Source organism: Camelus bactrianus, chromosome 29 (genome assembly GCF_048773025.1).
Source record: "Camelus bactrianus isolate YW-2024 breed Bactrian camel chromosome 29, ASM4877302v1, whole genome shotgun sequence".
Classification (NCBI taxonomy): domain Eukaryota; kingdom Metazoa; phylum Chordata; class Mammalia; order Artiodactyla; family Camelidae; genus Camelus; species Camelus bactrianus.
Genome location: NC_133567.1, coordinates 3,280,367 through 3,341,398, shown reverse-complemented (window position 1 = coordinate 3,341,398; position 61,032 = coordinate 3,280,367). Strand labels below are relative to the sequence as shown.

At 44.4% G+C, this 61,032-nt stretch overlaps 1 protein-coding gene across 2 annotated transcripts; it reads left to right on the top strand.

Moving 5' to 3' along the window:
* The first annotated feature begins 1,149 nt into the window (after positions 1 to 1,149).
* ATP6V1H (ATPase H+ transporting V1 subunit H) lies at positions 1,150 to 52,915 on the top strand. Of its 2 annotated transcripts, XM_074355079.1 has the most exons (14): positions 1,150 to 1,365; positions 2,631 to 2,785; positions 6,933 to 7,035; positions 8,088 to 8,177; positions 10,088 to 10,201; positions 12,287 to 12,391; positions 15,247 to 15,300; positions 23,510 to 23,607; positions 25,135 to 25,327; positions 29,165 to 29,343; positions 31,632 to 31,757; positions 36,981 to 37,082; positions 42,060 to 42,173; positions 52,559 to 52,915. In XM_074355079.1, exons 2-14 carry the CDS (start codon positions 2,673 to 2,675, stop codon positions 52,617 to 52,619), a joined length of 1,452 nt encoding a protein of 483 aa, XP_074211180.1. In that variant the 5' UTR covers positions 1,150 to 1,365; positions 2,631 to 2,672; the 3' UTR covers positions 52,620 to 52,915. The 2 variants fall into 2 exon arrangements, with proteins under 2 accessions (XP_074211180.1, XP_074211181.1); XM_074355080.1 differs by lacking the exon at positions 15,247 to 15,300 and having other exon boundaries at positions 1,151 to 1,365.
* The last annotated feature ends 8,117 nt before the right edge of the window (positions 52,916 to 61,032 follow it).

Sequence of the window (61,032 nt, the reverse complement as noted above, 5' to 3'; positions counted from 1 at the left end):
CTGTCTTGACGTCTTAAAATTTACAGTGAGTTTTGGTTTACAGTGAGCTTTGAGGCTAGAAACATATGCTAAACTCATACCCAAACAAGGATTACTACACTTTTTATTTATGTCATGTAGAATTAATTGAAGTGATTTTCTTATGAGGTAACTAGTCATCAAATGATTAAGCCAAGACTTGGCTTCTACACCATCCTTCATATTTGTAAAGTGCTTTATAAATATAAAATCATTAAACAAAGTGCAAAAAGAACACAATGCCTTTCTCTCAGAGGGTCTCTAATGTCCCAGTAGCCTCTGCTGGGTCTGGGGATGCACGGAGGTGAGGGCCCCAGGTATGTATTACTGGGGACAATGAACTGGAGAAGTTTCCTTTTATAAAACACCCTAGACCCCAAAATTGATAAACAAAATGAACACAGTCCCCATCAACATCCCAACTCCTCCTTTCCCCACAGAAATTGACAAGTTGATTCTGAAGTTCATACGAGATTGTAAAGGACTCAGAATATCCAAAACTTCTATTCTGGTGTCAAACCTTGGAGGAAATGTTTCATTTGAACATTTGTTAACTTCTCTTAGCACTTTCTCCACATTTGTAAAAATTTGCCTTTTTAGAAACTTCTTGCTACTTAAAAATTATTTCTATGAAAGTTCTTTCATCTTCTTAAGTTTAATTTGTCAATGACTTTATCTCAGTAAGTCTCCCAATAAAACATGGCACACACAATGCTTGTGAGATCCTGGTAAACGTTATTTTTTGTATTTGTGTGTGTGTGTGTGGGGGTATGTGTTAGTATAACTGCAGATACAGCATGGAACATCCATGCTTTGCTACATCCGCAACCCTAGGGCAGGATAACTTGGTTGTCGCGTCTGAGCATCAGTCTCATACCGAGAATGGGAGTAAGGACGCCTGCTTTACTGACTTGTTAAACCCAAGTGAAGGTCAGTCTGGTTCAAAGCCCCGAATTAAACTTCTCAGAATGATAGTCACAGGGAGTTTCGGGCCCGCTGTCCGGCCCGGGCGTGCTCGCGGGCCCCGGGTTTCGGGGCGGTGGGGGGTGGGGGGTCTCCGCGTGTGCGCAGGGAGCTCCGCGGGCTGTTTTGGGCCCTCCCGGCTTCCGTCTTCCGCCTTCCGGGTGGTCACGTGCTCGGGTCACGTGCCGGCGCGCCTGTCACTCCGCTGCGGCCGCTGCGGCTTTCGTCTCCCCGCCGCCCTACGCGTCTCCCGGGTGCGGGATCCGCTCGCGTCCAGCCGCCGCGTCCCGCCGCCGCTCAGGCCCCGGACCCGGCAGGAGACTCGCCTCAGCTCTGACTCGGCGCCAGCGCGGCGGCGGCACCGAGCCCGGACCTCGCCTGCGGGTGCGTTGCGGGAGGGAGGCCGCCCTGCGGTTGCGGCTCTTTCCGGCGCGTGCTGGGCGAGCAGCCCTGCCTCCCTCCGGCCCCGGGTCCCGGCTCTTCCTTTTCGGGGCCTGACCAGGCTGACTCAGCGGCAGAGCCTTCCCCGCAGGGCCTGGGGCGCGCGGGGAGGGCGGGGAGAGGGCGGGCTCGCGGGGAGCGTGCCTCCCCGGGACCCGCTGCAGGGCCGGGTTGTGCGGGGACTGGTGGGCCGCGCCGAGGCACCGTCACCTGCCGCAGCAGCGGCCGCTGGCCCAGCCCGCTCGCCCCCAGGCTTCCCGCTTGGCCCGGACTGAGTCTGTTTCTGCCTGGGCCCAGCCGGTCCGCGTCGCTCATGTTTGTTTAGGCAGCAAACCCTCAGATGTAGAGATGAAGTTCCAAACTGAGATGTTGAGATCTTGGAATAGAACTTGGGGTGTGGTTTTAGCTTCTTTGTGGCCATAACTAAGAACTTACGTTTTGTAACCCGGAACCTGTGTTTTGTGTAGTGATAAAACAAGGCTGAAGCTTTTGTCTTTAAGTTTAGGAGTGAGAATTACTTAAAAGCTCATTAAGTAATTCTTAATTAAGATGATATGTAGGTTCGTATAATCAGGCCCGACTCTCGTTGGCTGAGCCTGAATTGTAATTTCTATTTGTTCCCCCCAATTCTCTCAATATTGATTTCAAAACACTGTGAAGGTTGATTTCAAAAAGAAAGCTCTGTCTTCTAAGATACTACATTCCCACTTTGGGTATTTTAGTTTGAAGGAATAATGTTAGAAGGGACATAGGCTTTTCAGATGTCACTTTAAAATGACGCTTAGTAAATGTAAATAATTGGTCCTATCTGTATTGTTCAGGTTCTTGTTTTTCCTCTGTCAGAAGAGGAAAGTTGATCTCAATTGCATACATTTAAAACACTTTCCTATTTTGTATGCCTATTCTAGTTAAGCACGGTTTCTGATGTCAGTATCATAGACGGTTACTTTAAAAAAATCTTCCTGCAATGTTCGTGCCAGTGATTTAAAAAAACCCTTTCCTGGAAAAGTGAAACCTTCAGCGAACACTTTCATGGAGCAGTGCATAATTGGACAAGCTTTGAAATACGATATTAATGTTTAATATTTAATATTTGAGTTGAATGCTTATTGAGATTAAGGTGATAGTGATGACATTAGTAATGAAATAGCAGTAGTAGTTGTTAAAAAAACAGTAACACCTGGTATTCTGGTTTCACCTTGCATCAGAATTGAAGATTTGTTGAAAAACTTTCAAGATCATAAAATTCGATGACCAAAATGGATATTCGGGGGGCCGTGGATGCTGCTGTTCCAACCAACATAATTGCTGCCAAGGCTGCAGAGGTCCGAGCGAACAAAGTGAACTGGCAGTCCTATCTTCAGTAAGTGCCTGCCTGCTATGCGTGATGGGGAGTCATGTGCCTTTGCATCAGACCTTTTCATGGTCATGCTCTTGTGAGAGAAGTACTGGAAAAATACTAATACGTGTGGAAGAAAGCACTTCCTCCTTAGACTGATGAGCTGTCATGGGGAGACAGCACAGGGTGGTGGGAACAGCTTGCAGCGCCGGGGGTGGGGGTGGGGCACTTTTGACCTTCTCCATCTGGAAGGTAAGTGGGAAACACAGGAAGAGTGTTCATGAGCCGTGGAGGGAGAAGGAGGACAGGGGGCAGAGCCTGCCGGGTGCACTCAGGATGCCTTGGGGAACCGTGTGGGCACGGGTGGTGTTGCCGAGGGGCTCAGACAACGAGGAAAAAGTGCTGAGTTTCAAGATCTGGGTTTGAACCCTGGTTCTTTTGTCTGCTAGTTTGGTGATCTTAGGCAGATCCCTCAACATCTCAGGTTCATTAAAGTAAATGTGAAATGGGGATACGTATCCCACGGGATTGTTGCCGAAATAGTGTATTTTAAGCATTGGCACAGTTGTATACAAGCAGCAGTATGTTGAATACACTGAAAAAGTTTTAGTTCTTTCCCCCTCCTTGTGTGTATTAAGAGTTAGCATGGGTTGGGGGAGTGGGGAGGGCATAGCTCAGTGGTAGAGTGCATGCTTAGCATGCATAGGGTCCTGGGTTCAATCCCTAGTACCTCTGTTAGTTAATATTAAGAGTTAACATGCTGTTTTGTATTTGTCTGTTTTGTATTTGTTCATTTATTCTTGACCATATTTTATCTTACTGACTTTACTTTTCATATTGGTTTATTTTGGTATCTTTATAACAGTGAGTTATTAAAGAAATTCAGCTAAGATTTGCCTACGTATTTTGAAAAACAAATTGAGGGATCTTTAGTTTTATATTTAGCAATTTGCTTTGTCCTAAGAGGGATATGCAGTGTGCAAAAGTGATCGCATTTATTTCTGTTGACTTAGTTACTCATCAAACATTTATTGACCACCTGCCAAGTTTGAGGCATTTTTCCAGTCTTGGGAGCTTCAGCAGGAGAAACTCGTCTTCTAGTAGGAAAGTCAGGTATATAAACATTTACATTAGGATGTTAACCGGGGTAACAGAAAGGTGCAAGCATGGTTGGTGCACAGAGAGAGGACCTGGATCCCACCTTCAGAACATGTTCCTGCATGTGGTGTTCACAGGTAGGGAATTCATAGCCTGCCCGGGCGGGGTGCCATAACACGTGTTTTGGAGGCAGGCAGTGGGGACACTGAGGCCGGAGAGGCAGCCGGTGCCAGTGGTGGAGGCCTCCAGTGCCACCGGGGGAGTTAGCGCTTGTTCCTGTGAGTCGGAGCTTTTCAGCCTGACATGCAAGCTGTGTCCACGGCTGACCTGAAGGAAGCACAGCACATAAAACAGATGAAAATGGTGGATGAATGGAGGTGGGAACGGAAGTCGCAGAACCTTCTTTTGAGACCGTTTACCACCCTCATTAGGGCTCCAAGGAGCACAGGGTTGTGTTTTTGTTCATGGTTGACGTAACAATGCAGCACGTACTTATTGTACGCGACTCGCTGGGTCTAGGGGTAAGTACACACCCGGGAGGCCAGCACCGCAGTCTGTGCCGTAGACACGTCCCCCCCGCAAAAGTGTCCTCCTACTTTTTAAAAGTTTTGTGATAAGAACACTTAATATAAGATCTACCCTAGCGGCAGATTTTTCAGTGCACATACAGGCCTGTTAGCTAGCGGCGCGGGGCCGCGCAGCAGCCGTGCAGGGGTGCTCATCCCGCGTGACCGAGGCCCGCGCCCCTTGGCCACGTCCCCCCCCCCCCCCCCCCGCCCAGGCGGCCGCCCCTCCGCCCCCCGCGGCTGCGGCTGCGGCTGCGGCTTTGGCTGGTGTAGGTTCCTCACGTGAGTGAGGTAGCGTAGCGTTTTTGTTCCTCTGTGTCTGGCTTGTCTGGCTTAGTAGAACGTCCTCCAGGTTCATACATGTTGTTGTAAATGGCAGGATTTCCCTCTTTTTTAAAGACTGAGTAATATTCCATTCTTTGTAAATGCTTCGTTTTCTTTATCCGTTTATCCGTCCACAGACACTTAGGTTGTTTCCATTCGTGGCTGTGAACGTGGGAGTGCAGCTGTCTTTGAGATCTTGATTTTAATTCCTTTGGGTATACGCCCAGACGTGGCGTTGCTGGATTGGGTGGTGACTCTGTTTTTCAATGTTTTTAGGGCCCTCCATACTGTTTTCCATAGTGGCTGTTCCAATTTACATTCCTACCCACAGTGCAGAGGGGTTCCCGCTTCTCCGTAACCTCACTTATACTCTTTTGTTTTCTGATAACAGCCTGTGTGGTGATGTCTCACTGTGTCTCTGACTTGCATTTCCCTGAGGATCAGTGGTCTTGAGCCCGTTTTCATGTGCCTGTTGGCCATTTGTTTGTCGTCTCTGGAAACTGTATGTTCAGATCCTCTGTCCATTTTTAAATAAGCTTTTTTTTTTTTTGTTGCTGAGTTATGTGAGTTTTTTATTTATTTTTGAAAATAACTCATTAGAGAGAGATTTTGCAAGTACTTTATCCTATTCCGGAGGGTGCCTTTGCATTTTGTCTGTTGCTGCTTTTGTCCTGCAGAGGCTTTCTAGTTCGATGTAGTCCCTCCCGCCTGTTGATTTTTGCTTTTGTTGCCTGTGCTTTCGGTTAATATCCAAGAAATCATTGCCAAGGCCATTGTCAAGAAGCTTTCTCCCTATGTTTTCTAGGAGTTGGACAGTTTTAAGTCTTAGTGTTTAAGTATTTAACCCATTTTGAGTTGATTTTTATGTGTGGTCTAAGATAAGGGTTCAGTTCAATTCTTTTGTGTGTGGCTGTTCAGTTTTCCCAACACCATTTATTGAAGAGACTGTCCTGCTCCCATTGTGTGTTCTTGGCACCCTTGTTGAAGGTCAGGGGACTGCCAGGGGTCTATTTCTGGGCCCAAGGAGCACAGTTGCAGGAATGGGAAATGTCTGATGCTTCTATGCTGGTGTCAGATGATCAGATTTGCCTTTTGGTTGGACTGTTCTCCCCTCAGCGTACGTGGTGGATTTGTGGATAACAGGCCTGGAGTTCAGAAGAGGATGTAGCAATTTTTAGGTTGTTGGAACGGACAGAATTGGGGAGATTCGAGAAAGTCTTGGTGATCGATTTGATGTATGAGGCTGGAGAAGAATCTAGGATGACGCCTGGATTCTCACTCTAAGGGCCTGGATTGTGCTGAGGCCGCGGATTCCAGGGCAGGAGGAAGATGGATTTTCTGGTGTTTTCTCTGTTCGTCTGTATCTGTGTGTTTGCTTAAACCCTGGGAAATTAGGGTTTTGAGTTCTGTTCCCTAGTTTTAGTCCACAGTGTGTTTAGCCTGGAAGACAAGGAGTTTCACGTTTCTAAAGCCCGAGTATGTAGAACCTAACTAGAGTACTGTTGAAATTCGTTTTGAGGCTCGGGCGGGCCGGTAGGTGTTCTGTAGCATTGGCGTTTGGAACGTGTGTGGTCACGTGGAGATTTCTAATTGCTTTCTTTCCTGTTCCTCCCATTCCAAGGCCTCCATGCTCCCTAAGTCCCAGTCTCCCTTTTTTCCTATTTCTGTCTTTTATTCTGTGGTCTGGCTCGTGGATTTCTTTGATAAAACCCATCTACTCTGTACGTCTACACACAGATGCTCGCCACATGTTAACTGTGTATCTGCTGTTGAGCCAGTTGTTGTGGGGACACTGGTGGGTGTGAGATGTGCGCCCTCCCTTCCCCCAAAAGGGCTCACAGAGAGTTGGGGGCTGGACAGGACGCTGAGTTCTCAGGGGCCCTGACGTTGCACAGTGTTCTGACGGTAAACCCTGGGGAAGGATCGCCCAGTGCCGCCGGCCGGCACGCTTCCTCCCTGCCACGTCAGCGTGTGGTCAGTGCGCCCGTCCTGCGGGTCAGTTAGCTCAGGTCCAGGGAGGGTCGTGATCAGTGGGTGATGCTGCTGAGCTTGGGACGCAGGTCCAGGGCCGGCCTGTTAGCCTCGCACAGCTGGGCAGAGAGGGGAGGGCCTGGGCGTCTGTTGCTGGCGCACTGCGGCTCTTCCGCTCCTACTGAAAAAATCAACCAATTCTTACTTTCTAGGGGGCAGATGATTTCCTCCGAAGACTGTGAATTCATTCAAAGATTTGAAATGAAGAGAAGTCCCGAGGAGAAGCAAGAGATGCTTCAGACTGAAGGCAGTCAGGTGATCGGCAAAAATACTGTATCTAAACACTCCCCTGTGCCATTAAAAGTTCCAGGAGTTTTCTCCAGGGCTCTGTGGTATTCCATTGTAGGCAGATGTAATTTAACTAAAAATTCTTTTTAATTGGAAGGCATTTGAGTCATTTCTAGTTTTCTTTATTAATTTTGGAAAACATGTTACAATGAGTATGTTAAGTTCCTCCATCCTTTCCTGCATTTTTGAAAAAAAGAATTTCAAATTAAAATAGATTCCGAGCATGGAAATTACTGTCTCAAAGTATCTGATACTGTCAAAGGTGCTTAACTTTTTTTTTTTTTTTTTAGAAAATTTTTTCTCCTTTGTATTCTCAGTGGAATAACGTGCAGTTCCCTGGTCCGTCAGGTCTTCTGTGAGTTCTGGAGGGATCATGACGTAACCTGCCAGCTGGAGGGCAGAAGCTGCTCAGGGCCTCCTGCTTCCAGTGCCTGCACCCCGCTCCTGTGGCGTTGCGTAGTGTCCTGCTTCCTAGTAAACGCCAGGCGGAGGGCAGAGCCTGGTAGTGGTGTGCACGTTGAGCGTGCACAAGGGCCTGGGCTCAACCTCCAGTACCTCCACTTAAAAAAAAAAAAAAAAAAAAAAAAAAAAAAAATATATATATATATATATATATATATATATATATATATATATATATATATATAAACCTAATTACCTCCACCCACTAAAAAAAATAAATAAAACCTAGTAAACACCAAAAAAACCCACCCCAACCCCCCCAACCCCTCCAACTAAACCAATGATAGTATTAGATAGTCTGCGTAATTTAATCTTTTTGTTATCGTCAGTAATCAAGAGTTGACAGTGGCTAGGTCTATTTTAAAAATGGTAAACATTTTGACATTTATCACTAGAAATGATAAAAAAAAATCTGATGCAAGTCATGGTCCATCCTTACATCATCACGATATTTGTAAAAGGTGTGCATTTTCTGTAATTGCATGTTTTTCCTGAAATTCCATTAAAATGTGTCTGTTTTTGACAACAGTGATTAATGTTCGTTTCATCTTTCCTAGTGTGCGAAAACGTTTATCAATCTGATGACGCACATCTCCAAAGAGCAGACAGTCCAGTACATCCTAACCATGGTTGATGATATGCTGCAGGTGGGTGTATCGTCCTCTTGATGCGTCTGTGACCTCGTCTTTCTGTGTTCTCCCAGTCAGAACATCCCTGCAGGGGTTCGCTTGGAGCCCTGGTTCTCTTCCAGAGTGTGATACTGTATTTTCCTTCACTGTGTGAGCTGTAATTTGCTAAGTGTGGTAAAGATGGAAGTGCCCCTCCGCAGGCTGGCTTTGCCGTTTTCAGATGTCAGGGAGTCAGTCTGTTGTTTTTCCGCATCACCGCCGCCTTCTGTGCTGAACACCAGCGATGCTCGGTGAATCCCTCGACGTGTCCCTGATGCTCTGAGCACTTACCGGTGGTGTGACTCCCTCTCTTCAGTATTTTGTAATTAGAAAGAAGGGAGATAATAACCTCATGCAAGTGTGTTCTCCTGTGGTTGGGAGGAGACTTCATGGTAAACTCTGAGAAGTGGGAATTCCGGGTGAAAGGGGATCTGCACGTGCAGTAAAGGTGTTACCACGTGTTCCGTCTTGTGTTGCCACCAGCGTGTGAGAGGGCCTCTTTCCCTGCCACTTCACCGGCGGAAAGCGTTGTCAGGCTTTTACATTTTCCCCAGCGAAGACGGTATCTGAAACTGGACATCTTCAAATGCATAGTTTTGGTTGTTCTTGGTGACCTGTGTTTATGAAAGATCTGTGGAGAGATTTAGATTTAGGTAACCAACATTGTCCTCAGCTACTGATTAAATGTATTTTAACAGTTGATTTTTTTGGTATGACTTCAGTTACATTGAAAAATTTGCACACATCTTTACCATTTGAGTTCTTGTGCTACTTAAAGAATATTATAATTACATGTTTCTAATGCAGTCATTTTATTCCTAAGGTTTCTGAATAGAATACTTTGGGGCAGAATTGCTTGTTTTTCCACATGTGTTTAGTTTTTAGTACATACCTTTGAAGATTAAAATGTTTTCTCTGCTCACATTTTAGTATCAGTTGCTTAGTGCTTCTGAGAAGGGCTTTATCCTGATTCTCTTAAAGATTTGTAATGTGGGTGCCCGAGCAGTGGTGGCTGGAGGTATGTTTTAAGCAGGAATCAAAGCCACAAAGGACTAGTTGAGGAAGATGAGCTTTAAACTTACTTAAACATGTGGTGTAGTTCCTCCTCTTTCTCCGTGTAGGGTAGGTACTTTGTTCATGTTTGTGTGCAATGGTCCTTTCAATTTTAACTTTGGAAATAATCCACCAGTGGAGTTAGTGATGACCTATCTGAACTTTGAGTTCCTTGATAAAGGCATTATCATAACCATTTTAATTGTTACCCTGAACTATAGTGCTTTACTCCGTAAGGAGACAGTAGTCTACTCTTCAAATCAGAAGCTGCTAGCGCAGACCACGATTAAAGCCATTGTGTTTAGAAAGAGTTACATGTTGATCTGAGGATTAAAATGACTGTTTGAGTGGTTATTTGTACTTTTACCGAATATTGCTACTTAGCCACCGTGTTCACTTAGTGAACCAGATGGAGGATTCAGCCAGCCGTGTGCAGAGAAGATTGAGGTGAGAGGTGGAGTTTGCATGATTTGAACTAAGAATTAATTGCTCCTCAAATCTACCTGCTGATATCATATGCTCTTTTTTTGCTGTCTTACCTGCCCTGATTTTTCTATCATGATGTGCTGGGAGTAATCACGAACATGTGAGATTTCTCTGATTCCCTGTTTCCCTAGCTTGTAAGTAGCTTGAGGTGCTTCCTACTGACCCTTCCCTCTAGAGCCAAACGAGGATCTTTCTGCCCCTCCCGATTTTGTTTGGCTGGGAGCAGGGGAGAGGTGTCACACTGATTGAGGGCACATAAGATGACAGGCTGAGAAGCAGTGTGTAATTGTTACATTCTTCAGGAAAATACATTCTGATTACTGAAATTTCTTCCTTTTCTTTTTTTTTAGGAAAACCACCAGCGTGTTAGCATTTTCTTTGACTATGCTAAACGGAGCAAGAACACCGCCTGGTCCTACTTTCTGCCAATGCTGAACCGCCAGGACCTCTTTACTGTTCACATGGTAACTACTGAATGGGTCAGATTTCTGATTTAGGGGAGAAACACACTCAGGACATTTTTGGCTTGGTAACCTGCCACTTCCCAGAGGAGTGACTGCTCTGATGTTGACTTTTCAAAGCAGAATTTCCTTATTGGCATTTAGCAGTGTGGGGTGTTGGGATATCTGGGGAGCCAGGATTGCTCCGATACAGGTAAAGTTTTGTAGAGCATTTGATGAGATCGTCGGCATAAAAGCTTTTGGTAAATTTGTAAGTGCAAACAGCTTTAGATTGTCTGTGACAGAGTTACCTGTATTTTACTATGGAAATTAAGTTTTGCTTTGAAGCAGCTGTTGTGTTTGGTTTTTATTTTAATTACTTAACTGCTTTTTAATCTCTTAAATACATTTCTGTCTTACACTGAGCCTGAAAGGCTGTCTTTGGAAGCCTTAGTACTGACCAGTCTTTTGTGAAGTGTGCAGAAGGTGAGGGGGGGGCGGTCAGAGGAGGAGTCTTTGTCCAGGCCTTTTCTGTCCCCAGCGTGCTGTGGGCGGCAGGGGGCTCCTGCCGCTGCGTTCAGGAACCACCGTCAGTGACCCAGTCTTGAGCACGTGCTTTCTCTCTCTCCCATGTACATCTGTGTCGTATGACTGTGTACTGCTTGTGTTATAGAACAGTTACGAAAGGAAATTAAGAAGGAAGACTCATGAAATTAAACTATATTTTAAAGAGTGTTTTTTAGAAACAGTGATGTATTTTCTTTCAAATTGTAGAGGCTTGTTTTCACTGTCTAGAAACACGGTTTAAACGTCTTCTGAATTTTGATGGTTTTGTACTGAAATTGACAAATAAGTTAAAGACCAAACATACGTTTAGGTACTATTCATCACCAGTTATTGTGCAGCCAAATCCATGTTTTAATTTCTTTATGACTTCAGTTACTTTTGGCTAATCTTCCAAATTTTGAGGGTCAGGCTGTTGGGAGTTGAAGCTCGGAGACGGAACGCCAGGCCGGGTTTCCCTGCCTCTTCCCTTCTGCTTGTGCTCACGCTGTGGGTCAGGGTTTCCATCCCTGGTTTCCTTACGGGAATCCTCTCGTGCTACGTACCTATTTCGTGAAAGCGAGGTCTGCGTAAGCTAGATACACATCTGTGCGCTCACTCAGCGAGGCACATGGAGGCGTCCAGACGTCACTGCTCGGTGCGTGAGCCGGGCTGTGCCCCCAGCCTGCTGCCGAATCTGAGTTGCCTACGAGGCGTGCTGACCTCTGTCACCTGGCTCGGCTCTGTGCAAGTCTGAGGACAGACATCAGTGTGCTCTGTGGTTAGCTGACCTCAGCCCTCTGCTCTCTACTACTGACTGGAGCTTTGAAACACTTGCTTACAGAAAGGACTGAAAGAGTATTTATTAAAGTGGGTTTGTATTTTTGGGGAGATGTATATCTCTCTATATTTTTCCAGATTTATCAAAGTATAATTGACGAATACAATTGTAAGATGTCTCACGTGTACAACATGGTGATTTGATGAATGTAGACTTATGTTGCCTATTTAATAAGAAAAAGTTTGTTTTACAGCTTAAAGAAAACTGAGAAATTTTTGAGTGAGGAGAAAGGGGTATTTGGTTGTATTGAGAGAGGTGGCTCTTTAATACCCGGGACATATTTTATACCAAGATACAGGTTTTTAAATGTGAGAACTCACGAGAGGCTTGAATGAACAACGTAGTGGCTGGCGGTTTGCTGTAGAGTTTGCTCAGAACTCTAGCAAGTGATGGTGAAAGTCTCTAAAGACAGTTTCTGTGTTCTTTGGATTTTTGCTGGTGTTATAATGAGTCCCAGTCTTACTTCTGAAACTCAGAGTAACGACGGGAATGTGATGAAATTCTTAGAACACAACTGCTTTTGGTTCACTTCGGTGGAAATATTTAAAACTATATTTTGACCATATTAAAATATTTTAAAAAATGAAATGTAATCTATTATCTTTTGAGGAGTTGACTGTTAAAAAGATGATGCAGCTGGGTTCTTACGAGTCTTGTTTTTTAAAGTCTGTGATGTGATTTGTTTTGAATCAGTATAGTGTCCAAATGTATTTCTTCTTTTTCAGGCAGCAAGAATCATTGCCAAGTTAGCAGCTTGGGGAAAAGAACTGATGGAAGGCAGTGACTTAAATTACTATTTCAACTGGATAAAAACTCAGCTGAGTTCGCAGGTAAAAAGACATTCCTTTTAGTATGTTTGAAAGGAATGTGACATCCATGTTCTCTTAAGCGATTTACGGTAATGTGAAATTACAAAGAAGGTGTGTCAAAGCGGTGCCGCTTTGAGCTCGGTGAGTCAGCGCGCTGCTTGTTGGTCTGGTAGCTGCTTCACTTTCTCCTCCTTTGGCTTCGGCTCCGACCTTCCTGTCTCTTCTGTTTCGGCGGGCGGGCGGGCGGGGAGTTCTGCCTGGTTGGAGAGCTGGAAGGACACACGGGGCTCCAAAGAGCACGCTCACATGAGGCTCCTGGGAGGGCAGCCGGCGAGCGTGCAGGCGCCGGGGGCCGCCCGAATTTGTGCCAGATAGCTTGGTTTGGGGACAGTTCTCTGAAAGTTCCTAGTGGGGCCTGTGTGACCTCAGGTGTCCTAACCGGGTCAAGCTGTCTGACCAGTTACACCAGTAAACGGGCCCTGGCTGCCGCTGGGGAGTTTCAGACGGCAGCCAGCACGTTCCAGACCCTTCGTCAGCCCAGGGCCCTGGGCTCGGCCAGGGGTCCACACCCCACACCAGGCTTCCGGCGCCGCGAGAGGCCTGGGGCCGCTGGGCCGCGGGCAGCACCCATCTAGCTTGGTGGCTCATCTCCTGAGTCCGCTGTCCCCTTGTGTCTCTGGATTTGGGCCCAGAGGGATGTGCTAAGCCTGCCCGTGGTTGCCTTGCTGCTCTCAGGCCTCTGCTTGTCCGGCTGGCTTCACAGTTGGCAGGTGACATGTCTTCTGTGGTGTCTTCTCGGTCCCCAGAGCAGGGCAGGCACCGGGACACTTCTCATGGCCTGGAGGAGGGTGCCTTGCAGGCTTCCCTGACCACGTGCGACGTGGGGAGGGAGGGGTCTTCAGGGAAGGAGTGGAGCGAAGCTGGTGGGGAGGAGGGCTCTGCGGGCGGGCTGGCGGGGCCAGCGAGGGGCCGACTGCGGCCGGGCTGGGGCCCGGGGGCTGCGGGGTGTGGGCCGGGGGCAGCAGGGGTAGTTACAATGTCAGCGTTAGGTTGCAGATACGGGTCTCCTTGAGATAAGGTTGGGGGGGTTGTAATTTAGGTCTCAGGTGGCTTCATTATTTCAGTGGATTTTAATGTGAACTGCAAAGAGGCACCGTGACGTTTTGCTTGGATTTATTTTTGTCTTGTCGCGCCCTGCCTTTCCGGGGGAAGCCCAGGAGCCTTTTATATTTGGTGAGAGATCCTGAAGTGAACAAAATTAGTGACTTTTTTCTGTCAAGAGCACACATTTTAACACTATTTCTGGCTTAGTTTTTAAAAGTATTTTTTACAAGATCCTGAAGTTTGCAGATTTTGCTGAGTTGGTGAGGTGTTTCAGAAATAAGTTACTTAGAACATGAAAAATCGGTATGTTAAGATGAGATTTTAATTTCTAAATGTGTATCATTCGGACTTAGAATATTGAGTCACATAGGCAGTCCGCCCCTTTGTTTTTCCTGTCTTGAGATTGGTCCTCCCTGGACAAACGTTGCTGTGCTGCAGTGCAAGCTCCGTGCTGCGGTGGGGACCAGGCGCCGGTGGGCCTCGGAGGGCGGCGGGAGGAGCGCGCGCTGCGGGGTGCCGCTGGCGTTCTGGGTTGCTTCGTCTTAGACTCGGCCTCGTAGGAGTAACATCTACGCTGTGCCTCAGACGGTTCGACACTTGTAGGGTGATTGGCTGCGGCTGTAACATGTCCAGCAGTTGGGGGATACTTCTCTGGTCACTAGTGGAAGCAGAGACTTCAAAATCAGGACTGGCCGTTAGAATGGGGCTCCTGGGTCTGAGACACGGGCTCTCAGAGCCCGGTTTTGTCTCCTTCCTGTGCGCTCTGCCTCGCTCCGTTGTGGTCTGGCACTCCTGCTTTGCAAGTCCTGCTCCAGGGAGACTCTGCAGGGCGCCCCGGCCCCTGCTGGCCTGGCTTCCGCTGGACTCTGGCTTGCTGTCTCTCTCGCAGTGGGCAGGCCCTTCTTCCACAGCCTTTGATCAGGGTTAAATTACAGACCTCTTGTTTAAGGAACGAAACAGCGTTGTTCGGGATTTCATTTTCTGCTTTGCTTAAATGTCTTGTGACAGCACTATGTCTGGAAGTCTCCTTTTCTCTATCATAAGCGTTTTCTCCTTCATAAAAAGGGCCACATTTTCATAATTCTAATAGAAAATAAACTTTCAAAAGCCCAAATTAGTTGTAAATGAAGTATATTAAGCATACAGTTTGTTCTTTGACTTCACAGTGACGTCTAGGAGCCTTTTTTGGTAGTCTGAGCATTATACTTGGGTTACAGGGACTCATGCCTGGCACCTAGTAAGTGATAGTTACTGAATAAAACAAAGTAAAAAGTGCCTTTCAGAAATTCATTATCACTTTTCTCTCTCCTATCCAGCTTCTGATTTTCTACATTAAATTTTCTTTGGTCATTTCTCTCTAACATGTAAGGTTTTGATTTGTCATTGTAACTTGCTAGCACTGCTGTGGATAACCTCAATTTTAAGTTCCATGTAATATCTTCCCATCAACAGTCACCTGCTTTGAAAGCTTTGCCATGGAATACAGTGTAGATGATTCAGCTTAACACAGTTGTCTTACTGGAAAAATCAGCTCGGGAAGTAAATCCTGAGACTTGGAGATTTGCACTAGCTTCACTTATGAACCATCTGGATGACTGTAATGGTGTTTAGAATATTTCCTATCATCCCCGTGCCTTTTATTTGTTGATGATTCTCCACTAAGTAGGATTCGGAAAAAAATTATAAAATTTGCCTAGCTCCCTTTTGTAAGCTGATTAATTAAGATAAAGTTAAAAACAAAACTAAGTAATAAGTCATTTATTTCGTAATAGAAACTGCGTGGTAGCGGTGTCGCTGTTGAAACAGGAACAGCCTCTTCAAGTGATGTAAGTACCTTCCTTCTTAATTCACTGGCCTCCTGACGTCCTGAATAGAAGTTATTTTGAGTTGTAGGCATTTACCATTTTGAGGATGTTTATTGGTTTCCCAATGTAAACCCATGGATTTGGTGTCCCCGCCATTGGTTACTGGCTCTGTGGAAGCTGTATGTGAACATGTCTGGTCTGGGTGGTCACTCTGCTGCTGGTGGACGTGGGGCTTGTTCTCCCTGCTGCTCCCCTCGGGCGGGTGTATCTCAGACCTGAGGATCAGAGCAAGGGTCTGGCCTCAGAGGCACAACTGAAGGGAAGAATCAGACTTCAGCTGGGACTAGCATCAGAGGTGACGCCGAGCGAAGAGAAGGGGGCCTTTGATGGTCCATCTCTTCCCTTAGCGCCCTTCAGACCTGAGCACACCCCCTCTCTCTTCTGGAAGGCTCCTGCTTTTTCAGAAGGCTGTTGCCTTGGAAAGCAGACTGTGCTAAGTTGAGATTAGCCCTTTCTCTGACACTTGTGTCTCAGTGGGGGAGTCTGAATTGGCAGCTGAGATTTACTGAGCTCTTCTGTGTGCCTGGTGCTGTTTCACTCCTTTTTCATTTACATGGCCTTGAGCCTACACACTCCCTCCCTGTCATAGGACTTACCACAGGCCATATTTTAGGGATGAACAGTGAGGCCACTGGGAAGGCCCACTGGCTTGCCCGAGGTCATCCAGCTCGAGTGGCAAGACCCCAAAGAAACAAATTGCTTGCTGAGAGAGTTCAGAGGCACTGGACTAGACTCGGAGCTACAGGCATCCCCACGGTGCATAGCCTGCATAGACTTTAAAGGAATACTGATATTTTATCTTAAAATTCCTTTAGGTTCTCAGAGAGCATGGGAAAGCAGTTTGGTAAGCTGCAGTGCATGCTGTTGCCACTTGATGGCAGTGTAAAGCAAACAGAAAAGGCTTGACGCTGCTCTATGTGAAAAAAGCGTGCTGCAGCGGTCTTGGCTTTCAGAACAGCCAGAGGCATAATCGCAGGTTCCCAGTCGGTCATTACAAATGTTTTTATTTAAATGACATTGTGTAAATGAAATTTTCCTAAAATGCACTGTGTCATTTTTACTGAAATGTAAAAATACTAAACGATGTCCAAGTCCAGGTGCTTACCTTAAGGCCTCTGCTCAGGTCTCTGTTGGCCCTTGAGTGTGAATTATCAGTCTTCCTTTCTCCGGAGGAAGTCTCGCAGCCTTGGAAGCTGACTGTTGTGCTGATGCCCTGATGGAGAGGAGTCCTGTGGCCTCTCCGAGACTTTGGATTCTTTCTCCTCTGTCGTCTCCACTCTTGCCCGTGTTGCCGGGCAGGGTGATCCTTGTCGCTGGCTCTTGTAGGCCTGGCCTGGCGCTGGTTGCTGCTGGGTGAGGGTGGCCTCCCTGGCAGTGAGTAACGTGGCTGGGCTGCCAGGTTCTCCGTGTTGTTTATTTTCTTTTGCCGTTTAATGTTCTGGAGCGGTTCTTTCCAGTGGGATGTTCCGTGATGACGGCCCTATCCCTTACATTTGTCTCATCCACTGTGGCAGCCGCGAGCCCCATGGGGCTGTGGGCACTTGGGAAGGTGGCAAGTGCAGGTGAGCAGGTAACCTGTCAGTTTGATGGAGGCTTTTTGGTTGGTTTGTTTACAGCTTTATCAAAATACATTTCTTACACCATACAGTCCTTCCATTTGCAACTCAGTAGGTTTTTAGCATATTTACACAGGCTAATTTTATAGCATTTTCAGCACCTCGGAAAGAAACCCTGTCCACGTTAACAGTCACTCCTGTTCCTCATCCCCTCGCTAACCTCGGGCAACCACTGATCCACGTTCTGTCTCTGGATTTGCCTCTTCCAGTCCTTTCCAGTAATCAAGTCTCATAATACGAGGTCATTTCACTTAGCGTAAAGTTTTCAGGATTTATCCACGTTTTAGCACGTATGGCAGCATTTTTGAACAAGAGGGGAAAAAAAGTAGCTATTTTGGCTTTTGACCTATTCCTTAAATTGTTTTCTGTGGCAATTCTAATCTTCTTGTTAATGTGAGGTTAAGTATTACTGCTTTGACTGTTTTTAATTTAAGACTATATTTTTTAATTGAGGTACAGTCAGTTACAATGTGTCAATCTCTGGTGCACAGCACAATGTCCCAGTCATACATATACATGTATATATTCGTTTTCGTATTCTTTTTCATCAAAGATTATTGCAAGATACTGAGTATCTTGTAATTGAATACCCTGTGAACTAGAGAAGAAACTTCTTTTGAAGTCTGTTTTTAAATGCAGCGGCTACACTTGCAAAACTTAAGACTTCAGTTTTTCCAAAGAGATGGAGTACTTCAATGATTTAGTTCTTTACTGTTGTTTTTTTGAAACGGAGGTGCTGAGGATGGCGCCCAGGACCTCGCACATGCTGCGCGTGAGCGCTCCCTGTGTGCCCAGGGTCTCACACATGCTGCGCTGCCGCGTGCCCCGCACTGTGTGTTGATAAGTGCATGGAAAGTACTGCCCAGGTAGCAGGGGTGAGGGGGCCGCGTCAGGGATGCATACAGTACAGGCCTGTTATTTGCCTGTAGTCTAGTTGGTGAGCTGTAAAGGGTGAGGACCCAAAGAAATTCGCAGTCAATTCCATGTCTTCGCAGGTTTCTAGAGCATGGTTATGTACCTAAAGCAATTCTTGGGTGATTTTCATCGTTCAATTATCCTTTATCTTCTTACCACAAAATTAATGTCTTAAGCTTTGGGGATCATTAAAATATATGCAAAGAATGAATATTAAGAAAAAGAGGAGATAAGAACCTACGAGTTCTGTTTTTCTGATCGGATATTTGGAAGGACTGCCTGGATGAATATTCTGGCAATGAGAAGGAAAATTAAATGGTAGAGAATTTCAGTACGGAGCATTTTCAAAGTATAGCTTCAAAGCAATAATAAGGTAGCCTGCTACTGTGCATTAGGTGTGTTCTTGGAACTTGTATACAGAGCAGTAATTTATACAGTAAATCACAGTTTCTTAAGTCTGCAATAATTTTTCCCTATAATGAAGAATCCTAGTAGTGATGTAGTTAAATTACATGACTAAACAAATTAGATTGAAAGCGATACTTGAAGGAGATTTATAAACTTGTAAATTAATAGTGAAATTGCTTTTTTGGTTAAGACTGAAGTCTAACACTAAATTATCTTAAGTTAATTTAGGTCTTAATTTAATATAGGTATTTTATGAGTATTAACTAGAGGGTCTCTTTTAGTAAGCCAAGTTCAAGGGAATTCTTGCACTGTATGTGTTTTAGTTCTGATTTTATGAGGTAATAGTAATAATAATAGTAGTAGTAATAATAATAATAACATACCTTACAATTGTTGTGTTTATGGAAACTGATTTGAGTGGCAGAGGTTTGTTCTTTTTTTTTAATTTGGTAAGGCTGGTATTGTTTTCCTTTACTGAAACAACGATTTTGAAGAGTTTAAGTGATTTGCCAGAGATAATTTGTCAAACCTCTCTCCTCTTTGCCTCCTTTCCCTTTCTTTGGTCATTAAAAAAAAAAATGTCATAGCTTTGCCGGGGAGGAAAAAATTACCCTGCCTTTTCTAGGTTCTTCTGGCTGGTCTAAGAATTAAATTGATGGGAGTCAGATTAACAGGAGAAAATCAAATTTAAATGTGTGCGTTCGGGTCTCTGTAAGAGTATGAGGCCCCAGGGCAAATTAGATAATTGAGGCTTACATGGCCTCTGAGCGAAAGAGAAGGGGTGGGGTCGGCGACTTAGGCGGGGGGACAGCTGTTCACACGGAGATGGAAAAGCAAATGTCTGGTAAACAAGATGTTTGCTGGGCGGTGCAGGGACGTGGGGCACAGAGAGGACTTGGTCTCCAGGTCCTGTCTCCCACCTTCCACTTCCTCCTCTAGATCGTGAGCCCTTGCCGGCAGGACCGGGGTCTGTTGTGTTCACGCCCGTGTGCCCAGTGCAAGCACAGTGTCTGGCACGTAGTCATCACTCGGTAAATGTTTGCTGAATGAATCCTGAGTTCAGAGCCTTTCTGGGGAACAGCGGAGAACGGGGGGTGACGCAGGCCTCGTGCCCTGCGTTCCGTTCTGACGGCGCAGGTGAGCAGGGTGGCGCTGTCCAGCAGCGTCCTGGCGCCGCAGCGGCAGGCGGCCTCCTTACCTGGGCGGTAACAGGCGCGGTGTGTTTGCCAGCGGAACGGAGCTCCTCCTGCGCCCCTGGGTACGGTCCAGCCCAGTAAGTGCTGATGAATTCAGGAACGCTTCTTCAGAGTTGAGAGCACCATGGTTTTGAAATCTTTGTATAGATGAAGTTGTTAAAAATGAAGTAGCTTTCTAAGTATAAGATTTATTAAATGAAAAAAGAAAGTTACAAGTCAATGTTTAAAAAAGAAAAGACATGCATATAGTGTGTAGAACATTTCAGCATTGTTAAGAGTGGCTGATCTGAGGAGTGGTACTGAGGGCTGGAGTGAGTTGATTTTATGCTGTCCTGTGCCAATAGGGTATTTATGGTAAGTAATGTCCAGAGCGTCTCATGTAAAATTCAGGTCAGTAAAAACATGCACAGGTGTTAACACGGCCACGTGCTACTTGCAGGTCAGCCTTGTAGTTTATAACTGGTCCGAACACCCAGAAGCTGTGGCATCTGCACCCTCGGGGCGTTCTGCGCAGAGGGGTCGGGGAGACCGGGGAGAGGCCGCCGGGGGGGCCAGGCCTGGGGCGGCTCGGGAGGCGCTGGGCCACTCTTCCGGGCGTGACTCTCTCTCGTGGCACTTGGTTTGGAAGGAGCAACATTTGAACACCTCGAATGCCACCTCCTCAGTTTGCTGGTTCTTGGCCTTGTCTTGTAAGGTAGACTGTTTGTCTGCCTTTCAGTTCTCGTTCACTTTGCCTTTGTTGGAAATCTTGTGAGATTTCAGTATTTTCTATTAGCAGTTACAGCTACTTCAAGAATACATTTCAGAAGTCATACGGCCTGCTAGTAGGGCAGGAAGTTGTAGCGAGAGAAGAACGTGTGCAGCTTCGGAGAAGCTCAAGCCCAGTGTCTGCCCTGTGCGCTGTGGAGGGCCGGGCGCTCCTGTGTCACTGTCACGGCAGCCGGCTTCGGGGGAAGGGGGCGTGCACTCTGGGGGCCTCTCTACTTTGTCCTTTTCTGCCAGCAAGATGCAGTTTGAACAACAGGCAAACAAGAACGACTTCATCTGGACAAAATGCATCTTAAAACTTCAGGTTCTACTTTCTTTCTTTGAAAGCCAAATGGCAAAATAGAAAAAAATCCCATCAAGTGAAGCAAATATTCATTATTCGTTTAACAAACAAACAGTGAAAACTGCTGTGATTTATCAGGGACTGTACCTGCTGCTGAGACTAAAAAAGGCTCCTCTTCTGCTCTCTGGTGTAATGGGGGTGACTGATCTCTCACACGCACACGCACACACACACACACATGCACACACACTCAGGGCGGTACTGGAGACTGCCGGGTGGCGCCGCAGGGCTGGGAGTCCCGTCTGAGAAGCCAGACCACAGAGGCAGGCGCAGCCGCGGACGTTGTCGGGTGTGCTGTGCCAGGTCCCGCCGAGAGCCCTTCCCTGTGTTAGCGGTGAGATTAGCCCCACACTGTGGGACCTGCCCCTGTTTTCCCTGTTTTATAGGCAGGAAGCTCATTCAGGGTCACCTAGCTTGGAAGTGGCCGAGTGTGGCAGGCTGCTTCCAGAGCCTTTGTTCGGAGCCATTACGCTGCGTTAGTGCCTTTCGCACGTGGCGGAGGAGGTGACGTTCGGTCTGAGACTTGCAGCTGGAGCGTCAGTTCAGCTGGAGAGAGCAGGGGAAAGGGCTTCCAGGAAGCAGCTAGAGAGAGGGGTCTGGTTCTCAGGTGAGAGAGGAGCTGTTGGAACTGGCAATTGAAGGTCACGGGTGACCTCAGCATTTGCCATGTTAGTGGGCGATAAGAAATTAGAGAGGTAAGAATTTGGTGATAGTTCTTTCAAGAAACCTTCATATATTGGGAGGAAAAAAGATGCAGAGATTGGCACGAGGTTTAGGGATAATGTTCAGACGGGAAGGACTGAGTACGTTAAGGTGCTGAGGAGAGGACACTGATGAGCAGGGACTGAAAATGCAGGAGAGGGGTCTGAGTGGTGGAGCGACGTGTGTGGGGGGGTGCGTGCTGGGGCTGCGGGTCCTGGGCAGGAAGAAGCCTGTCTGCGGTGAGGGAGGGGTGAGTGGCCGCCAGCGTAGCTCACTTTGAGGGGTGAGATGTTGGTGGCGGAGCCAGTCTCAGGATTTTCCTCCTGCTGCTGCGAGTAAGGGGGTAGGACAGGAGGACAGAGGGGAGGGTGTGAGGGCTCCGGGGTGGCCGAGAGGAGTGGTCACACAGCCTTGCACGACTGCGCAGCGTTCCCCAGCAGCGCGTGAGCTGTCTCTGTGCAGAATTAGATTTGGTGACTGGTTGGATTGATCAAAGGCTGATTATTTTCTTTTGAAAAAAATAATTGAATAATTTTATGTGTGAGACCAATAGGACAGTGTGAGCGAAAGCTAAGGGACTGATACAGTCGTTCCCCAGTATTGCCTTCACTGTATATTTTGAAAATAATTTCTGGAATGGTATTTGGACTGCCCCCTGCAGTGTAGGAGGAGAGAGCAGTTTTAGCACCAGCGTCTTGTATGTGCTCGTCTGTAATGTGAATAATGAAGCCGTAACTAACAGCGAAGAATTCATTTTTAGAATGCGTCGTGTGTTTTAACATAATATGGTGAATGGATACAGAGAAGAGGACCTACAGTGAACCAGGGGATTTCTGTGTGAGAGGAGGTCGATAATAAATGGAAGAGGAAAGGGTGCCCTAGGTGGCCTTTTTATTCATTTCGTGTGGAAACTGAGCTAAGGCTCTCTCTCCAGACAGACAGACGGAATCCTTTCACAAAGGATTCCTTACCTGCTGACTGAATTGGAAAAATACCTGTGTATTTTTTCCCATTATGGAAGATTGTTTTAGAGCTGAAATTTCACCTTTTGTGCTCATTAATTTCTGCTAATGTTTTGAGTTTTCAGGCAAATTATATTACTGGCTACGTGGTATTTTGGGCAACTGTGTTCACTACTTTGTAGGTAAAACCTAAGACAGCCTGTTCATGAGAACTTTTGATTTTTTTCCACCAAATATACTTATATCATTGTGTTTTTGTGTTTGCGTGCTTGGAATTTCTTTGAAGTGTTAAGTTTTAACAAACTTAGTTTAAATTAAAACATGAGACTTAAGGAGCATCAGGTGTGTGAGGTTTTGTGCATTTATCTAACATCCACCATCCTCTCCTTTCTTTTTTCTTTTTGTTAGCATGTTCTTTAAGGCTAGCGTCCTCTTGTCCCCCCATTTCTTGTAGATGCAAGTACTTAGGGACAAGCCCGGGCCAGGTGTCTCTCCCAGCTTTGCTGACACTGAGGAGCCTGAAACTTCCTGGGGATGTTTATTCGTGTTTATTTTGAGCTTCGGATGTAACCTCAGTTTCTCTAAGACGGTGCTGTCGAACTGATAGTTTAAAAAATTCAGTCTTTATCAAGTGTTTAGTTAGACTTTTTATATGCTGTATGTTCTTTTTTAAGTTCTTACTGATTCAGTTTCTATGGAATGTCTCGGCTCTAAGCTGAATGAATTACTTGACTTAATCCTAAGCCACCCTTTCTGGGTGCCTGCGGGTGTCATCCTGCTTAAGGATGGAGAAACAGAGTATCGAAAAGGTTCAGAAACATGCTCAAGACGGTTCAAATAAGGGCCTGTCTCAAAGCATAAGCTTCTATCTTACTCATTTTGTTGTTATTCTTTGATATTTGTATAACGTTGAAGAGCCGTATCTCTGTAGAACGCCTCCTTCCAGGGGTAAGTGACACTTTGCAAGATAAGCTGCTTATCAAACCGCATCAAAGACCTAATGAGTTTGATCCTTGATTTCCCTAACACCATGTGTCCAATAGGCTTGAACCTCATAGGGTTAATTTGGCAGAAAATGTTTCATTTCTAAGTGGTGGCGGGAAGAACAAAAAGGAGGATTGACTTTTGAAAAAAATATTAGAGACGTTTGGGTGTTCTGATGATAAGAAACTCTCGGTGGGAAATTCCAGAGTTTGGCATCCGCGTGCCGCGTGCCTCTTGGTGCGCCCCGGTGTTAAGCCCCGTGCTTCTCCCGCGCAGAGCTCCCAGCACGTGCAGTGCGTGGCCGGCTGTCTGCAGCTGATGCTTCGGGTCAACGAGTACCGCTTTGCCTGGGTGGAAGCAGACGGGGTAAACTGGTGAGCGCCCTTTGACTTTTCATGTGGAAGAACATTTAAAAGTGTCTCTCCTTGACGTTTTCAAAGAAACTAATACATTTAATTATTAAAAAGGAGGGTTTTCTTCTTCTTGTTTTTTTAAACTGTCTTCCGTGAGGTTTCTGCCCAGAGACTTAGGACCCACGGTTTTCACTGGGGATGTGTGAGGTCGGCCCCCCGCCTCGCACACAGAACACTGCAGGAGGAGGGCAGGTACTCAGCATAAACACGAGCACATTGTTTGTGCAGACCGTCTAGGTGCAGCGAGCCACCGTGCCATTAAGGACAAGTTTCGTTTCCGTGTGGGGAACTGCTTACCAGTCGCGTTCCCAGCAGCCAGCCAAGGGCCAGCTTTGTAAGCAGGCCTCTCCAAGGAAAGCTGTCTCAGGACCATGATGTTAATAACTCTTTTCTGCACGGAAACCTGAAGGCAGACCACAAAGATGGTGTTTCCAGTCTTTACCTGCTTAAAAGTGATGCAGTATTTGGGGCAATGCGATAAGTATTGTAAATTCTTAATTAATAAATAATACTTACTTCACTATTATATCATCTTCCTAGATGAGTCCACCAGTCTCCCAATTTCCTCATCATTTTAGTCTTTAACGTTTTCTAGCAGAATTGAGAATAAGAATGAATAATGATAAATAGTATCTGGCATGATGAAACAGTGTAATTCTTCAAATTATAGTTAACAGAATCACCAAGATCTCATAATTTATCATGGTTTGTAAATGGGTCCAATAGACCTGTATTGTAATTGGAAGATAAATTGAATTTTATTGTATTTAACAAAAAGTAGCTTTTCTTTTTGTTCTTTGGAAGACCTGTAAGAGAGTGAAAGTCATGAAATGGCAGTTTCTACAAATAGTTACAATTACCCAAAATATAAACTCAGATGTAAGAATTTGGCCCAGTGGACCTGGATGGTAAACTGAGGGTACCAGCTGTTGCTGTTCTGATCACTGGCACTGGCAGCCTGGAAGACGGCGAGCAGTATTAACCGTTCAGTCCAGCAGGAGGAGCAGGCGGAAATGCGTCTGGAGTAGTCCCCGTTCAGCCTGCACGTCTCGATACGCTAGTAGCCCCTGCCGAGGTCGGCCGTGATCTAAGTAAGAGGCTTGTGGGTTGAGAACAGGCATCAAGAAAGGTGTAATGTGCTAACTTGCCGGTAGCTGAGCAGTTCGGGAAAGTCATTTAATTTTTTCGTTTTTAAAGAAATCAAACATACACTTTGCCATTTCTTTTGTTTAGGATTGAAAGTTCCCTTTTTTCCCTTCTGTTTTTGCCTTTTTGGTACTCCTCAGATCACAAAGCAGGGATCACGGGAGGAGGGAAAATAGTGAAAGGAGAGAACTGGTGGTTTAAGACCCCAGGACATCGGGGTCTTAAGAAAGAGAGCAAGGACGTAATTGAGACTGTGTCCTTAGTGCGGAAAGAAGAGTCGCTACGCGTCTTCCGCGCTGTGCCGCCATCCTAAATGTCTCCTCGGTGTGTGCTCCTTTTCAGCATCATGGGAGTTTTGAGCAACAAGTGTGGCTTTCAGCTGCAGTATCAGATGATCTTTTCAGTGTGGCTCCTGGCGTTCAGCCCTCAGATGTGCGAACACCTGCGGCGCTACAACGTCATCCCTGTGCTGTCCGACATCCTCCAGGAGTCCGTCAAAGAGAAGGTGACCAGAATCATCCTGGCCGCGTTCCGCGTAAGTGTCCCGTGCTGCTGCTTACGGTGTGTGTGCGCGTGTGAGGCGTTGCTGCTGTGGAGTGTTGGGGGCTTTCAGCAGGTGGGGCCCAGCTGCGTGTTCCCCGTGTGGTGGTGGAACTCTGCGTCCTGGTGGACGTGGGGTCGGGTGTCCCTGGTCTGTGCTGGTGCGTCGGGGAGGGGCGGGCCGGAGGAGGCCGCTCAGAGGGGAGCCTCGGAGGTGCCAGAGTGTCGCTGTGTTACCTCCGCACGGAGGGGAGCCCTTTCTGTTGCTTGTGTTCCAAGAGGCTGTTACTGAGTTTTTTCTCCTGTGGGACGCTTGTTTTAGCATGGAGTTGTAGTTCAGGTTCTGGGTCTGCTGACCAGCAGCATGTTTCTGAGGAAACTATAAGGATCTAGTGACGCTTTTGAGCAGTAAAGTGATCCTGTTAGGATATCAGAATTTTGGCAGTGACTTAAGTCAACGTCTTCACTTGAACAGACGAGAAAGTGGAGGATACTTTTACCTACGGGGATACTGGGGCAGAGGGGGCGCGTGGCTGGAAGATGGTGGACATACAAGTGCAAGCTACTGGCTTTGGAATTTGTGCTTTTAAACTGTTACTTGTTCTTTGCTTTCTTTAAATAAACAATGACAAGTCAAAAATAAAAACTAGTACAGAGGTATTGCAAATGTAAATAGCAGTCTTCACATTTGCGAAATATAGTCACTAACATCTTTTGGATTTCTCTAAGCACACAGAGATAAATATATAAGTAGGTGTATCATTTTGTTTTGTATTTAAAAATAAAAGGGGTATCATTATAAATACTGTTCTGTAGCTTTATTCTTAGAAGTATGTAAGGAATATATTTTCATTTTCTTGTGGTAGATCTTCAGTGCTCTTTTTAATGGCTGTATTCTGCTGTGTTCACGTAAAGTGGTTTCTTTAACCAGTATCTTGTTGATGAAAATGCGAGGTGTTTCCAGTTTCTCTTACACGTTTGCCCACTTGAGTGAGTATTTCTGTTGGATAAGTTCCAAAGGTGGAATTGCTAAGTTGAGGAATATAGTTTTTTTTTATAGTTTTGACAATTAATATCACATCACCTTTCAAAACTGCAAATTTACATCGCTGTCCACTATATATCGAGAGTGCATATCTTTCCATTCTTTTGCATTAATGTTATCTTTTAATTGGGTTTAGGAAAAGCTTCAGGGAGGAGAGGGCTGGAAGAGGCTTGTGAAGGTTGCATAGGAGTCTCAGATCTGCAGAGGTGGAGGAAGCTTGATAAACATTACCAAGTGAAGAGAGAGGACCTTCTGGGGTTGTCAGGGGTTTGTTCCTGAGGAAGGACCCATCCCTGCCCCTCCGTCCACACTCCCCCCGCCCCCGCCCCTGAAGGGAGCCTTAGGGGAGTAGAGGGAGCACGTGGCTGGTGAAGATGCAGTCCTGGTGTTTGTGGCCGTTTGCTTTCTGAAGGAATAGACTTTGGCTCTGCTGACCTGTGCTGCCATTTGGGCATGGAACTGGTGGGGCCAGTCGTGATCCATTACTGACCACCCCTCTCGTGGGCCATCACCCACCAAGGCCTGGTGCCTTCGAGTAAGACTGTCAGACCTAGCTAGGTCTTTTTTTTTTTTTTTTTTAAATCATTCTCAAATTCCTGTAACCTTTAATAAAGATTTCACTGATGAGGTTTTTTGAGGATTGTCTAGTTATGAATTTTTTCCCCCATCCTGAAACTCAGGAAGGAAATTTTTGTGCTGAAGACTGTAGGAAGCTTGCTGAGCTGCTGTGAGCTGAAGAAACCTAGCAGCTGTTTTTTTTTTTTTTTTTTTTTTCCCATTTGGCTGGGTGAGTTTTATTTTTGAAAATGTCAGTCTCACTTATTCATAGCCGGGGCTGACACTCCAGGTCTCCATAAATGTTATTCCATCGGTGAAACTGATGTGTCAGTTTTAGTTTCAAAAATAATTTGAAATGTTTTGAGGCTGTGACTGAGAAAGACTCTGAAGACCATGCTTGTTGTCTAGAGGTTTACATCTGTTGTGGGCTTTGCTTCTCTTTTTAACTCTGCTTATAGTCAAGAGCCTCTGTAATAGGTCAGGCGATAAAATTATATTTTACAACTGCATGGTTTTCAGCAGAAAGGCTTAGAAAGAAATATCACCAGATCGAATTTGGATTTTACATTCGCTGTATTAGCCATGATGTTTAATTCCCACCCCCCCCACCACACGCACACAGACACAGACGAGCACGTGCTCCTGTCTCCCTGTGCAGGTAGTTCATGGTCATAGCCTTTCATGAGGCTGCCTCTAATCTGGGCGTGTGGGACTGTACTGCCCACTGCTTTAACATGGAAGTATTGCTATCAACGAGTTTTATTCCTAGGTCTGTCCCTCATTCCCTGTTTTAGGAATTTATCTGTCTTGCTCATTAGATACCAGGTTTGGATGAGGTCTGGTAAGAATGAGACATTTTAAATCCTGGGGGGAGTGCTTTAACACAGCACTGCTTCAGGTGTGGTCTGCGTGTCTGTGCAGTGCTGTGAGCTGTTGGGCACAGCCTGCAGGAGGCAGATACAGCAGGCGAGCGTGCGTGTGGAGAAACTTTCAGTAATCTGACATGCCTGTCAAGCTTAATGACACAAAATCTGAGTTCGTATTTTGCATGTCTTTTTAAATTCATTTAAATTCATCTAGAAACTCTTTTTTTTTTAATTAAGAAAATTTGGGGGGGCAATTAGGTTTCTTTATTTTTTAAGTGGAGGTACTGGGGATCGAACCCAGGACCTCGTGCATGCTCAGCACATGCTCCACCACTGAGCTATACCCTCCCCCCTAGAAGTTCTTTTTTTATTGGAATTTCTTAAAAGTATTTTGTTTGTGACTGATTGGAAATCAAAAAACAAACACTAGTCTCCTCTGCAGCTGGTTTGAGAAGCGCTGCTTGCCACGTGTTTTACAAGGTTAGCAGCTGTGGTGGAGGAAGGATCTGAATTGTCACTTGGTTCCCCCTTGTCCTTGGTGAAGTCCAGACCACTTGGCACCATTGCCTGGACAAAGGCCAGGATGGTATTTATGCTTATGATTTTGTTGTGGTGAAGATGCACTGACTTTTAGTGTCTTTAAATAGTGCACCGCTGCTGGAAAAGCTAGCTTTGTTTCTGGCAAATTCATTTTCTTAGGTGTTTTTCATAACCTTTTTATTCTTCATAATGAGACAGAGAGATGAAATTCAAACATGTTTTAACGGAAAAACAGATGAGACTTACTGATTGATTTGACATAGGGTTGAAGGAAAGGGGAGAAGTTGAAGTGCAGTTGTCTTAGGGAGTGGAGGGGAGAGCTGGTTTCAGGAGAGCGCCCGCCTCCAGGCCACTCTTTACTAGTTCTGTTGACTGTGTTGAGTTCACAGTTAAAACCGTGAGTTATGATGTATCTTAAATATGGAGTGTAGCTCTCCAGTCTTCCTCGGGATCTGAAGTGCTCCCCGCGGCCAGTGAATGCAGCGTTGGTGGTGGTGTGCTCAGGAGCAGGGCTGTGAGGAAGCATTGTGATGGACTTAACTGTGTATGTGTCCAGTGTTTTGAGGCTTGCCTGGGTCAGTCATATAAAATGTTTGTAAGCCAATAAGGAAGGAAAAAATCAGAGGTACGCTTCTGATATGGTTCAGGTGCTGGGGAAGGCAGTGCAGATTTGCAATACAGGCATCCACTTAAGAGTGATGGTTCACGTACGAACAGGAGGAGGAGCGAGCAGTGGTCTGCAAGAGCAGTGGTCTGAGAAGAGCGGTGGACTGAGGACATAACAGATTATAATCACTTCTCATCATGTCTTTGTCTAACCCAGAACTTCTTAGAAAAGTCAACTGAAAGAGAAACTCGCCAAGAGTACGCTCTGGCTATGATTCAGTGCAAAGTCCTGAAGCAGTTGGAGAACTTGGAACAGCAGAAGTACGATGATGAGGACATCAGTGAGGATATAAAATTCCTTTTGGAGAAACTTGGTGAGAGTGTCCAAGACCTTAGGTATGTCATTCTTCTTAATGCTCGCAGGCTGGATACCTCGGGCCTTGTTAAACTTGCCTCGTATTTTAAGGGAATCTCAATTTGCTACTATCAACTCAAAAGACTGCACTAAAACATGTCTCCTGTTAAAACTTGGGAGGTATGGAAAAACCAGCTCAGCAGCGTGGCAACAACTGGTCCTGGCCAGTGTTGCCTCCTCCCTCTCGGGGAGATCGCGCTGTTCTGTGTGTCTGGAATCCGCAGGTTGTTGGTGCCGCCCTCTGAGAACCTTTCTGGGCAGCAGGCGCTGTTAATTCATGGAGGAGGTTTGCTCATATATGGGAAGAGTTTTGTTTCCCCCGGCTTTTTTGAAGTTCCTGTTGGTTTTATTTATTTTTTATATTAAAAATTATGCAAATAATGTATATGCAGTAAAGAAAAAAAAAATCCCTTCTACACTAACAGAAGAGACACCAGCCTTGTCCCCCACCTTCTCTACCTCGTTCCCCCCGCACCTCTGGCTTCTGGTGTTTACTTCCCAAAAATCCTTCTAGCCCCCACCCTGGCGCCCACACGTGCACACACGCACAAATGGGGTTCTGCATACTCTTCTTGACCTTGTTCTTTTTTGTTCAGTGGTATCTTGATGATTTTTCCCATTAACCCATGTATTCTGTGTTTTTAAACTATTGATACATTTTTTGTTGTTGTTTAATGGCATTTAATCTGTTCAATCTGAGTTAATCAAACATTAATCAAAGAAAAAGAGAAGTTGAATATTCTTTTTTTAACCATTTTAAGAAGTTTATTTGTTTTAAACAAGTTTTTAATTGAGTTATAGTCATTTTACAATGTTGTGTCAAATTCCAATGTAGAGCACAGTTTTTCAGTTGTACACGATCATACATACATTCATTGTCACATCCTCTTTCACAAGAGAGTTACTTGCTAGAAATAGATCTTTCTCACGAGTGGATTGGGTTTGGGAGCCAGGCTGACTCTCGTTTGAATTGTTTGGCTACTTTCTCCATGTGTGGCCTTGAACAAGCTTCTTGCCATTTTAGTCTCAGTTTTCCTTTTGGTAAAATAGTGATAAAATTCCAACCGTGTAGTATTTGCCGTGAGTTGTCCAGCAAATGCCTTCAGTATAGTGTGTGTTCCAGAAGTGTATTTACCGGACAGTTCAGTGCAGCCCATGATCCCAAGGATCGAGAGCTTTTGTAGAGATGGGAGTTATCACCCATGTCAGTGGTTTGGATGAGTTTTGTGGAGGAAAGCAAATGATTTTTGTCTTCCTATAATTTCAGATATGAATAAGTTGACTGTAATATTTTAGGGCACCAATAAGCTTGCAGTTTATACAGATTCTGTTCTGTTTATTTAAAAGATTTATTATTCTTTTGTAATAATGATTTGAGCTCGTTTAAAAAAATGAATAAGATTACTTCTTACACTAACTAGCCTTACATTAAATTACTACTTAACAGGATACTCTGGTCAGCTTAACCAGTGAATCCTTGCTATATTGAATTACCAATTAGTATTAAATGGCTAGTTCTTTTTGAAATTTTTCCTTGAAAAAAAGTACTAGCATGTCCTGTCATTACGTTTGTTCACTGGCTAACCACGTTAAAACATTTTCATGTTATGAAGCTTTGAATGATTGTTACTCAGTACAGGTGAATAACTTTTGAATCAAACTGCACTGCAGTTTGTAATGTGCATGGAGGTTTTTGTTTTTAATAATCTTTAATGGGCTAATTCAGTGAATGAATTCCCGCTACATTGTTGGTAGTCACATTCGAAAATATTTTACTGATACGTGTTTTTATTTTTATAGTGCAGTATCATAGTTCACAACATTTATGGTATAATAGAATTAGAATGTACTATTGTATTTTGTGTTAAAGTAATATAGTTTTACATCAGTTCCCATTAATGTATCTAGTGGTCTGGCAAATAGTATTTTAGGCGGCATGGTGGAAGTGATGCTAGATTACTAGGCATTTTAGTGATACACATTTATGTGAATATTAGGGCAAGGATTCTGAAAGCAAGTGCTCTTGCTACTATCTGATGATGAGCTTTCAAATTCGACAGGAGTATTGCCCCTTAGTACCCTGAATACATTTCACATGATTTATAGAGGATTATTTAAGCTGTCTAAATTTTGTTTAGTGGGAGTTTGTGAATGTGCAAAGGATGTCAGTCTTTGTTGTTAAATCATCAGTGAAGACATTTTACATTTTTAAATTTTGGTGTATCTCTCAGATTCTTATAAATTTTGAATTCTTCAAAAATTTTTATAGCTCATTTGATGAATATAGTTCAGAACTTAAGTCTGGAAGATTGGAATGGAGTCCTGTGCACAAATCTGAGAAATTTTGGAGAGAAAATGCTGTGAGATTAAATGAGAAGAATTATGAGCTCTTGAAGTAAGTTTTAAATTCCAGTTTATGCTCTAAAACCCCTTGTTCCACATACGAACATGTTTTTGTCATTCTTAAGAAATTTTAGATATTCCATGATTTCAGTTTCTATTTTCTTGCTTACTAATGTGTTTGAATACCTTTTCATATGCTTATTAGTCACTTGGATATCTTTTGAAGCTGTAAATCAATTTGCGGAGTTCTGCCATCTTAACAATATTTAGTGTTCAGACTCATGAACGTGGGATGCTTTCCCATTTATTTAGATTATATTTAATTTCAAAAGTGCTTTAAAGTTTTCAGAGTAAAAGTTTTGAGGGTTTTTTTTTTTTGGTTAAATTTATTTATAATTTTTTTCTTTTTCTTTTCATGCTGTTGTGAATGGAAATGTTTTCTGAACTTCATTTTCAATTTTTTGTTGCAAGTTTATAGAAATACAATTGACTTTTGTATATTGCTCTTTTATTCTGCAGTTTTTCTGAGCTCTTTTTATTGGTTTGCATAGTTTTTTTAAGTGACTTTTTTTTCTCCCATTTGCTATGTACAAGATCAGGGTATCTGTGAACAGAGAGAGTTTTATTCCTCATTTTCCAGTCTGGATGCCTTTCTTTCCCCCTAATTACAGCCTAACCATGTTTAGAATCTCTGTTACGCAAATGCCTTAATGAATTCTTTATTTTGTTCTATCATTTATTTGCCTTTTCTTGCTGCAGAACTGCATATGTTCATTGTACTTTGTAGTAAATAAGTCTTGGTATCTGACAGCATGAGCACTTCCAATGTGTTGTTCTTCCAAGGTGTCGTGGTGCTTTTGGCTCTGTGAATTTCTGTATGCATCTTATTTTATTTTATTATTATTTTTTCTTTATGCATTTTAGAATAAACTTGTCAACTAAACAGTTCTAGTAGAGTTTTGGTTGAGTTTGAATCCATAGTTCAGTCTAGGGGGAATTGATACTTTAAAAATGTAGTTGTTTCCAATCCATAAACATGGTGTATATACCCTTTCGTTTGTATAGGATTTCCTTCAGATAATGTTAGGGTCTTGTCCTTCTTTCATTAGATTTATTCCTATGTAGTTGATTTCTTGGCATTCCTGTATATTGTACCATTTAAATTTTTTTGTTTTCTCCTTCAGCTTCAATAGAATATTTTGTGATGGTAAAACTAGTTTATGTTTGTGCCGTTCAGTGTAGTTGTCAGTGACTGAAATATTGCTGATGTGACCAAGAAACTGAATTTTAATTTAATTTAATTTCTGTCAATTTAACTTTAACAGTGTGGCTCGTAGATGTCGTATTGGATAGCACAGCTTGAGTCTGATTTGGAGAAATACTGTTCAAGACGGTCTGTGTTACAGATCAGGTTGCCACTCAGCTTCCCTCACTATCAGCTTGGTATTTGGTTTTCTCAAGTTATTTAGTGTTTGTTCCTCTGATTTTCCACTTCAGGATTTTGTTACTGTTGTTTAGTTTTCCACATTGTCTTTTCTTACGGGTTTATGTTTTAAAAGGAGAAAAATCCTTTTGCTGTCATTTTAATGAGATCTCTAGAAGGAGCAGAGAACGTATGTGCATGTGTCCAATAAACATTTTCAGGCAGATTTGTTTCTGTTGCTTAGACGTTATCTTCTAAAAATTTATTGGCAGGACTGATGGAGAATAGGCTGAAGGGAGAGAATGAATTACCTTTCCAGCATTGTTTTGCCACTTTGAGTTTTTAGCAACAATAACAAAATGAGATAATTTTTTTTTCAATCTACTCTTTGGAAAACTTGAATATAATGGAAGGAGCTTTTACTTTATAAAGCATTACACATATTTTATTAAGATGCACTTAAAGGACTTTTGAAGTGCATGTTCTGTCTTCTGCTGTGAGGTTTTAATTTTCATGGCTCCTTCAGGTTACTCCCTTTGAGTTTTGTGACTTTTCTGAATAACAAGAAACAATGACGTGTGGTCCATTAGTTTCGTTTTATGCTAATGTGTTGAGATATTTGAAGTCATTGTCTTTAGTTTTTATTCCTGTTAATTATCTGCATGGGGATGATTGAAAGGGCCACACCAGTGTTGCCCTTTAAACTAGCTGATAAAGCAGACACGGATGAAATCTGTTTGGTTTTGTTTTTATTCTGCTGTTAGAAAAGCACAGTGCACGCGGGCCTTTTTGTCTGTGGAGAGCCGTGCTTGCGTCAGGCTCTGACCTGTTTTCCACGGGATGCCAAACTTAGCAGTTACGTGATGTTAGTTGGTTCGCCCTTTACCACTTTTGAGTATAATAGTATATGGAAAATGCATTTTAATCTGGCATGTTATAATTTTGAAATAGTATGTATTTTTTAAATTCTTACTTTTTATTTAAGTGTTGATTTACAGTGTTAGTTTCAGGTATACAGCAAGGCAATTCAGTTTATATATATGTATACATATATATATACACACACATATATATATTTTAAAATTCTTTTCTGTTACAGCTCATTACAAGAAATTGAATATCGTTCCCTGTGCTCTACAGTAGGTCCTTGTTGTTTACCTATGAAATAGTATGTATTTTGAATAGGGAATATTCTGAAATACAGGAAACCATGTAGATTATAATTAAAGAAAAGCAAAAGCAAGTTTATAAAACCGAGGGAAAACACTGTGAAAGAGAAGAAACGCAAATTTGTGGAGTGATCAGTTAGAATAATAATGTGAATTCTGTTTTGGATTTGAATCCTTGCTTTCTAAGATTACATTGCTAGCACATGTGAGAGTGAGAATTCACGTTTGGTCCAAGTCCAGAGCTGTGATGTGTTGCTGTCTCCATCCTATTTGTGTACCTGACAGTCTTGGCTTGTGGTTACCGTGGTGATAGAGACTTGGATGATGATCGTCGGGTCGGCTGTGGACTTAACATCTACATTCAGAGATGACTTGGAGGGAGCTCTCTTTACTCACCCGAGAATCTAGTTTTGAACCTATACTTTTGGACATTTTTATTGATGATTTGAATATAGAAATAGAAAGTATGCCTAGTGGATTTACAGGTAATAATATAAAGATATTGCTGAAGATATTCAGTGGAATGGCTCTGAAGGATAACCATTAAAATCATTTCTGTGTTTATCAGGAAATCTGTCCATAGGATTCTGGGATTCCTCCTAATTCTGACTTCTCTGATTCTAAGACTGCTCTTCAGATGTTCCCAGAGGTCTGGTTAAAGGGCAGGTTCTGTCTTGGCAGGTCTAGGGTTGGGTCTGTGATTCAGCTTTTCTTGTTAAGTGTCCAGTGATGCTGACGGTGCTGATTCGCAGACCTGATTGTGAAAATCAAGGTCTCAGCCGTGTGGAGAATGTCTCAGGCCACTGAATGTGGTTTAAAGCAGGCATTGGCAGACTTCTGTAAAGGCCCAGGAGGTAAACTCTGCCTTGTAGTGCGAGAGCAGCCATGGGCAGTGAGTAAACTGAGTAGTGTGACTGTGTGCCAATAAAACTTTATTTGCAAAAATGAGACTCACAGACATAGAAAACAAACTGTGGTTACCAAAGAGGAAAGAGGTGGGGGGAAGGGATAAATTAGGAATTTGAGATTAATATATGTACATACTACTACATGTAAAATAGGTAAACAACAGCGACCTGTTGTGCAGCACAGGGGACGATGTGCAATATACATAATAACCTATAATGGAAAAGAATCTGATGAAAAATTATATATATATATATATACACACACGTATAATTTTTATATATATATGTAAACACTTTGCTGTACACCTGAAACTAACACAACATTGTAAATCACCTATACTTAAATTAAAAAAATAAAACTATTTATAAAAGCGGTGGTTGCTGGGTTTAGATTTCAGCTGAGATTGCTAACTTCTGGTTTGGGGTATTCAGAACAGATACTCTGTTACACTTTAAAAGACATGTTAATATCAGTTTCTTATTTTATAAAATAATTTTAAAATAACATTTCAAAGTAATTTTAAATGCAAAGTAATTTAATCCTTTGAAATTATTAAAATGTTTCGGTTGAATTAAACTAAATTTTAGAATAATTTGCCTGTTGGCCTTATAAAAAGAACCTTTTTTGAAATTTAAAAAATACAAATGTATGGGAGATTGTAAGTCTTGTTTTTTCTTACTGGGTCTTCCGTGCTTGAGCTGAGTAACGGCCATCAGGGTGTGGTTGTGCTTTGTGAGGGCTGCAGTCAGCAGATGATGATGCAAATCTCGGTTTCCACATCTGCTGTGTCCTGAGGCATGTTACCTAGCTTCTCTGAGTCTCGTTTCCTCGTTTATGTGTTGTCACGAGGAGCAGATTTACACAGACTTGGGAACAGGCGTGTGTGCAGTGAACGTGCATTCCTTTCTCCTCTGTTGTTTGGAAGTGTGGGTTCCCACTTAGTCTGAAAGAGAGAAGGTGTGTGATTACTTCCTGATGAAACGGTTCCGTGGTTGGCAGCGGTGCTTACTGTGGAGTTAGCTTGTCGCCAGGCTGAGGTGCTGGCAGGAAAGGGCGGGGAAGGCTTGAGCCAGTCTCCGGGACCTTACCTGGTAAACGCGCTCCAGGAACTGGAGTCAGCGAGCCTCACGGACGCGTGCAGACAGCGAACAAAGCGCACTTTTATTCTCGTAAGGATTTGCCTGAACGCAGATGACGAGGGATGTGGGGGCTTGCTGGGCGGCGGCGTGTGGTGAGGGCCGTTCCCGGCGCTGCAGATGCAGTGGCAGATACAGCCCCGTTCTCGTTCTCATTAAGCTGCGTTGTATTCGGGAGAGAAGGACTCAGTCATTGGTCGCGCAAACACCTGGTTTCCTCGGTCCCGTCTTGATCGGTCGCGGGAAGGTGCTTGGTTACTGGCGCTGGCAGGAGGATGACAGAGTATGATGAGCAGGGACCCACGGGTAGTTGTATATTAAGGCAGCATCTACGCAGAATTCTCGTCGTCCTTCTCGAAAGAGTAGGAGAGGGAGTCTCGGATATTTGGGGAATTGTGCGTGGTGTTATGTTTTGACTCTGAAAGTAACCTGTCATGTGCGTAGAAAGATTTGAAAACTGCTAACGTACGTGTAATAAAATACGTGTGATGTATTGCGCGTAATAGTGAAAGCTGTAGAAAATACGGTCATGTTTGTAAACGGCTATTTTCAGGAAGATACTGGCATTCAGCCTGTGCTCTGTTGCACTCTGTAGACGGATCAGAAATCAATCTCTCTTTGGATTAAATTTATTTCAGGATTTTGACGAAACTTCTGGAAGTGTCTGACGACCCGCAAGTCTTGGCGGTTGCCGCTCACGATGTGGGGGAGTACGTGCGGCATTACCCCCGCGGCAAGCGGTAAGCGCGGGGCCTCGTTCCTCGGGGTTTCCCGAGATGCTCAGCGGGCCCTCCCCTGCGCGCTTCTCTCGGACGGAGCAGCCGGCAAGCGGAGTCAAATTCCCGTGATGCTGGGAGTTCCGGTAGATGGTAAACCTGATTAAAAATGGATAGTGTGAGTATGTGAGCACCCTGCGGTGTGGGAGCCGACGGAGACCACACCAGACGTTGCACGTTCAGGGTTTTCTCTGGTTTGTACGATTAAACTCAAAAGCCGTTTTGTTAGCGCGCGTGATTTCCCCACTATTCTTTGTGGTTTCACTTTTACTGAACCGAGTCAGTTCATAGTATAAAAGGAAATGTAACTCGTGTGAAGAAAAGTTACAGCCGATGTACAGTAATGGAATCACGTATTTCAAAGCATTGAAGAGTGAGGAATTTTCTGTGGGAGGAGACAGGTAAAGCTTTCAGAGGAGGTGATGCTGGCCATGTAATGTAAAATCACTTAAATATATTGACAGTGAAATGGCAGACAGCCTTTTTTTTTTAAACCAGGAAGTCAAGAGGCCAATATTATATTGAGGGAGAAAGCACTAGAGGAGACCGAGGGCTGTTGCATGCTGCCTGTAGAAGCAGGGATGCCTCGGGTTGGATGGCTGCCATTCCACTTGGGGATTGGTTCCCTGACCTCTACAGTTGGGGTGATAATCACATTCCTCTCTCGTGAGGCTGATGGGAGGAGCGAATGAGTTCATCCAAGCACAGTGATTAGTATTAGCTACTTTTATTGTAATTACTGTTACTGTTTTATAAGAGGCATACGACGGCATTTATCCTACTCCTCGTAAAATGGTGTCGTGGAAACCCAAAACTTCTTAGAACGTGGGGAAAAATTGGCAGAGCCACTGCTGGAGGTGCTGACTGTAACATTCTGCAGCTACTTCATGACTTCTCTGTCCTTACTGTGTACAAGTATCTAAACATCATGGAACATCATGTCAGTGACAAGTGAAGTCGTATCCTGTCAAGCAGAGACATCACCTTTTACCCCAACTGTCTGTGGAATATTTTACTTTTGATCTTTATCTTGTTATTTATATCTGATTTGTAGTAGGTCAGGCTGCTTTGTATGGTAGATTTTGGTAACCCTGACTGCAAAAGTACGACTGTTTCGTCTGGAGCAGAATCTGCCAGTGCTGAGTATCACGTGGGTCACACACTGACACCGTTATATGGAAAACTAGGCTTGGAGTAGGTAGGATGCAACCCGCTTTGGGTTCAGATAGAAGGAGGAGAGGCGGTAGTTTAGGTCCCTTTGGCGCGAAGGGGAACGTTTCTCTGGGTTGGAATAATGACCACGAGCATGTCTGAACTCCACGTGGTGGGTCAATGTACAGAAGGCAGGTGGCACAGATGCAAATACAGAAGCCTGTGTGTAAAAGAGCTTAGTAAGCATCAAAAATAGAAAATGAATGTTGTGGAAAAGATTTTTTTGGGGAAAAATAATAACAAAAATAACGAAATACTAGACTCATGCCTCACTCAGATAAAAGAAAGCACTACAATTTAAGTATTAAAGCCGTGCTTCTTGCAGCGTCATTTAAAATAGCAAATGATTCTGAAAGTAGCCCGAGCACGCGGCGTTAGTGACACAGGTAAACGCTGTGGCGCACTCCGTGTGATGGGACGAGGGCCGGTGCTCGCTCCACGGCCGTGAGCCGGGCGTCGTGCAGCCTCTGGCGTCAGACGCGCGCGCACGTGGCTGCGTGAAACAAGTCAGTCCCGGCGCTGGCGGCGCTGGCTCGCGTCTGTAGGAGTGCGGGTGGTGTCTGGTTTTCCCTTTGTAGATCCCGTGCTTCCTAGTTGCCGGTGGGGCGGGGAAACGAATGTGGGCGGGTCCTTCGGGCCAATTCGGTGACTTGTTGCTTCTGCGTCTGAGCGCCTGTGCAGACTTACTGTGCGCGCCTGCACATCCCTGTACCGTGAGGGGGAGGACGTTCTAGGGCGCGGTGGAGGGATGGCAGCAGCTTCAGCGCTGCGGAGAGAGTCCCCTCAGGCCCCGGGACCGGGGGCAGAGCTCCACGGGAACTTCCCCCAGCTGCAGATTGAACCATTATCCCCCATCACTGCAGACGACGTGAAAATAAACCGCCAAGGGAACTTACTGAGCCGCAGCCGTCCCGGCCAGTTCAGTCCTCGTAAAGGACCCATAACCTTTACGATTGTAATTCGATTTCCAGGCGAGAAGCACAACTTACCATTAATCTTACTTTTCAGACGTGCGTGGTGTTTGTGAACAGAACTGTTCCTCAGAAAGCACAAGTCCACCCGTGACCCTGGCAGACGCCCAGAAGTCACACGTGGACGACTTGGGGGACTGTGTGTCCTTTGCGGGTGTGACTCACAGCACAGATGCTGACGTGAACGTTGTCGCAACCATCAGCATGTCAGACAGCAACATCCCAGCCACAGCAGAGCCTCGTGGGGCGTGAGCAAGGGCGAGCCCCTCTCTGCCTGGGACGCCATAGGGCATTTCCTTTTTTATTTTTAAGGAGTGCATCATCTAACCTGCCTTCCTCTGTTCGAGGAACGCCCCCCCACCTTATAAGGCACATGCTCCCTCCCAGCGGAGAAGATAAAAATGCCAGCAGCCCCCATTCCTGACCTGCTTTCCATCTGACGTGTGCTCCTGGCCTAAGCTTAGCTGGGCAGCTGTCTCTGCCCCAGATTTGCAGGAGGAATGAAGAACAGGGAAGTGGGCATAGCGGGCCTTCCCTCCCCGCACTAGTGCCTGGTGTCTGGGTGTCACTTGATGGCTTTGCTGTGACCACAGGTCAGCCGGGCAGCCTCCGGAGACGGGTCCCCAGCCTTCCAAGCTGTGGTTGCCTTTCTGCGAAGCCTTGCTGCTCAGATCAGGCAGTCAAGTTTCTGTTTCTGCAGCTGAAAGTGCTGACTGATACAAAAGCTTCTCTTCTTAACCCGGCAAACCAGTATCTTGCCGTTAAACCAGGACACGTTTGTCCAATTTTCTGCGCTTCTGCGGTGTTCTGCTTGGGTCTCCATGAAACAGCACTTTGCAGTCAGCACAGTGATAACTGTGGACGCTCAGAAAGGGAAGCTGTGTCTGACCAGACAGAGGGTTTGGCACCCAGTAGGCGTCCTGAGCGCTGGAAAGAAGGGCTGCCAAAGAGCTCAAGCTTGTTATCTTAGGTACAGACTTTCATGCGAGGTGAAGGTCTATTTTCCTTTGTACAAAGCCTAACATAGCACATGCAAATGAAAGTAGTAAATTGCTTTGATGGTGGCACAAACCTTTTATCAACCAAACTCAAATACTCCTTTGTAAACGATCATTATCATGGAAAAGTAACAAATACTCATTACAGACACCTTGAAAAACACAGGAAAGAGTAGTGACTCACTGTTGGTACAACTCTCTAGAACGTGCCTGCAGTGAAAGGCGGTCACCAACTGTATTTCCGTGTTGGGAGGTACCCCGAAGGGTCCCCATAAATAGTGCCCCTCCTGTCTGCCTGAATTCTGAATTACTTGAGAAACACAACAAAGGATGTAACAGGTGGAGAGCCCTCACTGCTGAGGCCAAAAGTGGAGAGCGTGGTGTGTGTGCGGCAGGCAGGCGGCCGTCCGGAGACCGGGCCCCAGAGCCGGCCTGCCCCGCCGTCCCGGGGGCACTGGACCGTGTGGACGGCAAGGAGGGCGGATTCCCGCCTCCCACCTCGCCAGGCACAGAGGTCCCCAGGTTGGGGAGGAGACAGGTGCTACCAGGGGTCGAACCAGCCCCGCCAGGCTCTGAGAGCGGCGTTTACCCACGGACACCAGGCTGGTCGGCTGAGTAAGCAGTTTGTGGTGACATAAGAATGACTTTATGTTTGGTCTCGAAATCCCTTTACATTTTATTCGGTGATCATCTTCTCATCCTCCCGATGGAGACCTAGGTGGGCCTCGTTACCTATCCCCTCACCCTTGGTAACGGATGGCCCTCTGGTCATCGTAAACCACAGAAGGCGTTTAGTCCAGGACACGTAGAGCCCCCCCCCCCCACCGCTCATTCAGGGAGGACTTCTCTCTGTGATGCCCTCGGCAGGTGAGGGCCTGCTTCCCTGAGCGTCCCGACTGTGGCCTTCGTCACCAAAAGCCCTGCCGCATTAAGATGTCACATGTCACTGACCATGTAGTGGAGATTTGCCACCAGACAGTGCAGACCAGAGAATCCACACTGTTGAGCTGGACTTAAGAGACTCGACACCCTTGCCGAGGAACAGAGAGCCTCTCTTCATTCATGAAGCACGTGACTGTTTCAGTTTTGCATCTGCAGTGACTGGAGGTTTCAGGGTGTTAGGGGTGTGGTGGCAGAGCCAGTGCCAGTTGTCAGTCCTCATGGTGCTCTTGACAGTGGGGATTTCCCATCTGTCTCACTGCCCAGGAGGTCGTGTGGCATAGTCCGTCATCACAGGAAAGGGCCGATGTCTTAAAAAATCAAGCTTTTGTCAGGAAATTAACAGGACTCCTACTGGGTGCTTTTTAACCCCGTGTTCCCTGCTGTCTGCATCTGAGCCCACATCTATCTCACGGCGTGGCAGCTGCCAGGCTTAATATCGGTGATCTGGTATTATTTCAGATGTTATGTGATGTTCAGTATATGGACTTTTAAGCAAGCAAGAAATACTGGTAATAAAGATATTAATACTCAGCTGCCTAGGACACTGTATTCTAGAACACCACCACAGTGCAGGTTACTGATATTTGCCTGGACTAGGATTGGGAATAACAGTTGGCTTTATCATTAGGAATTCAAGAGAAAATACATGAATACTTTAAATCTGTGATTTGGGGAAAATTATATTTAAAAAAAGACGCGTGTCGGTTTACTTACCTGTATTGCAACTTTTTAAAACCCCTTGGTGCTTTGGAATTTGGGCTTTCTGCCGACTCTGAAAGTAACTGCGGTGTCTTCCCCATGTGGCTTCTGTTCTGCAGGGTCATCGAGCTGCTGGGCGGGAAGCAGCTGGTGATGAACCACATGCACCACGAGGACCAGCAGGTCCGCTACAACGCGCTCCTGGCCGTGCAGAAGCTCATGGTGCACAACTGGTAGGTGCCCGCGATGCCCCGCTGCCCGGAGGTTTTCATGGAAATAAATGCTCGGATGGGTGGTGGTTTTCAAAGCAGTGATTTTGATGACTATCTAGAAATATATTGTAGCCATTCAGAACATGGCATGATCACTCAGAAGAAACAGCTGCACTCCTGTTCTGGAGAAATGTGCATTCAAAGCGCTGCTATGGAAAGCGGCTCCAAAAGTAACTAAGAGGACCTGGTGACGTGAGCGGCTCCGTTGTTTGGGGCTGGATGGGAGTCAGCTGGACTGTGGATCAGAGACTCCGCAGTTTTGCACGGTTTAACGATTCAGCTTATGCGTTACCTGAGTGGATTTTTACCAGCTCACATGAAGATGCTAAAAGCTCGGTTAAGGTCCAGCTCTCACATTTCATTTGTTTTAGCCTTTTGCTGTTGACATAGCAACCAAAGTCATGTCTTCTTCTTGTTTTTATTTTTTAAATCAAAATGATGGACCTTTTTGTGCCCACTTAAAACAAGGTAAGTTAAGAGTGACTGCTTAGATACACGGGTGGGCCACTGGTGGACGTGAGCGAACCACCCAGGACTCTGTGTCACGGCTGTTTTAGCAGTAGGTTGGAAGTTCATTGCTTTCAGCTCTTTCCTGAACAGCTCAAGTGCCTCTGTTCCCACCCTTTGGAAGATGCTCTGGTGCGGGACTGTTTCTGTTAAGGCACAGTGAACAGACATACCCTGCCTGTAACTGACAGTAATCCTGCCAGTAGTTCCAGAGGAAAGAACTGACGGCTCATCTGAATGCGTGCGTTGGAAAGATGCGCGAAGTCCGGCGTAGGAGAGGACCCGGGCGTCCTGGCTGCTGAGCATCATGTGTTGTTGAATGTTGGCGCCTTGCCCCTTCAGTCCTTTTCTCTTGAATGCTGACACGTTCCCTCGGCACCTGCTCTTTGGGCACTTAGTTTGTAGCCTGTCCGCCAGGCGCTGGGTGATGGGCGCGGTGGGAGTGGGTGATCAGAGGTGGCCTCGCCATTTGGCTGCAGCGGCTCAGCAGAGGCAGCGACAATAAGGAACCAGCCCTGCAGCTCAGGTTTGGGGATCAGCATTTCGGGTGGAGGGGGTGGAGGGGGTGGGAGGGGAGAGGCCAGGAAGCAGGGATGAGCCTGGCTCTTTGAAAGCATTGTCTGTTTGGAGATGTATTTGATGTGACAGCTGGGGGGGTGGTGCTCCTGGCACCTGGTGGGAGAGGCCAGGGATGCTGCTGGGCATCCTGCAGGGCGCAGACAGCCCCCCTCAGCAGAACCGTCCTGCCCAGTGTGTCAGTAGTGCTGAGGGTGAGAGAGTGACGTGAAGGATGATGGGCGAGGAGAGGTTGGCGGGTCTGATCGCAGAGGGTCTTGCTGGCTGTTGTTTGAGTCTTCCTTTCATAAGATGAGTTAAAAGCTCTTGTAAAGGTTTTAACAGGGAAGCCACAGGATCTGGTTTATATTTTGGGAGGGTCTCGTAGGCTGCTCCGTGGAGGATGGATGCTGAGTGTGGGAGCAGGAAGGTCCTCCTTGTGGTCTAGAGGAGGGATGGCCCGTGGCTGGGACTGAAATGATGGAGGTTGAGATGCCGAGAAGCAGATGGACGTGGACTGGGTTTCAGAGCCAGTGCTCATGGCACTTAACGGACTGAAAACGCTTCTTACTTTTTTCCTGTTGTCAGTGCAGGAAGAATGAGATCAAGGCAGAGGCACTCAGTTGTGGTTTTTATCTCCTGTGTAGCAAAGGGAAAACTTTCCTGTCTGTCAGGAAAGTAGGGAAGACTCCCCTGGGTTCTGCCTTTGATTCACTGTACCCCGAGCTGCAGTTTTTAACATAAATTACTTAGTAATTTTATATCTCTTGGTTTGTTTCTGTCTGTTTCATGAAATTAGTTTAGAGAATGTTGGCATTTAGTAGAGTTTGAGGCGGTTGTGATCAGTGAGCTTCTATTTGGTAGATCTTTTACTAAAGTTTCTGTTGAACATTTTTATTTTTCCCTTTTGTTGAAAGTTGGGTTGCTGAATAAAAACCAATCTCATTTTAATAGTTCTTTCTCTTGAATTTATTGTTGGGTTTAGCTTTTTAAAATGTATTTAATTAATTAATTAATTAATTAATTAATTAATTAATTAAATGTGTATTTCTAGTGTGAAAAAAGAGCTGAATGTGAAATAGGACTTTTCCCTTTGCCAGTGGAGAAAATTTTTAAGAATTTTTGTTTGTTGTTCAGATGATCATGCATTAAAGATGAAACATTTAAAATTTGAAAAATCTTCCTTGAATTTAGGAACTTGATTTAGTCTCATGGTAAATTTTTTGATACATGATTACAAAAGGCAAAGTAAACGTCTTTATAGCCAGAAACTGGCTTTTTTGCTCTTTGTCATTGACTAGCTTATGAGAGAATGTCCCCCCGACCCGTCTGATCGTGTTATCTAATCATGCTATCTTAGCTTTAATGTTCTAATTATGATAAACCTCCTTTAATGGGGAAGCTTAGTGTCAGTATTTTCCTGTACTTTCTTTATAAAGGAGTTTTCATACAATGAAAGATTAGAATTCACATGTGATCTATAGCTTTTGTTGTGATGTGTACATTTCTGTGGCTCTATGTGCCAGAGAATGAAAATAGCAGTTTATTTCAACATCAGATTAAGTATGAGACCAAATAAAATGCCATTGGGAAAGTAGCAGAGCTGTCCGCAAATGTGAAAGGTTTTGCATCAGTATCTTTGTGCAGGTGACCAGGTTGCCTGTAACCACTCCTGCCGGTGAAGGCGGCCTTTCTGCTGCCCTGGAATAGAGGCTTTTCACCCAAACCACAGCGCTGGCGGCCAAGGTGTTTCACACCCAATAGAACGTGAAAGCGCAGTTGACTTGGTTTCCTCTTGGCATTCTGTGTGTTTTGACTTAATTAAAATGAATTTTTAGAAATGGTATGCTTCAGTGCTCGGCAGTAAAATAAATCAGTTGAAGATAATTAGAATACAACCACGGGCAACGGAGGAATAAAAGCCTGCCTGGGCGGCGGCGGCGGCGCTTCCTGGCGCGGCCGCACGTTTTGTGTGTCGCTGTTTTGCTCTGAGGCCCTGCTGTCAGGTTGCCAACACGTGGTTGATTTTCTTTTACTTTTCTACATAAATGAGTTTTAAATTTTTGATATTGTGGTATTCCCAAAGTTTCTGTTGATTAGATTAAATCGTAACTTTGGAGATAGTGAAGTTAACATTTCTTTTTTATTGTAGGGAATGTTTTTATTGCTGTTTTAAGTTTAAAATAACATTTTAAGTATACACTGGATACTTACGAAATCATGGAACTGGGTTGTCAATGGATTTTGATTTAGATTCTGCTCTAAGGAGTTAAATATTCCATTTCCTGGTAACGTACAGATACATTTATCTCTGGTTTGTATAACATGAATTATAGAGTTTTATATCATGTGAAAATATTACTTAATTCCTTTTTTTTAAATAGAGGTACTGGGGATTGAACCCAGGACCTTGTGCACACTAAGCACGCGCTCTACCACTGAGCTATGCCCGGCCGTCACGATTTTATGACTGATTTCAGAATCATTTCTGTGAACTGCAGGTCTTAGAGTAGGCAGTGTTGACAACCTGTGTTTATGTGGAATCATGGGTTGCATGTAGCCCTGACTGATGCAGGCGGACGTGGGGGACAGAATGGAGTTGCTGGAGAGGGAGGCAGCTGTGGGCACACGCTGGGTGCTCCGGAGTTCAGGGGACCTCGAGCTGGTCAGTCCCACCCCCAGCCCTCCTCCTGGCTCTGATCTCCCTGTCCCCACAGTGCCTGGTATGTCCCTCTTCTTTTTGAGCTGGGCTGGATGTTTATAGTCATACATTTGGCAACATATATAACCAATGACAGCTTACTCTAGAAAACTTTTATATAGACCCTCAGTTTACACTTTATAATTTAACATCGTAAAATGTCACCATTTTTCTCCTACAGAACAATTCTAAATGTAATCAGCCTCTAATTCAGAAGCAGCAATATGTGCATATGGGCAGCTCAGGACTTCAGGAAAGAAACACTGAATTTTGTAGATAGAAGATCTCATGTAGAATTTTCTCTTTGTTTCCAGATTCTTTTTCAACCAATGTTCAAGCAGAATAGTAAGTTCTGTGAGTGTTACCCTCTCGATCTTTACGTGTAGGTAAATAGTGTAACAGAGAGGTGCTCCCCAAGCCAAGGGTCTGGGTGATACTGCTTTATTCTCTGATGTTTACATCTACTTAGGATATTTTAGTTATTCTGTAAGAACACAGCCATAAATGCAGTGAGTAAAACAGTTACTTATGAACAGAATTGAAGAAAAAAGAAAACCCAAAAACCCTTATGTAAGTTTAAACATTTTAGCATTAATAATCATGTTACTAAAACATTCCATGTGATTTTAAATAAACATATAGCACTTCCAGATTTCTTTAATTGAATTTTAGTTAAATTTACATTTTAATAGAATTGCGCAGTGATGCAGTTGGTACCTGTCCTAAATGTAAACCCCCTTATATGAGTTAAATGAAGTTTATCCCCCCCAGTCCTTAACTTATATTTTAAACAATGAGTTCAGTATGAAGGTACCAAAGTGTTAGTACCAGGCCAGTGGTTTCCTAACAGATGGTGTTTCTCACAGCGACACAGCGTTGGAGCTCTGGCACGGCTCCCTGTACGTCCCCACCTCCAGAAGCTTCTTGCCTGTTTTACTTAAGGGTTAGGTGTTCGTATATGCCTGAAATGAAGACAGTCTCCTGGAAGATTTTTTTCCTACCTTGCTAAAAAGCCTAGAAATATCTTATGAGGAACATTTTAGGTTTGTTCAGACACTGTGCTGTCAGTCCATTTGTGTCCAGCTGCTTTCTCAGTTGAGAGAGAGTTTACTTTTAGCTCTTCAGGGAGTGGTCATCCCATCTCAGTTATGATTTTCTGAAAATGATCTTATACCTTTGATCTCTTCTAGAGTGTTTTTATGATAGATGTTACAAAGCTGTTAGAAACATTTCTGCTAACTGTGCTTTTCAGCGGAAGCCAGTGCTGGCGGTTTGCTGTGCCGCACAGGAGTCTCCCAGCACTGACACGCTCTCCGAAGGTTAATCACCAGGCATTTCGATTACTGCAGACACTGGTTTTCTTCACATATCAGGCATATAAGTGAATGTTTGGTAAAGTGATTATACGTTCATGTCAGTAAAATAATTACTTTTTCCATTTGTCTCATTTTGTTCTGCCTGCATGAGAAAAGATACACATAAACACACACACACACACACACACACACACACACACACACACACCTGTGTTGTTTTTTAAGATCATTTTTTCTTACTACACACGTTTAAAATAAAATATATCCAGTTTGTCATCTTTTGGCAGCCTACAACAGTTTTGCGATTTTTCTCAAGTGGGAGAAAGTGAAGATTTGAGAGGCGGGTGGTTGATGGAGGGAAAGGGCTGAAGAGGTGGGTGGGACTGTTCCCAGGGCCCAGGGCTCAGGCCCGGACTGTCTGCTCTTAAATGTGTGGACACGTTTCCTTGCCAACATCCCTCCCATTGGTGAGATTAAGCCTCTGTTGTCTGTCCTAATTTAGCAAATCAATATTCGTTGAAATGAATTGGTAAATTGGGGAGGGTAGGTGCCCAGTTTATGCTGAACATGTGCTTCCCTCATAGCTGAAGAATCAACCCTTTATGGTTCATACTTTTAGTTTGAGGGTGGGGTGGGTCGTTAGTGGTTAGGAGGCAGCGCAATCTTCAGAAATGTTCAGAGCAGTTTGCGCCCTTTACCAAGCGCTGGCCGTGCTGCAGACAAGTGAGCGGGGTCGGGTGGCGCGGCCCTCATCCGGGCCGTGGCCGGGAGAGAAGCAGCGTTGCTGAGGCGCTGGCCGGGGAGGTGTATTATCTCGGCAGGTAAAAGCCCTGCTCTTTTCCTCCCCCAAGGACCTGTATTTGAAGTTACCTCTGTTTTATTATTTATCATCATACGTTTAAAAAAAACCCACCTTTTAATTTTTTGTAGTCTCTTTGAAGTGCTGTTTCTCGTACTTCTCTCTTTCTCTCTTTTCTGAATGCTGTGGGATTTCCATTATACAGAATTTATTTATTGGGTGACAGCAGACTATGTTAGTTGTTTGGACCTCTGTTCTGTAAATTATATTCTGAAGTTCCTCCTGGTGGCATGGTAGCGTGTCATCTATTCAGTATTTGGTAACCATGATTTACTTTAACCTTTTTGATTTATCTTTGTAGAAATAAAAATTTTTTAAGGACTTTGGATTTAGTATATTAAATAAATACTTTTAAAAAATTAGGGCTGTAGGGATAGATTTTTCATATTGTGACAAAACGGATGACTTAGTTTTCTGAAAAATATTAAACTGAAGCTTTAGAACAAAAAACATAGAGCTCCTAATTTGGAGAAAATTGCTATTAGAAATTTTTTAGCCATAATGTCATGTTAAATTAGATCAAGTATGATAAATTATAAGCATGTAAAAAGGATGATTGTTAAGTAGTAAAGAAAATGTGTTCTTTCTTTTGCTGGTGTACGCGTCACATTGAGTTGATTTGCAGGTATTGACCCATCCTTGCATCAATTAAAAAACGTATAGATTTGTCTGCAGAACGGAATACATACTGCTGCTGGAGTTGCTCTCATCCACGGCGGCTGAGGCGGCAGGTATTGCTTCTCAGCTGAATGATTTCTCGCGTAGTTTTGAGGATAAGTTGTGGTCCAGAATGTTTAAAACAGAGAATTTTCATTTCCATTTGGCTAGTTAAACACTTCACCTTGTCTTTTCCCCGCTAAGTGGTTTCTTGCCAGCGGTCAGCGCTCTGCAGACCAAGCTGTTCGTAGGTTATGCTTTTGGGAACGTCCTTGGCTGCTGCGCGTTGAGGCAGAACCGTGAGGAAGGCTTCAGGACGTCAGCGTTTGAAAAATACCTGAGTCCTGCCATGTGTTTGGGTTTACGTCAGTGTGGGAGTGAGCTGTTACCGAAGCGTATTTAACGTGTCAGGTGGATTGACCTCGTCACAGACACTTGCATTAAAGCCAGTGCACGTGGACACTGTTATTTTTATTTAAGAAGAGAAATGATTAGGAGGTAGGTTCAGCTCCTGACGTAACTGAAACCCAGAAAAGCAGTAGGTTAAACGTGAAAGGTGTTTGTCTGTGTCTCACGGCAGCGTGGGGCACGCCCGCAACCCTCGGGGAGCCCCACCGCCCGGGGGGAGCCCCACTCGCACGCGCAGTGTGTCCTCATAGTCCTGGGGGAGGGCTGTGCGGCCACGTGGGGAGCAGGCCCAGTCCAGGCCCGGGAATGCTCTGGGCAGAGGGCATGTAGAAGGCGTTAACAGACAGGAGGAGGTGGCCGGTGAGAGGGGAGGAGGGGAGCTGGAGTGGGGTGGCCCCAGGAAGGAAGCTGTGTGTACAGACCCATTGAGGTTGGAGGGATGCTGACCCGCTTGCGGAGCTGGAGTTTGGTTCTGAAGCTAAAAATAAAACTGGAGACATAAGTAGTGGCCAGATCATGAAAAGCCATCTTTGCTGTTCTGAGAAGTTTCAGCTCTTTCCTGAGATTGTGGAAAATTACAGACAGATAGTAAAAATGATGTGTCATTTTAGAAGGACTATTTTAGAGGCAGTGGGGGCTTGTGATTTGGAGGAGGAAGGCTGGAGGGAAAATGCCAGTCAGGAGACTGCAGATTTGATCCAGGCTGTGGATAAGGAGGACGTCCGTTTAGTGAGGCAGGACCGGGAGCTGAAGGGGATAGAATCTCTAAAACCCGGAGACAGCTTGGATCTGGGCAAAAGTGAGAGCGAGGAAGCCGGTGTTTCCCACAGTTTATAATTGGTGTTCTTAATTATCAAACAAAATCAGACAAAAACCTCTTACATCCTGGTTTGTTGTATTTCAAATGTGCATAATTGCTTTTGTTTAAAAAAAATAGTTCTGAGATTCATTACAGGTGATTATGGATTCATGTTGGAGGAACAGCTGGCCCACATTTGGTGTATTTTAGTTTTTACATATCTTATGGGGAAATGATTCTCTAAAGAGTACTTTTATAGGCTAGGAGATCTTTCAAACTTAATAATAAAACTTATTTAGTTCACTTTCCACTACATTATCATTGAAACACGGGGCTTGCCTTCTAAAATATTGTTTCTCTACTGTGGGGTTAGTTGAACTTTCTTGTCTTTTAAGCAAACTCTAATTTAAAATTTTTTCTTTTTCATTGAAATGTAGTTGATGTACAACATTAAGTTACAGGCACAGTATGGTGGTTCGCAGTTGTTAAAGGTTACACTCCATTTATGGTTAGTATAAAATATTGGCAATTTTCCCTAATTTAAAACAATTGCACGTTTCGTTTGGACGTTCTGCTGGTAATGAGCCGCTTAGACTGGGGTGACTGGTAGGTTTAACGGCTGGCGTTGTCTCTCCTAGTGTTTCTCCGCAGGAGAAAAATGTATCTTTTTTTCAGGTTCTAACTTCCCTGTAGGACTTTTCAACTATTTGCATTCAGCAGTTCTTGAGCTCCTGGAATATGCCAGGCACTGATTTAAATAGTAGAAGGTAGGTCAGGCACCCTATCTCCTCTTTTGCACGTAAGAATCTTACATTCTGAATGTAATGCAAGAAAAAAGAGTCTATAACAGGCCTTAAATGTGGTCTTTGCTGACATACTATTTTTGTAACTAATAGAATATGAGCTTTCTCCTTGAGAGTCCTTGCAGCAGCATGGACGTTTCTCGCACACGGCATGTTACGTCACTAGGTGTGTGTGTACTGTGGCCATTTAGGGACACGCTTTGCATTGTACAGATTGATTTTGGTTGTAACTACTTGCTGATGCAGAACCAGCATTTAAAAAGGAAAGGAGAGACTTCTGGTCTCCAGTTCTGCATGTAAGGAGCTTGGAAGTCATCACTCCATCCAAACAACAAATAAAAAGCTGAACCAACTGAAAAAAATCAACTTTTCTTGGATCTGTAAGAGAGGGCAGGACACAAGGCACACGGCTGCTGCCAAGCCTGGAGAGACAAATGAAGACAGGGAGTTGTGGCTTACAGGCGCAGGGACCCAGAGCGAAGCCAGTGACGAAAGCAGCACCACATGGGAAGGCCGGCACAGTGATCAGTGAATTGCAGGAGGCTCGGGGTGCGTGCACACATCTGAGTTAAAAACTCCAGGGGGACCCAATCATAAGGGCCCCCAGTGTATAGTGAGATGTGCCTCCAGAACCTAGACCGGCTTCCCACCGTAAATATCTGAGAAAAATTCCCTCAGGCTCTGGCACAGGGAGGGGAAGGGAACCAGAGCCCTTTGTTCTCAACAAGGCCTGCACTCGGGAAACTGGGTAACCAGAGCCTAACCTGCTGAGAGGTTATCAGAGTTCGAACTGAGGGAAGGGAAGTAACTAACTCTAGCTGACCCTAGCCGTCCTGTTCCACCCAAAGGGGTAGAAAAACCCTAAGGGACAGCTGCGAAGGTCACAGTCCTGAGGCACAGGCTCGATAAGGACTGGGAGCCAGTCCGAGGACTGCAGAAAGCTTCCTCTCCCCCCGCCTCACCACCACGTACTGAAGGCTTCTTTACAGCAGTTTCTTTTGCCTGGCACATCACGTCCAGCTGTCAAGAAAATATTGCCAAGGAGGGGAAAAAAAAAGAACAAGAGACATAGTAAACATCAGAACCGGCCGTGGCAGGAAGGTTGGAATTATCAGACTGGGAACAGCTATGATTAATATGCTAAGGACTCTGATGGATACAGTAGACAGATGCAGTAGCCGACGGGCAGGTTAAGCAGAGAGACAGAAATTGTAAGAAAGCGATCCCAAAATAAATGTTAGAGGTCAAACACTGTAACTCGGTAGTAGACTGGACACAGCTGAGGCGGGAATCCCTGCGCTGGAGGATGTTCAGTAGAAACCTCCAAACTGAAAAGCAAAGAGAACAAGACCGAAAAAACCAGAACAGAATATCCAAGGACTGTGGGGCAACTCCGAAAGAAGTAAGATACATGCGGTGGGAATATCAGAGAAAGAAAGAAAGGAACAGAAGCAGCACTTGAAACGACAGTGACTGAGGATCTCCCCCAAGTTAATGTCAGACACCAAACCACAGATTCAGGGAGCTCGGAGAACACTTGTCTGTGTACGGTAAACGGAGCGTTCAGAATTCCTGTGGTGCGGGTACTTTTGGTGTTTGGACAAGATTCGTTTTCTGGGGCTCTTTTACTGGTTTTTAGATACTAAAGTAAGTATAAATGATAGTATACGTGGTGCTTCAGTTTTGAAAGAGTTTCTGTGTTGTTGAAATTCTAATCCACCTTGCTGTCCCTGTCTTTCAGGGAATACCTCGGTAAACAGCTCCAGTCTGAACAACCGCAGACCGCGGCCGCCCGGAGCTGAGCGGGCCTCCAGCCTCGGGGTCTCCCGCCTCCCTTCCCGGGGGCCAACGGCCTGGAGTGAGGGTCTCAGCAGTGAGGGTCAGGAACAAACAATTTCTCATTTTAGTGTCCTTTTCTTCTCTTGTGTAGCTCTTCCCCATGCTGATTCCCGATAAAAGGGTTTGCCCGTTAAGTTGTTATTAAAGTAGATGCTTTCTGTACCTAAGGAAAATACTACTGTTACATGTACTGCTTGTCATTTCTCTATTTATTGTTCTCTGGAAATGAATATAGTTATTAAAGGATTCTCACTCCAAATATGCTTTTCTCTTTCCTTGTTCCTTACTTGTATTTTAACAAAAATACCTATTGTCCCAACCAGATTGGGAGAACTGATTTTGCCAAGTAGTGAATGGTAAGTAAATGTTTTGAGATTATGCACATCTACACTGTCTCCTGTCCGTCCATCTGTCCGTCCATCCACACATACATTTTGCAGTAACCCTCTGCTAACATTTAGAGAGCTCCAAATGTTAAATTAACTTTTAACACATCGTGGTCCAAAAGATTTGCTTAGGGAGCTCAGTGAAGAATTTTAGCTTTAGATTATTTTATTGCATTGGATTTTAGTACCTTAAGTCTGTTTCCTTTAATACTTTTCAGTTTAAGTATTGTCAGTATATATCCCCCACCTCCATCACCTCTTTATTCTGGAACTCCAGGCCTTCAGTGGGGCATACGTGGCGTGGAGCACCCCCGCCCCAGAGCAGAGCCCTTTGAACCTCGTCGCCTGATCTGAGTCTCATTTTTCATTCGTTTCCTAGCAGTTCTCTGAATGTCGAGTTGCTGAGTGAAGGCAGTAAGGCAAATGAACAGTTCACAGGCTGAGTTGTTCTCCTGTGCAGAGACACCCGCAGGCCCCGCCCCCTGTGTGAGGCCCTGTGGGAGCCGCAGTTAGGGTGATGGGTGTTCTTGGTCGGTGGGTTCCTGTGACTCAGTGGTTTTTCTTAAAGAGTTGATTTCATATTTGCCAAGAAAACAGGTAGACTGATCAAACCAATTTTCTCTTGACTGAAAGTTTCAAGTTTTCACAACTGCTTAGACCTAGATGTTTTTACTTACCGCAACATGGAGAAAACTAGACAGTGGTAATGACAGTCTGCATTGGCAAGGGATCTGTTCTGATGTTAAGGTGTTAACGGTCTGTGAAATTAGTAGGTTTTTAAGACACTCACGTCTAGAAGTTCTGGTAACCAGTGACACTGAAGGCTTCTGAATTTTGTAAGAACACGTTGATTCTGTGATGTCACACTTTATGATTTGAGTTGCATTTTGCATAACCCTGTGGCTGTAAAGTAGACAGTCGTCCTGGTGGAAATTGTTAGAGCTGCAATCTCCAAGAAATGCTTTTGTACAGGGAAGCAGTATTCCCACGTTCTCATGTTTTAATTATTATCCCAAATATTAAAATGAACTATCTCTAGGCACCTTTTTTTCCTTTTAAATCTTTACGCTCAGCTTACAGAACTTACTTATAAAAATTATAAAACAATCACTTTCATTTTTTTCTGTGCTTAATGTTTTTGATTAACATTCAATGGTTAAATCCTTCATAAATTTAATACCACTTAACATTTTCAAGTAAACCACAAACACTAACAGTGGAATTCTAAATCCAGCAAAGAAAAGCTAAGTAGGTAACATTTTTTTAAAAAGGACCAGTTGATCATTTATTCCACTGACAGGCTAGATGCTGTCATTGGGTACCCAAGTATGGAATTCCACATCTGTGCTGAGAATCACCTCTTTTTTTTTTTCCTTCTAGTTTTATTGAGATATAATTGACATCCAGCACTGTACAAGTTTAAGGTGTACGGTGTTACGATTTGACTTACATCATGAATTGACCACAGTAAGTTTACTGAACGTCCATCTTTTATACATACAAAATTAAAGAAATAGAAAAAAACTTTTTTCTTTGGGATGAGAACTCTCTGTCATTCTCTTAACAACTTTTATACATGACATACAGCAGTGTTCATTATATTTATCATGTTGGACATTACATCCCCGGTACTTACTTATCTTATAACTGGAAGTTTGTACCTTTTGACCACCTTTATCCAATCCCTCCCCTCTCCCGCCACTCCCTGCCTCTGATAACCACAAATACGATCTCTTTTTCTATGAGTTTGGTTGGTTTTGAAGTATAATTGACCTACATCACTATGTTAGTTCCTGGTGCACAGGATAGTGATTTGATATTTCTATAATTTCAAAATGATCACCAACCAGGTAAGTCTAGTTACCACCTGTCCCCACACAAAAACATTGCATAGTCATTGACTGTATTCCCCACACTGTACATTTCATGTTCATGACTCATTTATTTTGTAACTGGAACTTTGCACCTGTCCTTCCCCTCACCTCTGTCTCTCATTTCCCCTCTGGCAGCGCTTGTTTTAGCTCTGTGTCTCTGAATCTGTTTCTGTTTAGTCATATTTATTTGTTTTTAGGTTCCACACATAAATGAAATCAAGCAGCATTTGTCTTTGTCAGACTTATTTTACTTAGCATAACTCCCTTTGGCTCCATCCATGTCATCACCAATGGGAAGATTTTATTCTTTTTGCACCAGTACCATACTGTTTTGATTACTGTAGCTTTGTAGCATAGCCTGAAGTCAGGGAGCATGATTCCTCCAGCTCTGTTCTTCTTTCTTAGGATTGTTTCAGCTGTTTGAGTTCTTCCATGTTTCCATACAAATTTTAGAATTGTTTGTTGTACTTATGTGAAAAATGCCATTGATATTTTCATACAGATTGCAATGAATCTGCAGATTACCTTGGGTAGTGTGGTCATTTTAACAATATTAATTCTTCGAGTCCATGAACATAGTTTATCTTTCCGTTTGTTTGTTCCTTTATCAGTGTCTTGTAGTTGTCAGAGTACAGGTCTTTTACCTCCGTCGTTAGATTTATTCCAGGTATTTTGTTCTTCTTGATGCAATTGTAAATGGGATTTTCTTAATTTCTCTTTCTGATAGTTCATTATTAGTGTATAGAAATGTAACTGATTTCTGTATATTAATTTCATATCCTGCAACTTTACTGAATTCATTGGTGAGTTCTAGTAGTTTTTGGGGGGCATCTTTAGAGTTTTCTATGTATAGTATCATGTCGCCTGCAAACAGTGGCCGTTTTACTTCGTTTCCAGTCTGCATTCCTCTTACTTCTTTTCCTTGTCTGGTTGCTATGTAGGATTTCCAATACTGTCTTGAGTAAAAATGGCTGGAGTGGGCATCCTTGTCTTATTCCTGACTTAGAGGAAATGCTTTTAGCTTTTCACTATTGCATATGATTTTAGCTGTGGGCTTGTCACATATGGCATTTATTATTTTGAAGTATGTTCCCTTTTATGCCCGTTTTATGGAGAGTTTTTTTCATCGTAAATGGAGGTTGAATTTTGTCAAAAGTTTTCTGTATCTATTGAGATGATCATACAGTATTTATTCCTTAGGTTGTTAATGTGGGTGGCATGCTGATTGACACTACACTAACAGAGGAAACTTAAATCTGACAAATTCTAGGTAATTAATGCTTTTAAATATAATTAGGTATGCGTTTAGCAGAACAAATTCTGTTAAGCATTTTTAAGCATCTTAATGAACAGTGTAAACAAAGGGCACGGTGATTACAGATTGTGCTACTGTACCTACATAAACACGATCTACACAGAACCATCAGGGGTCCTGGCATGGGGATACCCAGAGCCTTGTGCTCAGGCTTGGCTGTCACAATGTGTGAGAAGCAGTGGGAAACCAGAGAACGTCTGAGGATGTGTCGGCAGCACTGAAAAGTAGGTCAGACATAAAGGGACTGAGGAGACCGGGGAAAGCTGGACCCGGTCCGTGCTGTTGGGATGGCTTTTTGGCTCAGGATAAAGAGCTTCCTGTTAGAGTTGTGTAGCATGAAATGTTGCCTAGAGGAAGTGATTCTAAAATTAACTCGTGTGCCGTGAGTCCTATTTTACGGAAGGCCTGTGCCCAGGGCTGTACGTGGCTCCTCTCATTTGCAGCTTAGAACAGCCCTCCTGTGAGGACACGATAGTCGCCTTCTTTCAGAGAAGAGGGCGCCCCCGCGAGGGTAAGCGACTCACCCAAGCCAGTGGTGTTTGAACTCAGCTTTAACAGCCCCTCGGCTGGGACAAGGAAAATCGGGGGAGATATTCTAAAGTCTAAAACATGCACCAGCTTTTACTAGATGAGTTACTACATGATAATGCAGTAAAACCCTCTTCCTTCCTTCCTTCCTTCCTTCCTTCCTTCCTTCCTTTCTGAAATACAGTTGATTTACAGTGTTGTGTTAGTTTCTGGTGTACAGCATAGAAATTCAGGTACACATGTATATGTATATATTATTTTATTCATATTCTTTTTCCCTATAAGTTATTACAAGATACTGAATGTAGTTCCCTGTGCTGTGCAGTAGGTCCTTGTTGTTTATATACAGTTTATATATAGTGGTGTGTATCTGTTAATCCCAAACTCCTAATTTATCCCTCTTTCTGCTTTGTAAATTTTGTTTTATTTAACATTTCTTTTAGATTCCACCTATAAGTGATCTCATGTGATATTTGTCTTTTTCTGTCTGACTTACTTCACTTAGTATGATAATCTCCAGGTTCATCCATGTTGCTACAAAAGGCATTATTTTATTCTTCTTTATGACTTAGTAATATTCCATTGTATATCTATGCCACAGCTTCTTTATCCAGTCACCTGTTGATGGACACTTAGGTTGTTTCCATGTCTGGGCTACTGTAAATAGCATTGCTATGAACATTGGGTTGCATGTGTCTTTTCTAATTGGAGTTTTCCCTGGATATATGCCCAGGAATGGGATTGCTGGATCATAGGGTAACTCTGTTTTCAGTCTGCACCAATTTACATTCCCACCAACAGTGTAGGAGAGAGTAGAACCCTATTTAATATAAGTGGAATCCCAGTATTCATCACAGACAGAAGTGGACTTGCTCTGTGTTAAAGTGGAGATGCACTGGCAGATCTCCTCCCTGGACCACTCAAGTTGGCTGTACCTCCTGCAACTTCATTCTTAGGACTCAAGGGAGCAGAGTTTGAAAACCTTTGCATGAGATGATCTTTAATGATCCTGTGATTTCTATGGAGATGAGAAGTGATGCAGTAAGGCTTGGGGGTGAGAAAGCTGAAAGGCAGCTGTGGTGATGAGAGTCTGGTCACTCGTGCTGGGGAAGGATGCTTTAAGTCAAACCTTTAATGTTTAGGTAATTGTGGATTCCTATGCAATTGTAAGAAACAGCAGAGAGAAATCCTGTGTACCCTTGCCTCAGTTTCCCCCAAGGATAACATCTTGCAAAATTATAGTACAGTATCGGAACAGGAGACTGACCTTGGCACAGTCAAGAATGTTTCCGCCACAGAAGGAGCTCTCCTGTGGCCCTTTAATAGCCACACCCACTACCTTCCGCTCCGTCCTTAACTCCTGGCAACCACTCATCGGTTCTCCATCCCCATTATTTTGCGTTTCAAGAAAGTTGTGTAACTGGAATCATACAGTGTGCAACCTTTCCAGATTGGCTTTTTCCGCTGAACACAGTTCTCTGGATTCATCCAGGTCATTGCGTGTTTCACTAGTTCATCTCTGTAGCTCTTCACCCACTGAAGGGCAGCTGGGGTTTCCAGCCTGGGCTCCCTGGTGTGTTGGTAAAGTCATGATCTGGGACTGAAAAGTTGAGGAGCAGGTCTTGGAATGTGGGTGCTCCTGGAAGCCCGTCCACCTGGACCAGCACAGCTTCAAGCTGAGCCACATGTGATGTCTTCCGACTGTATCAGGAAGCACCATCTGCCAAGTGCATTAAGATTCAGTTGACGTTCCAAGTGAAACCAACACGCGCGCTGAGCTATAAAAGACATGTCATGCATATCCAGCTTCAAAGACGTTTAATAAGCATGTGACTAATGTCTGGTGCAGATTTAGTCAAATGAAGTTTTATTTTGAGGTGAAAACATGACACCAAGATGGAAATAAATCAAATGATTAAGAACAGAGTTGCTGTATCACCACCATACAATCCGACCATCCGTCGGGGACAGGGAATATTTATTTTAAAAAATCTTAGCAAGATTTTTTGGATGTAGAGTACATTAATTCAGTTCAAATCAGGTAAGAGTTATTTAAAAAACCCTACTGTGTGCAAGACTGATGTAGGGGCTTTTGTCCAGGGGTGTGTGTGTGTCCAGGTGTGTGTATCCATCCAAGTGTGTATATGTGTATATGTATCCAGGTGTGTGTCCATCCAGGTGTGTGTGTGCTCAGGGGTGTGTGTGTGTAAAAGGGAATGTGTAAGAGATGCTACTTTGTCTTTGAAGAGTTTATAATATAGGAAGAGAGAGGAATCATAACCTTAATGTAAGGCAAATGTGATGAACACTATAAGAAAAATTTAAAATGTTCCATGTGGTGGCCAGGAGTGATTTATTGCTTTGGTTTGGAGAAATGGGGAAACGACTTACAGAGGAAGAGATGAGATTTGAGGTCAGTGTAACTTCTCCACGGAGGCTTTTCTTGGTCGTCAGTCCACAGTCACCTGGCTTCCTGCTGCATTCCCTAGGGTGACTGCTCTCAGCACCTTAATGCCACCATCCTGGTTGCTAAACGGAGCGGGTACCTGTCAGTCCTCACCTAGCAGACCTCACGGCACTGGTCATCCTTAACCAGTCCTGCTTTCTCTGAGGATGCTCCACTGTCAGCTCTGCCTGACCCCAGCGAAGAGACGGGACCTCTCCCACCCGCTCAGGAGAGAAGGAGCAACTGTGCTCAGGTGGAAAAGCCACCTCCGTGGCCACATACACACCCACCTTTGGGATCACCTTGCAAAGATGCAACTGTTAAAAATGGCTCCTGCGACTGATACATGAGCTAGAAATGGGCGTTCCTGAGAAGAGAGCAGATGATCTGGGCCGGGACAGCACGGACCCCAGGGAGAGGACCACACCGAGCCCGCACAGCCGCGGGGGAAGGGCTGTCACCGCCCTGCAAAGGAGGAAGCAGACGCTGGTCTTGGCAGCCACCTGCCTCTGAGGACGGCACGCTCCACGCAGGCCGCGCCTTGACGTCATGACCGTTCCTCCTCACTTGTTCTTTGTCCCACTCCACAAAACAAGGACAATCCGGGATGCTGGTGTTCCCGAGGCCCTTTCCATCGAAGTTCCGTCAACCCACATAGGGGTTTCTCAGTCTTAAATCTACGGCTGTTGAGTGAAGGTGACGTTAGAAGCAGTGTTTCGGTCAACAGTGAACTCAGATGCATTGCAGATTGGGGCAGGGTGAGAATGCCACTGTGTATTTGGGGTCCCCAGCTTCCTGTCTGGACCCCTGGGAGTAGGCATCGCTCTTCGGGGAGAGTCCCCTGAGAGCCAGGCTGGGAGAGCCTCACAGAGGGTCGAGGCCCTTGCATTTTATCCACCCAGATACACGCTCCAGGCCTTACTTGAGGTGCCCACGGAATCAGACAGCAGGGGGACAGAGGCGTTCTGGGCGCATTAGCTGTTCCCAGACCAACGCTCTGCATTTTGGGAACGAGGCAGACCCCTCTCAGTGGCCCATTTTGTGGACCGTGTCTCACCTCTCAAGGTGTATGGTTTCAAGGAGGATGAGGTGAAAAGATTCATGTTTACTGCTGTCAGAGAAATGTTACAAACCGACAGCGGAGATGCATGATTGTCCCACATCGTCACAAACTTACTTAGACGCAGAGGGAAAAACCTGTTTTCCTTCACATTTGCCAGATCGTTGGAGACCGTGAGCACGGCGTACCGAGTAACAATTACTGATACGGCTTTTGTAGGCGCCACACCTGCCAGCCACACAGCCCACCTCTTCTTTTTGCTTGTTTCCAAAGAGAAGATTATCTTATACTCTTAAGAGCAGAGCATTTTAAGCATGAATAGGGAAAAAATATCCCCATCTCCAGTCACTACCCTGAACTTCAGAGAACCAGTTTAATTACAGTCAATTCACGATACAGTCAAAGCCTTGGCCTGCTGCTGGAGTCCTGTCAAATCCATTATTCTAAATCTAACCATTTAAAATTACCGTTAATTTATTTGTATATGATAATTCATATTTTCCTTTCCATGAGTTGTCTTTTTAAAGCAGACAGACACAAGCAGGAGAACTGGAAGTTAGCATGAAGCTGTATGTTTTAGTTCATAGTCAGTGGGAAAAATCCTAAGATAGTCAATACTCAACTTTACAGGTTTTTACTTTTCAGTCCAGTTTTATATTAACTTGGTAAACTAGGTGTTTCTACGTTAAAGAAAATCAAGTACAATGAGCAGCATTTGGTAAGTCTAGGAAAAGCCTTTTTTTTTTAAATGCCTTCCCCCCACTGAG

Coding starts and splice junctions, on each gene's coding strand:
- ATP6V1H (XM_074355079.1), top strand. CDS start 2,673: ATGACCAAAATGGATATTCGGGGGGCCGTGGATGCTGCTGTTCCAACC. Junction 8,178..10,087: donor TGGTTGATGATATGCTGCAG/GTGGGTGTATCG, acceptor CTTTTTTTTTAG/GAAAACCACCAGCGTGTTAG. Junction 25,328..29,164: donor TCATCCTGGCCGCGTTCCGC/GTAAGTGTCCCG, acceptor TGTCTAACCCAG/AACTTCTTAGAAAAGTCAAC.